Genomic DNA, 56384 nt, shown 5'->3' on the forward strand with positions numbered 1-56384 from the left:
GCCTTGCTATTACAATTAACGTTACCCAATAAGCAATAAACGCAGACTAGAAATCTATTACAATTAACATTACTCGATAACAAATAACCGCAGACTAGAAATCTATGAACGCTTAAAGAGTATGCTGTGTGTATTGTGAGAACAAATTCATAATTTACTTCCAGATTGATATCATTATTGTAAATTGCTTACGTGAGTTTGACCTTAAGCTCGTCCTCAGGCTAATGGATCTGAAGCTCGTCCTCAGGCTAATGGATCTCAAGCTCGTCCTCAGGCTAATGGATCTCAAGCTCGTCCTCAGGCTAATTGATCTCAAGCTCGTCCTCAGGCTAATTGATCTCAAGCTCGTCCTCAGGCTAATTGATCTCAAGCTCGTCCTCAGGCTAATTGATCTCAAGCTCGTCCTCAGGCTAATTGATCTCAAGCTCGTCCTCAGGCTAATTGATCTCAAGCTCGTCCGCTGGCTAATTGATACAGCGAGGAAAAGAGAGCCAGCTAGCGGCCAATACTAGTTTGATCTCAATCACAAGAAAGTTCTTCATTCAGGAGGCTATGATTGACAAGATAATATATTTGATATTTAAAGTCTATTAGGTCATTTGAGAAATCTAAACCATAGAAACCACACCTTGACAATATGAACACATAATAAACCATCTTGGTATTGATGTTCATCAGTTTGTTGTCGGGCATTTCCTACAAGTCGTCTTCTGCTTCACTGAAAAACAAACTATTCAGATAAAAGAGGTGAGGAATTGAAACTACCACCCGATTCAGAAATATGAGAGGGAGAGAAAGAACCGCCCCCCCATCCATCCTCCTCCTCCAACACACGTGTCCCCACATGCAGACCTGTAGCTCCCACTGAGCCTGTGTGCGTGTGTCGAACCTAGCCAGCATGTGTGCGATGCGTGAGCAAGAGAGAGAGAGTCGGCACTCCATCCGGGTGTGTAAAATAAAAGAGCTTTCTAAACAAGGCAGCCGCTATTTTTAGCTCCTTCAATTATTGGGCGCCAGATTCTACTCTCCCTACTTCAAAGCAGTTCTCCACACTCAGTCCCGACGCTGGGGGAGCTGGAGGGGAGGGAAAGAAGGGAGGGAGGGGTGATGCAGGAATGGAGACAGGATTCATCCCAAATGGCACCCTATTCCTGTACAGAACACTACTTCTGACCACTATGTAGGGAACGGGGTGTCATTTGGGAGACAGGGAGGGGGGAAAAAGAGCATCCAAGCAAACCTGACAGAGGGGGTCTCGGGAGAGTGAGAAGAGAGGAAGGGATAGAATAGAGGAAGGGAGAGAGAAAAGGGGGACTAGAGAAGAGGGGGAGGGAGAAGAGAGGAAGGGATAGAACAGAGGAAGAGAGAGAAGAGGGACTAGAGAGAAGGATAATATAAAATGTGGATCCCAGATAGCAGGGCTAAAATTAGCTCTCCCTTCCTCCCCTCTCCAGTTGATGAAAGGGTCTGAGCCAGGACTAAACAGAGGGGGTGAGGGAAGGTGAAAAGTGGAAGGGAGGAGTCCAGGACAGTCCGAGAGGGAGGGAGTGATGAGAGAAGCATACAGGTGTCTATGCTGCCCTTTCCCACTTGTCCTTCAATCACTTTCGAGGCCTCTCCAACAGCTGCCAATGTTGTGTTGTTCGGGTCGAGGCCTCTCCAACAGCTGCCATGTTGTGTTGTTCGGTCGAGGCCTCTCCAACAGCTGCCATGTTGTGTTGTTCGGTCGAGGCCTCAACAGCTGCCATGTTGTGTTGTTCGGGTCGAGGCCTCTCCAACAGCTGCCATGTTGTGTTGTTCGGTCGAGGCCTCGACAGCTGCCTTGTTGTGTTGTTCGGTCGAGGCCTCAACAGCTGCCATGTTGTGTTGTTCGGTCGAGGCCTCTCCAACAGCTGCCATGTTGTGTTGTTCGGTCGAGGCCTCGCCAACAGCTGCCATGTTGTGTTGTTCGGGTCGAGGCCTCGCCAACAGCTGCCATGTTGTGTTGTTCGGTCGAGGCCTCAACAGCTGCCATGTTGTGTTGTTCGGGTCGAGGCCTCGCCAACAGCTGCCATGTTGTGTTGTTCGGTCGAGGCCTCTCCAACAGCTGCCATGTTGTGTTGTTCGGGTCGAGGCCTCAACAGCTGCCATGTTGTGTTGTTCAGTCGAGGCCTCTCCAACAGCTGCCATGTGTTGTTCGGTCGAGGCCTCTCCAACAGCTGCCATGTTGTGTTGTTCGGGTCGAGGCCTCAACAGCTGCCATGTTGTGTTGTTCGGGTCGAGGCCTCTCCAACAGCTGCCATGTTGTGTTGTTCGGGTCGAGGCCTCGCCAACAGCTGCCATGTGTTGTTCGGTCGAGGCCTCTCCAACAGCTGCCATGTTGTGTTGTTCGGTCGAGGCCTCTCCAACAGCTGCCATGTTGTGTTGTTCGGGTCGAGGCCTCAACAGCTGCCATGTTGTGTTGTTCGGTCGAGGCCTCGCCAACAGCTGCCATGTTGTGTTGTTCAGTCGAGGCCTCGCCAACAGCTGCCATGTTGTGTTGTTCGGTCGAGGCCTCGCCAACAGCTGCCATGTGTTGTTCAGTCGAGGCCTCGCCAACAGCTGCCATGTTGTGTTGTTCGGGTCGAGGCCTCAACAGCTGCCATGTTGTGTTGTTCGGTCGAGGCCTCCAACAGCCGTTTCATCTCTTCCTCTGCAAGTTTCCATTTTCGCCTTGCTGCTGTCATTCTCTCCAAGTGTCAAGCCTGGATAGATTACAGTTGGTCAAAAAGCAGATATGTTTTTGCTTTGAAGCTAACTATTCTCCTAACCTGCTACGAAAAGTCAATTCTGACATCCTTTGTATACTATAGTATCTAGTCAAATCACTGTCCAAGGTGCTGAAGAAAAGGGTTAGGGGGCAGCTTGAGAGGCTTCAGGATCATCAGCAACCTAAGCACAAATGTTTGTGTCACCTTTAGATAAAAAGGTCACAGTAATATTTAACACACCAATATTCTTAAATCTCTATAGAAACCATGTCAAGCCATTACTTCCTGTGGTGCTGAGGGTGAAAGGGAGTACTTCGCTGCTGTAGAACTGAGCGGATTGGTTAGGTGGAAGCAATATGTTAATATTTCCACCCAGCAAATCACAAGGCAGGACGAAGCAATCCACCATAACATGAATATATATTAATTCCTCTCAGATCTACAGGAAACAGTGGGATGTCATTTCCTTCAAGATACCTTACTCTTCCTTTGACAGCAAGGTCACGTGGGCTTCAGAAAACACCAGTTTTCACAAAAAAAAGTTAAATCAAATCAAATTAACGAATCCTAGCAAGTGAAGCTCGATACAAGTTAAAACAAGGAGTTGTATTCAGGTGGTCTTTTTTTGTAGCAACATTTCATAACAGTACGTACCAGTACTGTGATTGAGATGTCTGCGCAACAGTACGTACCAACAGCACCGGTTGCGTTCAAATCAACAGTTGCTACGTTTCCTTCAACCCGAATGCCCCCCAGGAGTCTGTTTTGTCTTTTGCATCGATTGACTATACAGACGATACAAAACAAACTATAAAGCAGAGAACCAACAAACAGGTCAACTTCTGTATACTGCATAGTGAGGAAAAGGTTTGAAGGACCATTTGGTAGAAAAATACTCAGAAATAAATCGATAATGTATGCCAATCAGATTTGATTTCCTTTTTTTAATCCAAAAGTTTTTAAATAACATTTATGGGGAGAAATATTTAATTAAAATAAAATAAAAAAGCATGCAAAACATTAATGGAAAACTCAAATTGAGGTTCTAAACTCATTTAAATTTAGTAGAAAAGTTACTTGGGAGTTAATTAAAATTGAACTCCCAAGTCCTCAATCTGCCTTGGCTGATTCGAATGACAACCAATGTCCAATTAAACAAATTAACTTTGTAATGATGATCTATTCAGCGTCACACAACCTGTTTTGCAGAGGAAATAATCTGGTTTTTCTACTACCTAAAAATTCAGAATACATTGGTTTTCAATGCAATTGTCTTATTTTAACACGGTGTTACACAAACAAAAGGGCATGGTGGTGGAGACATCAATACAAGTTTGATAAAAAAATTCAGATGAAAACATTTTGATTCATACAAAGTAGCGAAGAGAGTAAGCCAATCCAAATCCAAGCTCGATTTTTTTTTAAAAGAAATAACAAGATAGAATGCATTCGTCAACACTTTATAAAACTTTTTTTTTTTCTGACAAAAATATCAAATCAGGTACAACTTGTCAGTCTCTGGTTCCACAAAAATACTAATAAAAAACTAAAACCACAAGGATCTACTTGAACAATCGCTTCACCAGGCAAGAGTGTGAGGGTGGAAATGTCAGGTAGGAACGTCCAAATCCCAGTCTCCTTGACGTGGATTTACTCTGAGGGCAGGAAACGACCAAAAAAAACAAAACTTCCTTTGCACAGGTGTTTGGAGGGCGGAGGAAAAAGAACAAGTGGACACAGGTTAAGGAGCGGTGGTCATGGAGACCCCCTTGGTTACGGCAGGGATCCTGATGTGCTGCAGTTCAGTGTGTGTAGTGTGTGTGTGTAGTGTGTGTGAGATGGTGGACTCAGTAGATTCGGCCTCGGCTCCTGCCTCCCCTGCCCCCGAATCCTCTTCCCCGGCCGCCCCTGAAGCCTCCGCGCTGCTCTGGAATCACAGACGGGCACAACAGACAGGGGATCAGTATGGACAATCATCGTAAGGGCCAGTAGATTTTTCTGACTGTTAGCCAGGAATACCCTCTGGGCCTTAGTTTGAAGGGATCCAACAGCCTATAAAAGGAAAAACTAACCGGCTAAAATGGTCAGGGGAAATACTTCTGGTGTTACTCCATGTGTGTTATAGCTCAAAAGGATCGTAATATGGAGACATTTCCTCCCATTCAGTTGCAGATTTCTCAAATGCTCACATGAAACAGAGGGCTCAGCTTGAAAACAATGCCTTATTTGGGTTAATTAAGCAATAAGGCACCCCAGGTTTGTGTTATATGGCCAATATATCACGGCTAAGGGCTGTGTCCAGGCACTCCGCAATGCATCGTGTTTAAGTACAACCTTAGCCGTGGTATATTGGCCATATACCACACCACCTCGGGCCTTATTGCTTATGGCCAATATACCACGGCTTAGGTTGTACTTTGCCTGGACACAACCCTTGGCCGTGGTATATTGGCCATATAACACAAACCTGAGGTGCCTTATTGCTATTATAAACAGGTTACCAACGTAATTAGAGCAGTAAATATATGTTTTGTCAAACCTGTGGTATATGGTCTGTTATACCATGGCTGTCAGCCTTTCAGCATTCAAGCCTCGAACAACCCAGTTTATAACTATCCTTTGAACAAGGTACATTCTAGCATCAAATCATTAGCATGTGCACCTCGGTCACTCAAGTAACACCACCAGAAAGGGTGTACGTGGCACAATACACGGTGGAAGTGAACAATATCCAACACACACATTGGAGAGGATCAGTAGGCCCCCAAAACATGACCACAGTTCAGTCAGTAGATCATCTCACCCAGAGTGACTACGTCACACCAAGAGCATTCTACTTATGTAGGAGAAACAAAACGTCAGAGAATATGAGGAAAAAAACAGATGTCTGCGCAACGTCTGTCTTCCACCCGGTGCCCCTTAAACCCAGCTATGGCTCAGTGTGCCGCCCTCGCCGCCCCAGCGTCACCCTCACCGTTCGAGAAGTTGCCGATGGTGGCGCTGTACTTGCCACTGGGGGGGTTGTAGATCTGCCGTGCGTCCCTCCGGGGCAGGGGGGGGGACAGCTGCTTCTTCATGGTACTGCCTGCACCCATATCCTCCCCGGACGGGCGCTTCAGACTGTGGTGGGCAAAGAGGGCAAAGGTCACAGTGTTATGACCCCAGCTGACCTTATCTAATGGTGTTTTATCTGAAGATGTGCAACTGACAAGTTGCTAGTGTCCCTGTATAATGTATTACAAATCCATTCATCAGTCATTGATGTGGGCAGGTCCGTTGAGATGAGACTGAAACCCATGAATGAACATTACACTCCAAAAATCAACGTTTGTCAGATGTTTTCCCATACCCTAAGTGACACATCTTCAGTTAAATTCCACAAATCTGGACACTACATGGTACTTATCAATTCATTTTAGATTTATGGCATAGAGTGCGATTTACAAAACAGACGGCCTGGCATTGAACTGATCCTGACGGACTACTTTTGGAGATCTGAAAACATCTGACCCATTTAGATTTTTGACAGTGTAATGCATCGTTAAGACTGATAAAAGAACACCTCGTCAGAAACCCGATATTCTGGGTCACCAGATTCCCCGTGACAACATTGAAAGAGGCTTACGCTACTGCCTCAGCCTTCTGGACAGGCTTCCAGGACAGCGTGACTGTGCTCTTGTACGACGGTGGGTTGTGGAAGAGATCCTGCAGAGAAAGGGAACAGTAATGAGAATGTTAGCTAGCGTTTCAGGGTCGACCAAGTGCGTTTCAGGGTCGACCAAGTGTTTCGAACTCCTCACCTTGATCAGAACGTTGATGTTGTTGGTGATCTTCAGAGCCACCACTTTGATCTTGTTCTGAGATGGAAAGACAACATAACCATCAGGGAATACTCACAATAGAAAACTGTCTACAGCGCTTGATTGAAATCAGAACAACTGTGAGGCTTGTCAAGAAGAAACAAAACAAGTGACGTATCATTGGAGACCAAAACAACAGCCATGATACACAGCTACCTCTTCGGTCTTCAGTGCGTCTCCCGTCTTGCCTTGCAGGGCAACTCGCAGCTGGCGAATGTATACCTGCAGCCCTCTGGCGAAGTACTGTAATCTGGAGGCAGGAGAGAAAAAACAAACTTGGGTTATACACCTTTCAAACCAAGACGGTTTTCTCGCCATCTTCAACATCCCGCCAACTTTTAGTTATACATTTCCACCAACCGACCCAGTAATGATCTCGGTAAAGTTCTGCCTACGGCTTAGTATGAACCGTAGCCGTAACGCTGAGGCGGTATTGGCACGCTCTTGGTGGTTGCTAGGCAGCTAACTACTATCATCCTGGCAGTTGTAAACTTTGCGAGGCATGTCACTTCATCCATCTCGTCGCGTAGCCCACCACATGCACTGTTGTTTTCTCAACTACAACTGGATGGATCCATAAAGACTTACTGTGGGAATAAATATCACTGAATGACAAAAACAATATGGAAATAAAATAGGCTATTGCAATAGAAGGCATCAAATTGTTGCTTACTGAAACTCCCAAAGTCATTCAATTGTTATAAACTATTCAAAGCATTAGCCTACCTGTGTGGAGTCACTATTTCAGCACCGTTTCACACTGTTTTGAGACAAACGTGTTTTTCTTTTCTTCCACTGAATTGCTGTTTGGATATTGGTTAGGCTACAATTAGGCTGTGGAAATGTTAGCTAAGTGGAGGCGAGTGCTGCTCATGATCATCTTGTCTAGTTGGCTCATTATTTCGCATTGATCAGACCATTTTGCCAGCATGTTATGTAGTTTAACTAACGGATTATTTTGCTCTTCACTTGCAGTCGCTTAGTAGCCTAGGCCTACTCCCTACCAGTCACTTAGTAGCCTAGGCCTACTCCCAACCAGCATGTGACTTGTTTTAAAGTGATTTTGTTTCACTGAATCTGTCTGTTTATTTGTTTAATTCTAAATAAGTAGAGGTGGGACAGCTCCATCTATCACTGCTCAGAAACATTTAGCATGCTATAATGTAGCCGAAATCAGGTAAACGTCTATTTTTTGCTCAATTGCATAAATGCAACTCCAAAAGCCCCACGGAGGATGTGAAATTTGAACACGAGACTCAAATGCTTTTGAAACGATAGAACGCTATTATTTTCTAAGTGTATAAAGAAGATACTCAATGTGAGACCCTACCCCCTAACATAACAGAGGTTAGGAAGGAGAAAAAGTGGATTAAAATTGTCTTTTTTAAAAACACGGACTTGCCTTGGGCTCTTTATTTATATGTTTCAGCAGTTCCACACGTTGCCATGCGGGGATGTTTTTTTTTTGTGTGTAATTTATTCTGTTATATTTCATTATATTCTTAGCCTACTATAAAATACAATGAGCTCCAATTGGGACAGTGAAACATTTGTTGTTTTGACTGTATACTCTCAACACTTTGACATGATACAATGACTGAGGTTAACGTGAAGACTGTCAGCTTTCATTTGAGGGTATTTTCATCCATATCAGGTGAACCGTTTAGAAATTACAGAACTTTGTGTATATATCATCCCACCCATTTTTGGGAACAAAAAATATTGGGGCAAATTCACTTGTGTATTAAAGTAGTCAGGTTAACTATTTGGTCCCATATTCGGATTGGAGGTTAACTTTAAAGTAACGCTAGTGGTCAACAACTCAGATGTGGAAGCCAAACAACTCAAATGCTTAGAATAATGCTTGTTAATGATTTGTACCTTAAGTGGATGCCTTGTACGTCTATCCATTCATTTTACAGCGTAATTAAATACACGTGTATTTAAAATTCAATTTTTCAGACATTTCTTCATTGTCTACTACTGTAAATCCCCTACAGTCTCCTGAAACAATTCTGTTTATCCTCTGGACTCAGATAAAGACAATTCATTTAATGGGCTAATTGCTTAGGTCTTATTACAAGTCGAATGTGACGTTTATATAATATACACATATATCAAATACTACTGCCCACTACAACCTCAGTCATTGTATCATTTGAAATCCAAAGTGCAAGAAGTACAGAGCCAAAACAACTAAATGTGTCACTGTCCCAATGCTTTGAGCTCACTGTGTGTGTGTGTGTCGACTGTAGTCAGGGTAACCCAAGTAGGCCTAGTTTGTTGAATGATCAATAAACACCTATTGATTTCATGTGAACGGCTCAGCCATATAGGAAGCACAGACTAGTAACATCATTCAACTCGAAATATGCCATTCTAATCTTTTGAAAATACATTATTTATGTTTCTTAGGACTTGCATAAAACTATCTATCCAATAGTGGATTTCTTTGTGATGGGTGTATATTCCAACTGATTTATTCAAATAAGACGTCCATCCACATCTAGTCCCACACTGGACGGCATGTAGAAAAGACTTATCCAGGAAGGAATGTGGTCAAAACAGGACTGTAAGAACTAGGTTCTAATAAAACATGGCCAGATTAAAAACGACAGGCAACATTCAGTAAAGTCTGTATGTAAAAGGGTATTAGACTGACTTAAAAAAATAATAAATTAAAACTACGACGCGGTAACAAATCACTAACATTACTGGCACCCACACGCTACAGTAGAGACTAATACAAATTAAACAGAAGTGTTGTGAAAACGCAGATGACTCTGATGAAAATGGGGACTGAAATAAATTGAAATGCCAAACGTTCCCACAACACACCAAGACTTTTCAAAAAGACAAGCGAACGTTGCCAAAAACGTTACGGGGCAAACCCTCCTCTACCTGATCTTGAAGTCTTTGAGGCGCTCTGCATTGATCTTGTCAATGAGGAAATCAGGGAGCTTTTTGCCCAGCTGGTGGAAGCTGAAGAGGAGACACTCCACGTAGCTGAACTGCAGCTTGGGCTCGTCGCTCAGCGTGTTCTCGCCGTTCTCACCCTCCGCCTCTGGAGGCAGCGGCATGAACTCCTAGACACAGGGAGGAAGGGTGGACCAGTTAGCCTTTTACCCGTCGGGACCAGTTAAGCCAAAACACACCATAACCAACAACCGGCCTCATACTTCGGCACGGTCTGTTTGGTACATTGGCCTTTCACCAGTCTGATAAATCAGACCGTTACGTAAGCTGGTCCAATAATCAACAACTAGATATAGAGATATGCAGTCTGGTGAAAGCCCTCCTAACCCCATTAGAAGGTACCAGTCTGGTGAAAGCCCTCCTAACCCCATTAGAAGGTACCAGTCTGGTGAAAGCCCTCCTAACCCCATTAGAAGGTACCAGTCTGGTGAAAGCCCTGCTAACCCCATTAGAAGGTACCAGTCTGGTGAAAGCCCTCCTAACCCCATTAGAAGGTACCAGTCTGGTGAAAGCCCTCCTAACCCCATTAGAAGGTACCAGTCTGGTGAAAGCCCTCCTAACCCCATTAGAAGGTACCAGTCTGGTGAAAGCCCTCCTAACCCCATTAGAAGGTACCAGTCTGGTGAAAGCCCTCCTAACCCCATTAGAAGGTACCAGTCTGGTGAAAGCCCTCCTAACCCCATTAGAAGGTACCAGTCTGGTGAAAGCCCTCCTAACCCCATTAGAAGGTACCAGTCTGGTGAAAGCACTCCTAACCCCATTAGAAGGTACCAGTCTGGTGAAAGCCCTCCTAACCAAATTAGAAGGTACCAGTCTGGTGAAAGCCCTCCTAACCCCATTATTAGAAGGCTGAGATGCGCAAGGCTGTTACTTACAAGCAGCTTCTCAAACAGCATGGTGAGGTTGGTCTCCACCTTCTCCATGTCCCCACAGAATGGACTCATCTCAGCAAGCAGCTTCAGCACCTACACACACACACCACATGTCAATGCTATTGTCCCCGGCATGTTGGAGCCAACATGGAGGACTAGTTGCCTGAACTCTGTACGGTTGGTACAGGGGAGGGTGATAACTGACCTCCAGCTGAATGTCCAGATCAGCCACGGGACTGGTCAGGGAGCTGAGGTTGGGCAGGACGTGGTCACAGAAGTAAGTGACGAAACGGGTGGAATGGACATTTTTCTGGAAGTGTAAAAATAATGAGTTTCAAGCTCAGGAAGTTAAAGTTTATTTGTCTCTGAGGAACATTTGTTATTGGGGGGGGGGGGGGGGGGGTCAGAAGCTTGAACAAACATGCATAAATAGAAAATAAGTAAAAATGAGACGTAAAGGCACAAACACAATTAGCATTTTGCAAACAATTACAGTGTATGTGGTGACAGTGAGCATTGTAAAACAAAAGTTTTGCAGTGTTTGGTGATACTCTGTGTGTTGTGAGCAGGAGATAAGCAGTTGCTTCAGTTGGTAAGAGTGTGGCACTAGCAAAGCCAAAGTCGCAGGTTCAAGTCCCACAGGACACACACAAAAATGACTATGAACTCACTGTACTGGAAGACACTAAGTGGAGTATAGTATGTTAGAATGTCTGTGTATCACTCTCAGAGAAGAGGTGGAGTATATTATTATGGCCTGTGTGTGTGTATCACTCACAGAGAAGAGGTGGAGTATATTATTATGGCCTGTGTGTGTATCACTCACAGAGAAGAGGTGGAGTATATTATTATGGCCTGTATGTGTGTGTGTGTATCACTCACAGAGAAGAGGTGGAGTATATTAATATGGCCTGTGTGTGTATCACTCTCAGAGAAGAGGTGGAGTATATTATTATGGCCTGTGTGTATCACTCACAGAGAAGAGGTGGAGTATATTATTATGGCCTGTATGTGTGTGTGTGTGTATCACTCACAGAGAAGAGGTGGAGTATATTATTATGGCCTGTGTGTATCACTCACAGAGAAGAGGTGGAGTATATTATTATGGCCTGTGTGTGTATCACTCTCAGAGAAGAGGTGGAGTATATTATTATGGCCTGTGTGTGTGTGTGTGTGTATCACTCACAGAGAAGAGGTGGAGTATATTATTATGGCCTGTGTGTATCACTCTCAGAGAAGAGGTGGAGTATATTATTATGGCCTGTGTGTGTGTCACTCACAGAGAAGAGGTGGAGTATATTATTATGGCCTGTGTGTGTGTCACTCACAGAGAAGAGGTGGAGTATATTATTATGGCCTGTATGTGTGTGTGTGTATCACTCACAGAGAAGAGGTGGAGTATATTAATATGGCCTGTGTGTGTGTGTGTATCACTCACAGAGAAGAGGTGGAGTATATTATTATGGCCTGTGTGTGTATCACTCTCAGAGAAGAGGTGGAGTATATTATTATGGCCTGTGTGTGTGTATCACTCACAGAGAAGAGGTGGAGTATATTAATATGGCCTGCGTGTGTGTGTGTGTGTATGTATCACTCACAGAGAAGAGGTGGAGTATATTAATATGGCCTGTGTGTGTGTGTATCACTCACAGAGAAGAGGGGCAGGGCCTGGCGCGTGCACTGCAGCAGGCGGTCCACAGTGTCGGGGTCAGCGGGGTTCAGGGCCTGCTCCAGAAAGGCCTGCTCCACCACCAGCTCCACCAGCTGCTGCCGTCCACTCATCGTCTGCAGGCCCTTCAGCACCATCAGGATACGCATCAGCAGCACAAACTCTTCCCCAGTCACGTCCTCCAGCACCTGGGGTAGGAACAGGTCAACGCGGGACACGGGTCAACGTGGGACACAGGGCTGGGTCGTGTTCAGAAGGCACCAAACAGAAGAAAACTGACAAACTGGGAGGGACTACCAGGACTTGTCCAACAAGAAAGTAATTTTTTGCTTTCAAGACGTTTTTGCTACGATGTGCTCTAATAAAAATGACCCAGGAGTCACCAGCTAGAAATATATCCTACATCCAACTAGGTGACAGATCCCTCCTACAGAGCTCTTGTATTCAGTTTGTAAACTAATAATAATAAAAATGAATTCTAATCTATCCAAGCCCTTTCACAAAGAGCTCTACTAACCAGCCCCAAGCAGGGAGTTAGTTCACCACGCGGATCGATGCTACCAAAGCAGAGTGCTATGGAACAGACCTTCTTTGTCTCGGTGAAGATGTAGTCCTCCACCTCCTTGGTCATGGCGTCCTCAGGCATGGTCTTCAGCTTGATGGAGAGGAACTTGATGGCCCTCTCCCTTACTATGTCCTCCCCCTGCAGGATCTGAGAGAACAGACCTCCTAGTGTAGCTGAGACAGAATAGAGAAATACAGGTTGGTTAGCCACAGGACATAAAGAGGCTATGCAGAAGTCCTGCCTCTGGGGGGGAGGGGGGGGGGGGGCGCCCGAGGCAAAAAAAAGGGTATTATAACCATGTTATGCTCACCTCAACGAACTAACTATGACTACCCACTAACTATGATGGTTCATTTAATATTTCTAACTATTCCGGTGCCCAGTTCACCCATTCATTTGGAATTAAGGTCTACCACATGTTTACTAACTCGTTGTTCAGAGTTCTACATAACAGACAGCGTGGAATACAGTCAGGTATGAAAACATCTGGGGGAAAAATACAATTTCTTTTGAACTACTCTTTTCTTTTTAGAGCATTGCACGAATACAAGAGCACGAGGCAGGGAGCCCTGCCTGTTCACTAGTGTACACAAGAGCACGAGGCACGGCATCCTGCCTTTTCACTAGTGTACACAAGAGCACGAGGCACGGCGTCCTGCCTTTTCACTAGTGTATACAAGAGCACGAGGCAGGGCGCCCTGCCTGTTCACTAGTGTACACAAGAGCACGAGGCAGGGCGCCCTGCCTGTTCACTAGTGTATACAAGAGCACGAGGCACGGCATCCTGCCTTTTCACTAGTGTACACAAGAGCACGAGGCACGGCGTCCTGCCTTTTCACTAGTGTACACAAGAGCACGAGGCACGGCGTCCTGCCTTTTCACTAGTGTACACAAGAGCACGAGGCACGGCATCCTGCCTTTTCACTAGTGTACACAAGAGCACGAGGCACGGCATCCTGCCTTTTCACTAGTGTACACAAGAGCACGAGGCGCGGCATCCTGCCTGTTGACTAGTGAAGTTGTCAGTCATCTCACGTTTGAAAACATACTCATACATGAGATAAAATGTAAAAAAAATAAAAATAAAAATGGACTCTTACCCTTCGCGTCCATCTTGAAGATGGAGACCAGCGCTGTGTTCACTTGGTTGAATTCGGCCGAATCGTCTGTAAACAACAACGTAGAAGAGAGTATAAATATTGGTCCAACAGCATCCCAGACGGTACATATCTCCTATTGACACCGACCCAAACACCACCATGGTATACATAATGTCCACTCCCAGGAGAGTACAAACTCCACCATGGTATACATAATGTCCACTCCCAGGAGAGTACAAACTCCACCATGGTATACATAATGTCCACTCCCAGGAGAGTACAAACACCACCATGGTATACATAATGTCCACTCCCAGGAGAGTACAAACACCACCATGGTATACATAATGTCCACTCCCAGCAGAGTACAAACACCACCATGGTATACATAATGTCCACTCCCAGGAGAGTACAAACTCCACCATGGTATACATAATGTCCACTCCCAGCAGAGTACAAACACCACCACGGTATACATAATGTCCACTCCCAGGAGAGTACAAACACCACCACGGTATACATAATGTCCACTCCCAGCAGAGTACAAACACCACCACGGTATACATAATGTCCACTCCCAGCAGAGTACAAACACCACCAAGGTATACATAATGTCCACTCCCAGGAGAGTACAAACACCACCATGGTATACATAATATCCACTCCCAGCAGAGTACAAACACCACCATGGTATACATAATATCCACTCCCAGGAGAGTACAAACACCACCATGGTATACATAATGTCCACTCCCAGGAGAGTACAAACACCACCATGGTATACATAATGTCCACTCCCAGCAGAGTACAAACACCACCATGGTATACATAATGTCCACTCCCAGGAGAGTACAAACACCACCATGGTATACATAATGTCCACTCCCAGGAGAGTACAAACACCACCATGGTATACATAATGTCCACTCCCAGCAGAGTACAAACACCACCATGGTATACATAATGTCCACTCCCAGGAGAGTACAAACTCCACCATGGTATACATAATGTCCACTCCCAGGAGAGTACAAACACCACCATGGTATACATAATGTCCACTCCCAGGAGAGTACAAACACCACCATGGTATACATAATGTCCACTCCCAGCAGAGTACAAACACCACCATGGTATACATAATGTCCACTCCCAGGAGAGTACAAACACCACCATGGTATACATAATATCCACTCCCAGCAGAGTACAAACACCACCATGGTATACATAATATCCACTCCCAGGAGAGTACAAACACCACCATGGTATACATAATGTCCACTCCCAGGAGAGTACAAACACCACCATGGTATACATAATGTCCACTCCCAGCAGAGTACAAACACCACCATGGTATACATAATGTCCACTCCCAGGAGAGTACAAACACCACCATGGTATACATAATGTCCACTCCCAGGAGAGTACAAACACCACCATGGTATACATAATGTCCACTCCCAGCAGAGTACAAACACCACCATGGTATACATAATGTCCACTCCCAGGAGAGTACAAACTCCACCATGGTATACATAATGTCCACTCCCAGGAGAGTACAAACACCACCATGGTATACATAATGTCCACTCCCAGGAGAGTACAAACACCACCATGGTATACATAATGTCCACTCCCAGCAGAGTACAAACACCACCATGGTATACATAATGTCCACTCCCAGGAGAGTACAAACACCACCATGGTATACATAATGTCCACTCCCAGGAGAGTACAAACACCACCATGGTATACATAATGTCCACTCCCAGGAGAGTACAAACACCACCATGGTATACATAATGTCCACTCCCAGGAGAGTACAAACACCCCCATGGTATACATAATGTCCACTCCCAGGAGAGTACAAACACCACCATGGTATACATAATGTCCACTCCCAGGAGAGTACAAACACCACCACGGTATACATAATGTCCACTCCCAGGAGAGTACAAACACCACCACGGTATACATAATGTCCACTCCCAGGAGAGTACAAACACCACCACGGTATACATAATGTCCACTCCCAGGAGAGTACAAACACCACCACGGTATACATAATGTCCACTCCCAGGAGAGTACAAACACCACCATGGTATACATAATGTCCACTCCCAGGAGAGTACAAACACCACCACGGTATACATAATGTCCACTCCCAGGAGAGTACAAACACCACCATGGTATACATAATGTCCACTCCCAGGAGAGTACAAACACCACCATGGTATACATAATGTCCACTCCCAGGAGAGTACAAACACCACCATGGTATACATAATGTCCACTCCCAGGAGAGTACAAACACCACCATGGTATACATAATGTCCACTCCCAGGAGAGTACAAACACCACCATGGTATACATAATGTCCACTCCCAGGAGAGTACAAACACCACCATGGTATACATAATGTCCACTCCCAGGAGAGTACAAACACCACCATGGTATACATAATGTCCACTCCCAGCAGAGTACAAACACCACCATGGTATACATAATGTCCACTCCCAGGAGAGTACAAACACCATGGTATACATAATGTCCACTCCCAGGAGAGTACAAACACCATGGTATACATAATGTCCACTCCCAGGAGAGTACAAACACCACCATGGTATACATAATGTCCACTCCCAGCAGAGTACAAACACCCCACGGTATACATAATGTCCACTCCCAGGAGAGTACAAACACCACCATGGTATACATAATGTCCACTCCCAGGAGAGTACAAACACCATGGTATACATAATGTCCACTCCCAGGAGAGTACAAACACCACCATGGTATACATAATGTCCACTCCCAGGAGAGTACAAACACCACCATGGTATACATAATGTCCACTCCCAGGAGAGTACAAACACCACCATGGTATACATAATGTCCACTCCCAGGAGAGTACAAACACCACCATGGTATACATAATGTCCACTCCCAGGAGAGTACAAACACCACCATGGTATACATAATGTCCACTCCCAGCAGAGTACAAACACCACCATGGTATACATAATGTCCACTCCCAGGAGAGTACAAACACCACCATGGTATACATAATGTCCACTCCCAGGAGAGTACAAACACCACCATGGTATACATAATGTCCACTCCCAGGAGAGTACAAACACCACCATGGTATACATAATGTCCACTCCCAGGAGAGTACAAACACCACCATGGTATACATAATGTCCACTCCCAGCAGAGTACAAACACCACCATGGTATACATAATGTCCACTCCCAGGAGAGTACAAACACCACCATGGTATACATAATGTCCACTCCCAGCAGAGTACAAACACCACCATGGTATACATAATGTCCACTCCCAGGAGAGTACAAACACCACCATGGTATACATAATGTCCACTCCCAGCAGAGTACAAACACCACCATGGTATACATAATGTCCACTCCCAGGAGTACAAACACCACCATGGTATACATAATGTCCACTCCCAGCAGAGTACAAACACCACCATGGTATACATAATGTCCACTCCCAGGAGAGTAGAAACACCACCATGGTATACATAATGTCCACTCCCAGCAGAGTACAAACACCACCATGGTATACATAATGCCCACTCCCAGGAGAGTACAAACACCACCATGGTATACATAATGTCCACTCCCAGCAGAGTACAAACACCACCATGGTATACATAATGTCCACTCCCAGCAGAGTACAAACACCACCATGGTATACATAATGTCCACTCCCAGGAGAGTACAAACACCACCATGGTATACATAATGTCCACTCCCAGCAGAGTACAAACACCACCATGGTATACATAATGTCCACTCCCAGGAGAGTACAAACACCATGGTATACATAATGTCCACTCCCAGGAGAGTACAAACACCACCATGGTATACATAATGTCCACTCCCAGCAGAGTACAAACACCCCACGGTATACATAATGTCCACTCCCAGGAGAGTACAAACACCACCATGGTATACATAATGTCCACTCCCAGGAGAGTACAAACACCATGGTATACATAATGTCCACTCCCAGGAGAGTACAAACACCACCATGGTATACATAATGTCCACTCCCAGGAGAGTACAAACACCACCATGGTATACATAATGTCCACTCCCAGGAGAGTACAAACACCACCATGGTATACATAATGTCCACTCCCAGGAGAGTACAAACACCACCATGGTATACATAATGTCCACTCCCAGGAGAGTACAAACACCACCATGGTATACATAATGTCCACTCCCAGCAGAGTACAAACACCACCATGGTATACATAATGTCCACTCCCAGGAGAGTACAAACACCACCATGGTATACATAATGTCCACTCCCAGGAGAGTACAAACACCACCATGGTATACATAATGTCCACTCCCAGGAGAGTACAAACACCATGGTATACATAATGTCCACTCCCAGGAGAGTACAAACACCACCATGGTATACATAATGTCCACTCCCAGCAGAGTACAAACACCACCATGGTATACATAATGTCCACTCCCAGGAGAGTACAAACACCACCATGGTATACATAATGTCCACTCCCAGCAGAGTACAAACACCACCATGGTATACATAATGTCCACTCCCAGGAGAGTACAAACACCACCATGGTATACATAATGTCCACTCCCAGCAGAGTACAAACACCACCATGGTATACATAATGTCCACTCCCAGGAGTACAAACACCACCATGGTATACATAATGTCCACTCCCAGCAGAGTACAAACACCACCATGGTATACATAATGTCCACTCCCAGGAGAGTAGAAACACCACCATGGTATACATAATGTCCACTCCCAGCAGAGTACAAACACCACCATGGTATACATAATGCCCACTCCCAGGAGAGTACAAACACCACCATGGTATACATAATGTCCACTCCCAGCAGAGTACAAACACCACCATGGTATACATAATGTCCACTCCCAGCAGAGTACAAACACCACCATGGTATACATAATGTCCACTCCCAGGAGAGTACAAACACCACCATGGTATACATAATGTCCACTCCCAGCAGAGTACAAACACCACCATGGTATACATAATGTCCACTCCCAGGAGAGTACAAACACCACCATGGTATACATAATGTCCACTCCCAGCAGAGTACAAACACCACCATGGTATACATAATGTCCACTCCCAGGAGAGTACAAACACCACCATGGTATACATAATGTCCACTCCCAGCAGAGTACAAACACCACCATGGTATACATAATGTCCACTCCCAGGAGTACAAACACCACCATGGTATACATAATGTCCACTCCCAGCAGAGTACAAACACCACCATGGTATACATAATGTCCACTCCCAGGAGAGTAGAAACACCACCATGGTATACATAATGTCCACTCCCAGCAGAGTACAAACACCACCATGGTATACATAATGCCCACTCCCAGGAGAGTACAAACACCACCATGGTATACATAATGTCCACTCCCAGCAGAGTACAAACACCACCATGGTATACATAATGTCCACTCCCAGCAGAGTACAAACACCACCATGGTATACATAATGTCCACTCCCAGGAGAGTACAAACACCACCATGGTATACATAATGTCCACTCCCAGGAGAGTACAAACACCATGGTATACATAATGTCCACTCCCAGGAGAGTACAAACACCACCATGGTATACATAATGTCCACTCCCAGCAGAGTACAAACACCACCATGGTATACATAATGTCCACTCCCAGGAGAGTACAAACACCACCATGGTATACATAATGTCCACTCCCAGCAGAGTACAAACACCACCATGGTATACATAATGTCCACTCCCAGGAGAGTACAAACACCACCATGGTATACATAATGTCCACTCCCAGCAGAGTACAAACACCACCATGGTATACATAATGTCCACTCCCAGGAGTACAAACACCACCATGGTATACATAATGTCCACTCCCAGCAGAGTACAAACACCACCATGGTATACATAATGTCCACTCCCAGGAGAGTAGAAACACCACCATGGTATACATAATGTCCACTCCCAGCAGAGTACAAACACCACCATGGTATACATAATGTCCACTCCCAGGAGAGTACAAACACCACCATGGTATACATAATGTCCACTCCCAGCAGAGTACAAACACCACCATGGTATACATAATGTCCACTCCCAGCAGAGTACAAACACCACCATGGTATACATAATGTCCACTCCCAGCAGAGTACAAACACCACCATGGTATACATAATGTCCACTCCCAGGAGAGTACAAACACCACCATGGTATACATAATGTCCACTCCCAGCAGAGTACAAACACCACCATGGTATACATAATGTCCACTCCCAGCAGAGTACAAACACCACCATGGTATACATAATGTCCACTCCCAGCAGAGTACAAACACCACCATGGTATACATAATGTCCACTCCCAGCAGAGTACAAACACCACCATGGTATACATAATGTCCACTCCCAGCAGAGTACAAACGCCACCATGGTATACATAATATCCACTCCCAGGAGAGTACAAACGCCACCATGGTATACATAATGTCCACTCCCAGGAGAGTACAAACATTTCCCCTCAACACGGCATGTGCTACATTGGTTTGATACAAGGTACGAGTGTTGCTCGGCATACCGGTAACGTTCCCATGGTAATCGTACATTACCAAAACATCACAATACCAACAGTTTTAGAATAACGCAGTAACGTTTCATATGATGCTACCGATTTTTTCAGCCCTACCGAACCTGCTGGCGCTTGTTATAAAATGTTTATAAATTCAGTTGAATTCAAGCAACAGCCACTGGTATGCGCCAGTTCAATAACATCCACCTCACTCGCCTGCTTCTGGGCTTTCCCTGTATATAATCTTGCTATAGTACTGCTGCTCTTTAATTACTTGTTACTTTTATTTCTTATTCCTATTTTTTCTTAAACCTGCATTGTTGGTTAGGGGCTCATAAGTAAGCATTTCACTATAAGGTCTACACCTGTTGTATTCGGCGCCTGTGACAAATAAAATTTAATTTGATCTATTACTCTATCCGTTTTTAAAATGGAATTTAGCCGTGATGGCGAGTGGGATTTTTGTTTTTTTTGTTTAAAACAATAACATGACAAAACACACATCACAACATAAAGAGAAACCTAAGACAACAACATAGCATGGCAGCAACACATGACAACACAGCATGGTAGCAACACAACATGGTAGCAGGCACAAAACAGGGTACAAACATTGGGCACGGACAACAGCACAAAGGGCAAGAAGGTAGAGACAACAATGCATCACTGCAGTCCTTGAATCTTCTGTTACATTTGTTACATCGGAGTAGCGTGAGCAAAGTTGATACATTATATAATTTCATTGCCTGTTATAACTATGGGCACAGGCCAGTCTGAGTAGACTGCAAGTTCGCTGTGACGCAGCCTCCCGAGTGCCAGAGTCAATTGAGCACAAGCCTAAACGGGTAAAAATATGACCCATATTACCAGAGACACCTTTTTTCTTTCTATGGGATTCCTTTCTAACAGTTTTATCCCCCTATTATGTATTTTAAATTATTTCCTCCTTGCACTGTCTGTTATGTATAAATCTTTTTACTGACCAAAGGAGATATGAAGAATTATTTTCTATAATACTTTATATAATTTCACAAACCATGCCGCGGGCCGTTTTAAACTAATCCGGGGTAACCAATTATTGGTTTGATAACAATGTTGTTCAGTCATGTTACCTAGCTAGCTAACAACCCGGTAACTTGACAATAGTGTCTAGGCTAATTTGATAGGCCCAGGAAGAAAGGAAAAGGGTCTGCTACTCATGACAGGTGCTTCTAAAAAAAAAGGGAAGGATTCATGTAGGCCTAAACTATATTAAAAACATTCTCCTTCTGGTGTTACTTCAATTCTGTTTGGTGCCTAACATTTTAAAAGTTTGGGGCAGTGTGTTTATGAGAGAGAAGGAAACAGAGTGTGATGAAGGGAGGGAGATGTGTGTTTGTGTGGGAGAGAGTAGTGTGTGTGTTTATGAAGGATTCGATCTGTGTTTATTAAGTGAAGACTAAAGAAGGTTTCATGCAGTATTTTCCCTTACTGCCATAATGATATGCAGATCAGTATGCATGTATATTCCACTAGGCCACTCCCCCCTCTGTGGTAAAAGCAATACTTGGCCTGGTATCGAAATTAAAATGTTCGTATCACAACAACACTAAGTTACATGTGAAAATGTCTAGGCGGGTTAGCTTAAGAGTACTGTACCTGTCTGGAGAAGCTGGGTGAGGATATCTGCTACCCTGACGATGTTCTCCCCGGCTGCGAAACGGGGGAGCTCTTTGATGGCCTGCCTCCGAATCTACAGGAGGAAAGACGAAGAACCAACAACCGGTGAGCAACAGAGTAGTAGGACTACTGTGACCAGGCATTAGATATACAGCTACACTTATATATTGACGGATTAAAATCAAACTTTTTTTTCTTTCTTCCCCATTCTGCACAATGGAATTACCCAAATGGATACGATTGTGCCTAAAATCATTACCGAGACGTCTTCATCCTCACACAGGTCAAGCTGAGCGTTGATTGCTGCATCCGCCAGCTCTGGGAAACTGCTGAAGAATTTGGGAATGAACTGTGCTGCCAAGCGCTTCTCTTTAGGACCCCCTTTCACGCCATCAAGGATCACCTGATAGGCATCTTTGTGCTGGAGGATAGATCCAAACAATTTGATACATTAACAAGTTTGTAATATTAGGACATCACTGTCCTACATGAATGCAAAAGCTTCCAGTTTAGTGTTGGTCAAAATACTGAGTAGACTAGAGATGAGACTTCTGCCCAACAAGCATGCAATACTTGAATCCCTTGGCATTATACTAGCAAGTTGTCAGTAGTAGTAACTACCTAACTTAGCTAGCTAACAACACTTAAGAGAGAGCGCCTTTGATTTTTACATTGTAAATCTAACCAGTTGCAAATAATGCCATGGCTCAACAAAAAAAAAAATCAGGAGCTGTGCAAGGCAATCAGCGTTAGCTAGCTATCCGCTATTTAGCTAGTGTGATAGGGGTCAGGTCAAATCAATTGGCTAGCATGAAGCTAGCTAGCTGTCTGTGTTCTCTGTTTTGACTTCGCTAAGCCTACTAAAATGTATTAAAAACATCGTCAAGTAACTAACTAGTTACCTTACTTGCTATACATGTAAATTAATAGCGCATAGTTAACGTTAGTTCCATGAGTTACCTGGAAAACTACGATACAAACGCCGGGTAAATCAAGTGGAACAGGATTAGCTTGCAAATTAGGCCCATTTTAGCTTGCTAGCAAGCTAACGTTAGTTTAACATGAGATGCTAACTAGCTAGTTACTATACTTAACCAATGCGTGTGGTTCGGCCTAACTTTCACCTCTGGCTTCCACTACTGTACCTTATTTGAAGAAAAAAAGTGGAGCTACTCTGGAAGATACTTCAATTACTTAGATAACTAGACATCCATCTCATGCATACCTGGCTCAGATCCTCCGGCTTGGCATCAGCAAGAATCCCATAGTTACGATACAGCTCCTCGATAGTGACCGCCATCAGCGTGCGTCCAACTGCGTGTTGTCGAGATGATAATACAAACAATATTCCACCGATATGACTTTAAATAATTTCCTTTAAGTCCAGAATTTCTCCAAACATAAACAATATTACGTGCTGTGTACTGGAAAAGGGGATGGGGAGAGGAAATTTCTAGAACGCTGCGAATGAAACCCCGTTGTCCGTTCCAACAACGTACACTAGCCTTGCTACGAAAATTAGTATCAGGAAGTACATTAGTGCGCATGCGCTTGCTTCAGGGACTCGCATCAACGTTCTGAAACGCGCGGACTTCTTCCCTACAATACTTTAGTTTACACTGTCCGAGTGAAGTTATACATTTGATGACAGTGATGGCAAACGCATATCCTATACATAAAGTAGGGACAATGGACCTTTACTTTCACTGTATGATACATTTTTAATGGCACAGCTTTCGGACCAACTCGAGCGCATCCAAAAGCTTGTCTGACATCAACTTTATGCAAAAATGTTCAGTGGTGGAAAAAAGTACCCAATTGTTACACTTTTAATTTTATTTATTATTAAGACGACTCAAGTAATAGTGAAAAGTCACCTAGTAAAATACTAATTGAGTAAAAGTCTAAAAGTACAGTATTTGGTTTTAAATATACTTATAAAAGAAAACTATAAATCATTGCAAATGTCTTATATGAAGCAAACTAGATTATTTATTTTTTATATAAAACAATGTATGGCTAGCCAGGGGCACTCCAACACTCAGACATCATTTACAAACGAAGCATTTGTGTTTCGTGAGTCCACCAAATCAGAAGCAGTAGAGATGACGCGCGTTCTCGTGATAAGTGCATGAATTTCACCATTTTCCTGTCCTGCTAAGCATTCGGGAATGTTACGAGTAAGTCTGAGTGTCAAGGAAAGTGCATGGGAGTAAAGAGTACATATTTTCTTTAGGACTGTAGTAGAGTAAAACTAAAAGTTGTCAAATCTAAATAGTAAAGTACAGATACAAAAACTACTTAAGTAGTAGTACTTCAAAGTATTTTTACGTATTTACTTTACACCACTAAAAATGGTTTAATCCATGTTGTTTCAATACACAAACCAAAAATCAACCGGAAGGCAAGTGGATGCTATAGAGACTCAGTGTAACTGTAGAGGATAACATTTATTAAAATCAGCATAATAATCCAGACCACATTGACATATTTGACTCATGATAAGGGCACTCATGGCTGATGTCTGCCTTTCTTAGGTTTCCACTAGAGGTCTTCACGGATCCACCTGTAACCGAATACCCGAGAGGGTTCGGATCCAGAATTCTAAATAATGTCACAGGTCTGGGTCGGATCTGATATGATTGTCTTTTATGATTGTATGTGTAATTTTAACGACCAAATAAACCTGCAAACCTGCTTTCTTAAAACAGATAAAGCATCACCTCACAGCACAACGCCTCTCCACTATTTGACCTATAGATAGTTTGTGTGTATGCATTGATATGTAGGCTACGTGTGCCTTTATATATTTTTTTATGTAGTTCTGTCCTTGATCTGTTTTTGTCTATTAATATTCTGTATTATGTCATGTTTCATGTTTTGTGTGGACCCCAGGAAGAGTAACTGCTGCTTTTGCAACAGCTAATGGGGATCCTAATAAAATACCAAACCGACTTGTCCGGAAGTACCCGTACAGATCTGCATGTGACTGCTGCAGTACAGAGAGATAGAGAAATCATATCATTTATGCTGCTCCTCTTTTCACAAGAGTGGCATGTCTAGCTTGTTGTTGGCCAATCATAAGTCATCAAAGCAGCAATAGGCTAGACCAGGGTTTTCCAAACTCGGTCCCGGGGACCCTAAGCGGTGCATTCCCCCCCCCCCCCCCCCTAGCACTACACAGCTGATTCAAATAATCAACTCATCAATAAACTTTGATTATTTGAATCAGCTGTGTAGTGCTAGGGCATAAAAACTAAACGTGCACCGCATAGGGTCCCCAGGACTGAGTTTGGAAAACACTGGGCTACAGTCATAGAGCCTCCACGTGTGGCAAAAGTTAGGAAATATCAATGGAATATTTAATTTAAAATGACAGAAGTTAAAGGAGAGGGATAGGCTACAAAGACCAAGAGCCAACAGGTAGGCTGCTACTTAATATTCTGAATGAAGTTGTTTGTAACTGTGTAGGACGAGAATAACATAGCTAGGTAGGCTGCTATTACTCTACTATAGCGCGAGTCGGCTTGGTCGGTTGCCGTTTCTCGTCTCTCCCTCCCTCTTCCCTGCTCCCCGTGTCACTAGCTCACACGTCCTGCTAGAGCTCTACCTCTCTCGCGCTTTATCAGCTCCGGTAGCTTAAATGGACTTTTCTGTCAATTCCCTCACTCAGATGTGGTCTGGATCCGACCAGGTCTACGCGGAATGGGTCTAGTCGTCCTCGTGTCCATTCGGAACGGGTTCTCTATATTTAACAAATAAATGTATGCATATTGGGTCCGGATGGGAAAGCCCCAGGTCCATTTGGGAACAGGTCCAACTTTTTGGACCCGTGAAGGCCTCTTGTTTTAACATCTTGAGCACTGGAGGCTCTCATCGTTCAATAGTAGTGGAAGAAAATCCCCATTATTGCCTTGTCCATTTTACTTACAATAGTTTGGTTGTAGTAGACAATTCATTCCCAGCAACCTTCGCTGTGCTGAAAGTGACCCCTATAGATCACCTCCCATTTCCTAAAACCAACGAAACAAACTCCTGTGTTCCATAATTCAATACAGCAAGACAACAGGACGACATCACAGAAATCGGATTCCAGCTCCAAACTGGACCCCGTCGCATATCCTAAACAAACAAAGACCAAAGTGTCATTTCTAAACATTAACCCAATACCCTTATCACAATATTGGGCCAAACATCTAGCTGTACTGGGCTAGCCTGGTTACACAACCACCACATTTGCTGAAACCATTATGGAAATGTCACTGGAAAATAAATTTACCAAGCCAGTATGGTTTGGGTTGGCCCTTTACAGTGAATCAGACATAACTGTTCTGCTCAACTTCAGTGCATTCGGAAAGTATTCAGACCCCTTTTTGTTACGTTACAGCCTTATTCTACAATGGATTAAATTATTTCCCCCCTCGTCCATCTACACACAATACCCCATAATGAAAAGGCAAAATCAGGTTTTTAGAAATCTTTGCTAATTTATATATAAAAAAAGATCACATTTACATCAGATCTCAAAGACCTAAGATTAAGAATTGTTGACTTGCATAAAGCTTGATATTCATCAGTCCACGGTAAGACAAATTGTCTATAAATGGAGAAAGTTCAGCACTGTTGCTACTCTCCCTAGAAGTGGCCATCCTGCAAAGATGACTGCAAGAGCACAGTGCAGAATGCTCAATGGGGTTAAGAAGAATCCTAGAGGTTGAGGTTATTGCCGCCAAAGGAGGGTCAAGCAGTTATTAAATCCAAGGGTTCACATGCTTTTCCCACCCTGCACTGTGAATGTTTACATGGTGTGTTCAACAGAGACAAAAACATAACTTAATTTTTGTTTTTTTGTTTAAGCAGACTGTCTATTGTTGTGACCTAGTTATGAAGATCAGATCAAATGTTATGATCAATTTATGCAGAAATACAGGCATTTTCAAATGGCTCATACTTTTTCTTGCCACCAAGTATTCAGACCCTTTACTCAGTACTTTGTTGAAGCACCGTTGGCAGAGATTACAGCCTCGAGTCATCTTGGGTATGACGCTACAAGCTTGGCACACCTGTATTTGTGGAGTTTCTCCTATTCTTCTCTGTAGATCCTCTCAAGCTCTGTCAGGTTGGGTGGGGTGCGTCGTTGCACAGCTATTTTCAGGTCTCTCCAGAGATGTTCGATCAGGTTCAAGTCCAGGCTCTGGTTGGGCCACTCAAGGACATTGAGACTTGTCCCGAAGCCACACCTGCAATGTCTTAGCTGTGTGCTTAGTGTCTATGTCCTGTTGGAAGTGAACCTTCGCCCCAGTCTGAGGTCCTGAGCGCTCTGGAGCAGATTTTCAAGGATCTCTCTGTACTTTGCTCTGTTCATCTTTCCCTCGATCCTGACTTGTCTCCTAGTCCCTGCCACTGAAAAACATCCCCACAGCATGATGCTGCCACCACCATGCTTCACCTTAGGGATGGTACCAGGTTTCCTCCAGACGTGACGCTTGGCATTCAGGCCAAAGAGTTCAATCTTGGTTTCATCAGACCAGAGAATCTTGTTTCTCATGATCTGAGAGTCATTTAGGTGCCTTTTTGGCAAACTCCAAGCAGGCTGTCATGCGCCTTTTACTGAGGAGGGGCATCCGTCTGGCCACTCTACCATAAAGGTCTGATTGATGGAGTGCTGCAGAGATGGTTGTACTTCTGGAAGGTTCTCCCATCTCCACAGAGGAACTCTGTCAGAGTGACCATCGTGTTCTTGGTCACCTCCCTGACCAAGGCCACTGTGTTCTTGGGGAACTTCAATGCGGTAGAAATGTTTTGGTACCCTTCCCCAGATCTGTGCCTCGACACAATCCTGTCTCGGAGCTCTACGGACAATTCCTTCGATCTCATGGCTTGGTTTTTGCTCTGACATGCACTGTCAACTGTGGGACCATTTATATACACAGGTGTGTGCCTTTCCAAATCATCTCCAATCAATTTAAATTTACCACAGGTGGACTCCAATCAAGTTGTAGAAACATCAAGGATGATCAATGGAAACAGTATGCACCTGAACTCAATTTCGAGTCTCGTAGTAAAGGGTCTGAATATTTATGTAAATAAGGCATTTTATACATTTGCGAACATTTCTAAAAACCTGTTTTCGCTTTGTCATTATTGTGTATAAACTGATGGAAAACCATTTATTACATTTTAGAATAAGGCTTTAACGTAACAACGTGGAAAAAAGTGAAGGGGTCTGAATACTTTCCGAATACACCGTATATGAACTATATAGTATTATTTCTAAGCTATGGACTATCATGTCATGGTTTGATAACAGGAAGGGCAGATAATAGGCTACCTGTCTCCACTCTGGACGCCCATGGGAATGCAGTAGTTGAGCTCCAGCCGGGCGATGTTTCCAAGTCGCAGCACGATTCCCGCTCCATAGGACCAGCGGATACACTCCGCCAGCTTACTCAGGTGTGCTCGAGGCCCGTCACCTGGAGCAACACACATACACACCACAGCCGAGGGGTCATTCCACCTCAAAAAGCAGAAGGAAGCGGATTTCCACACCCACCATGTCAGATTGTTCTGAAATCGTTTTTGTTGTTAAAAGCTAACAAGATTAGCATTCCCGGAAACATTTAGTTGAAATCTAATTGGCTCTACATATTACTAGGTCATTCCACTCCTCCTCCTCTATATATATAATTGTGATTGAGTCCTGCGGATTTCTCATACTGATGAATTTGAACATAGGCAGCTTGTTAAGATGGTATTACAGCTATCATCTCAGAACATCTGACACTTCCACTTCATAGATCGTGGGGTTCAATTACATCTTTAAAACACACACCATAGTTGAGGTTACACAGGTTCCCAGCATTGAGGAAGAAGTGGGTCCTGAAGAGGTCTCCGAATCCCCCTTTGCCTGGACGGAAGGGCAGTGGAGTATACAGGTGGATGGCTCCAGCCCAATACACCTCACCTCCCAGGTAGTCACCTGGTCATTCAAACAATAAAACCACATGTGATGTGAGAAAGTTACCCATCTTTTTATTTTTTTTATTTAAAAAAAATCTGACTTCATTCAAACGGACAGAGGATAACATCTCACCTTCACTCTGTGGGCCGATGCTGTACATACTGAATCCTCTGACGCTAGTAGGACCACCGAGATAGAACCTAAGACATATCGGTAGAAACCATAGAAACAGTCCATAAAAACAAACCATAACCATCATGCTTCTAGGGAAAGAGGATCATTTTGTACATGTATTAAAACTGAGTTTGGCCAATTCCAGTCCCCTTGTTTAGGGGATCTGTGGTCCGACCTGGGATAATTTTTTTATATAGAAGGACTGAGAAGCTCAGTTCCGGTGACTTGAGGATATATATATATTTTCAAACACCATCTAAAACAATTTCCACCTCCAGAAATGAGCCCCAAAAACATATTGGTAAAAATGTTTAAATTATTTGTTCCATATATCCTGTCTATTGTCAGATGTTCTATTAGTAATAGGCATTATCACCTCTAGCCAACTGATGCTGCATAGCGGCTATAACATGTAGATAGGCTGAAGCATGGGGTTTGACCATCTGCATTTACCCTACTGGACACAAGGTTCTGAATGTTATTATTTTTATAATAAATATCATACCAGTCAAAAGTTTGGACACCTACTCATTCTAGGGTCTTTATTTTTTACATAGTGAAGACATCAAAACTATTAAATAACACATATGGAATCATGTAGTAACCAAAAAAGTGTTAAACAAAATCAAAATATATTTTATATTTGAGATTCTTCAAAGTAGCCACCCTTTGCCTTTGACAGCTTTGCACACTTTTAGCATTCTCTCAACCAGCTTCATGATGTAGTCACCTGGAATACATTTCAAGGTGAATGAGTAGGTGTCCAAACTTTTGACAAGTACTGTATAAATAATGACTTACTATTCACTTGAATTATTATTTATTTTCAATTGCAAAGTAAGTCCTTGTCCTTTTAAGACAATTTTCTCCTTTGAGATTTGTTGTCAGCATGCTTGAAACTCCAGTTGGAACTGAATCTGTTAAACGACACCACCTGAAGGAGTAAAGAAATAAATGGTAGCAAACTGTGACGCCGCTCTGGTTTAACAAAGGCCAAAACTGCTTTCAAAAAGGCTTTTCCCGCGATGGCATTAATAACTGTTGTGCATTGACAGAATACATGTTTCCCTCCCTATCGCAACCTGAATGCACCTCGAGAGGAAAACCTTTTCATATAGAACACACAATAACAAGGTTGTAAACCAAAACAACAAGCCGACCAGGGAAACAGTGTTATGTTGTAAAACACAACAACAAGCCGACCAGGGAAACAGTGTTATGTTGTAAAACACAACAACAAGCCGACCAGGGAAACAGTGTTATGTTGTGAAGCACAACAACAAGCCGACCAGGGAAACAGTGTTATGTTGTGAAGCACAACAACAAGCCGACCAGGGAAACAGTGTTATGTTGTGAAGCACAACAACAAGCCGACCAGGGAAACAGTGTTATGTTGTGAAGCACAACAACAAGCCGACCAGGGAAACAGTGTTATGTTGTAAAACACAACAACAAGCCGACCAGGGAAACAGTGTGCAGTTCTAACACACTCACGGGAAGCTTAGTAAAGCTTAAACCAAGTTTATTCACCCACTGGGTCATACAGCTGCATAAGACAAGGAACATATTTATATAAGCACCTGTATTTGCCCCTTCCTTACACATCTAAACAGCCAATACATCTCTGTTGCTAAGATTATATACTTCCTCACTTCATCTGACCTCTGCCCCAAATTCCTCACGCCTTCCCACAGGATCTCTGAATGTCCAACAAAAACATATCCTGACAGAATGTAAATGTTATACATTCCCCTGTCTCCCTCAGTGACATGAATAAGTATATTTCATATGTAAAAAGTCAGAACCCATCAATAGGTCAACTATTCTACTAGGCGGTTGTCTGATTTGTGTTAATAACATTACATGGTGAAAAATAGTAGCACTGGAAAGTCCTGACCTCAGTGATAAAGTTGAGGCTTTGAATGACTTTACCAGCAGCTACAGTAGGCTAGACTCATTTATAGACCATTTCATTCCCTTCATCTGAACATCGGAGTGTCAGCAACAATCATGCATGTCAGTTCAGTGCACACAGCTTAACAGAGAACATTACATATTTGGGAATATATTTCATAGAATATACATGCTTCAGTGTTAGGCTGTCATCTCCAAACCAAAGACTTTTATTTCGGATCTACACGGATCTCAAAAACGACCTCCAGAATCCATATGACGGAAATCCATCGAACTTTAACCCCTGACTATACAGTATAAAGACATGGCAGGGCCACATTAAAATCGGCTAGCGTCCCCTGTGTTTCAATTATGGTTTTGTGAAACAGAGAAGTATTGTCTCACCTGTCAGCAATGCAAGTTGGCTTATCTCCAATGGGCAGGAGGCATCCACCCCAGAGAGATGCAGACAGGACCTGGAAGATAGAGGACGAGGTCTCAACAAATGTGCTCTTTTATCCACACATTTATCCCAACCTGGTCAAAACCATTCGTCAACCCTCCATCAACAAGCTGTTTACATAGCAGGAGAGGGAGAGCCTGAGTCTGTCTCAAACTTTGAATACCCGGCTATGAAAAGCCAACTGACATTTACTCCTGAGGTGCTGACCTGTTGCCCCCTTATACAACCACTGTGATTATTATTTGACCCTGCTGGTCATTTATGAACGTTTTAACATCTTGAAAAACGATCTGACCTTAATGGCCATGTACTCTTATCTCCACCCAGCACAGCCAGACGAGGACTGGTCACCCCTCAGAGCCTGGTTCCTCTCTAGGTTTCTTCCTAGTTTCCTGTCTTTCTAGGGAGTTTTTCCTAGCCACCTTGCTTCTACATCTGCATGGTTTGGGGTTTTAGGCTGGGTTTCTATATAAGCAATGTGACATCTGCTGATGTAAATAGTGTTTTATAAATAATTATATTGATTGATGGTTATACTATAAAGATTGTCCAGAACCAGTTCAATACTCAGACTGAGATCCAACTTGTGATTTATGTGTGTAACTAAAGTTTATCGCACACATTTCTTCTTAATAAATAGGACGATTTTAGTTTCTCACCGAGTCCCAGAAGAGACGTTTGTTAAATTGGAGCTCAAAGTCCTCTTTCAGAAAACTGGCATCTCCTCCAGTGTAGCCAGCCAACTCCTACAAAACCACAACGCATCAGCTGAATAAGTTGTTGGTTCATAAACGATCTGGGGAAAATGGTTTTATTACGGTATTACCATTGAATACAACACTGGTCCAGGTAATGTTCACCTAACCTACACACCTGGTTGATTTTGAGCAAGGCTCCCCTCCTGGGAAGGATTGTGGAGTTTCTGGTGTCGATGACCATGGCATGCTATGAGGGCCAAGGAGAAAAGAGCAACATGTTGAGGAAAAAGTCAAGTGTCTAAGTAGGGCCGAATCCTAACTCGAGATACACGTGCGTAAAAATGTTTTTGCACAAATTTCCCATTGACGTCATCAATGGAAGATTTACACAAAAGCCTAAATGAAGTGTACAGATCTCAGAACAGGAGTTTGGGCCTAAATGTATTACCACAATGTTTTAATCCCTGGGACTAAAAAAAGGGTAGTCGTGTGAGGGATTGTGAAGCGAAACTCAAGTCCCGGTACCGAGAGTGATGACTTGAGGGAGTGGCCGCTCTCCTCCCGGACTGCGAATGAGGCGGTACGCGCCAGACATCCCAGCTCTCGCCACACACCCTCCCACTTCAGGGTGTGGTTCGTCTTCCAAAGAGGGAACTGTTTGTAAAACAGAGAGGGAGAAAGAAGAGAGAGGATCAACCAAAAGCATTACAGTAGGATGAAATTTTATTTGATAAAAAATAGCTGAGAAGTTCCAATTCTACTCATCGCAGATAGCATAACAACCGTAAATGACAACTCTATAGTAACGATAGATGGAGTAATGGAAAAATGATCTTTACACTGAATTCTGTGGAGACGCCACGATCAGTCTCTCTCAGCGAGCTCCATGGAAACTGGCCTGTGACTTTGTAAAAGTTAACGGCAAAACTGCAACAGCAAGAGCAAGTCAATTAGAAGAAGAACAAAAAGAGCCCAGGGATCTATAGAATGAACAACTTAAAAGGTGCTACACATAGCTTCCACAGAGGAAAACATTCAGAGAAATGCTAAGTAAATTGCAACAGCACTAGGCTCCATTCAAAACAAATCTCCCCCGTATCCACGGCAACAATGGCGGAGACTCGTGCTTGAGCCTCTTACTTTCGGTTTTGGTTCACCAGCTTTACTGATAATATATATTTCACAGCGATTTATGTGGTACAATGATTCCCGACACTATTCCGTGGTTGTTTTCTCAAATAAACTGAACAACCAGGAAATGGCACAGTGATTTCTACATTGGCCGCTTGACACGATTTCCACTAGATAACACAGCCACAAAGTAAAAACAGCTTTCCTTCAGATGCTGCAGCGGCGGGAGAAATCAATAGTCAAATATCACAGCCAACTACAACACTGGCGGGTTAAGTAATACTGTGAAACACTATCATTCCACTATTACTGCAGATATATTATGGACATTTTAAGAAATTACAAATCAAAAAAAGTATCAAATATAGATCCGGTGTTGCACCTTTTAAACGTAAATCTGTGTATTTACAGCAGTGCTTATAATATAAGTGGCAGGTTTTTTGTTCTCATACTTGCGCTCAAAGTGACCAGGTTGAGGCTTGAAGAAAGACAGCCCATAGGAAGTCTCTTTGGTACCGTAGGAGAACTGGAAAGTAAGCTTTTCCGCACGACCGAAAACATTGGGCAGCTTCAGACCAAGAACCTACAGTAAGAGGGAGGGAAAACTAGTCAAAAACCTGACCACAGCAGAGGACGGTACCTCCTATAGCATGTGTAATCACCACCATAGCTCTTTATAAATTAATCTGTCCTTGATTTCTAATTTTCTTCTCTCCTCGCTTCCTTCTCAAAACACATTGGAGAATTAGGTCCAAGGCAGTGTTTCCCAAACTCCGTCCTCGTGACCCCAATGGGTGCAGGTTGTTTTTGTTCTTCCCACAAGCACTACACAGCTGATTTAAAATTATTAAAGCTTGATGATTAGCTGAATCGGCTGTGTAGTGCTAGGTTAAAAACGTGCACCCCTTGGGGACCCGAGGACCGAGTTTGGGAAACACTGGTCCAAATGCAGGGACATTGGGTCCTTCTCCTCCAATACAATTTAGAAGGAGATAAGGAGATAGGAATCACGACAAGATGACTTGAGATAGAGCCCCAGGAGTTCTCACCATGCTGCCTTCGTTATTTCCAACCATGGTGTTATAGCTACCAGTCATACGTCTCAGCTCAGTCACTGCAAACGTCACATCTAGTCCGTTAGGCAGAGCATCCACCCCTGAAAGGAAGTGTTGTTTTTTTAATAAAATGTTTGTATTTTTTGGAGTGTTTTAACCACTTTCCCCATTCATTTGATTATTTTCCCAATGTAATATGCAAAACTTTGATACTGATAGTGTTCAGATTAATAACGGATGATCTTTCTAACCACAGTACCTTGTGAGGTATCAATAACAACCTCCACCTGTCTGAAGATACCAAGACGGAGGAGCTTCTGTCTGGCTTCGTGGGCTCTCTTCATTACCTAAAAAACAAAAACAACAACTGTAAACAAAGTAAGTTATACTTTTGCTACAATCTCAACACCGTCTCCACACACAGCGTTTCCCCACTAGCTCCGGCTGTCGGCTATACAGCCGATTACAGACTCATTTTCAGACAGGTACTTTTTCCTCACTGAAATAAACTAGGCTACTTTTCAATTGGCTAGTCAGAAAAAAAAGGTCTTAAGAACCCTCTCCTGCTAGAATGAACGACATGCATCTTCTAGCGATCTATTGATAGGACATGCGCCTGTCAATCACAAAGCGAGCAAAGACAGGGAAACACTGCTGGTTTGACAGTCTGCTGTCTGTCCCGACTCTCGGTACCTGGGTGTGTGCGCTGAGGTTGCAGTCAAATTTCTTTACACGTATGGAGAGAGCATATGGAAAGACGTTTTAACATATATTCATATTTTTTTTTATATCCATAAAACTATTCTATATCAATTATTGAATTTTTTATTAAATAAATAAAATATATAAATATATTTTTTATCAACAACAAATTATTTATGGGAAAATACAATTATTGATATAAAAAAAATCATATGAATATATGTTAACATCTTTCCATAGAGAGCATGAATTTGCATGTCCCATATAATATGGGAACGACCAGTTGACATCCACTTAGTCTATTGTTTTCTGGTACATTCCTTCATTTTCTTTCCAGTCAGACATTAAAGGGATACAATTTGTATGTCTCTGTGTCCAGAAAGAAGAAAGTTTGAGGTAGTTTTGCGAGCCAATGCTAACTAGCATTAGCAGATACCCATGAACTTCTAGTCATTGCGCTAACGCTAGTTAGCAACTTAATTTAAACTGCACGCAAAGACATAAATGGTATCCACGAGTTAATCTACAATGCATTTAAGAACTACACCATGTCTGGCCAGTGAGGAAAAAAATGTAACGTTGGGCCCTGACACGTTTCAGAAGCAGCCACGGCATGGTGGGAGGGAGCCTGGCTGGCTACTTTTTCTATTTGGCTGGCTACTCCATTTGCTTGTGGAAAACACTGCATACTGTCTCCACACATTAAAATCGGTGGTCTGTATCCTACTGTACTGATAGATTCACTCACGTCAATCAAGTTCTTTGCTCTGAAGACACCAGCAATCTCGTATGTTAAGCAATCCTCCTTGGTTCTTCCCAGACCATCTATGTGAACATGCTGGACTATGACCTATAGGACAAATATACAAAGGAGTTATAAGCAGCATTGACAGGCAACAATAAAAAGGTAACTTTGACATTCAACCACACAGAAAAGATGAACTAAGAAACAACTTGAGCCGTACATCTTTGTTTTCAAGAACCTCTTGTTTTGATTCCTGCTCCATATCTGGTGTCTCGATGTCATCCGCATGAACCCCCAACTCAGGTCCCTGCATCGGCAGAGGATCAAGACTCTGCAACACAACAGAGATTGTGATGAATCAATGACTGACCAGGATACTTCTTGTATTGTAAAGCTAGTTATCTGTACAAAACCCAATAGCTAAAATGGCAGTTAGGTGGCTTTAGTGGTTTGGTTATTATGATAAAGGTAGTTGGTAAATACCATATTGAGATGAACTAGTACAAGTCATTCATCAAAATGTCATAAGTTGAAGTTAGTGGAAATTTCAGAATGTGGTTGTAAGCATCTAAGCAAGCACATGACGGCACTGGAGAATGGCACTGAAATGTATAGAGGCCGTTTTGCAGGCTATTTTGTGTATTTATTAATTTTTTCCTTCTGGACATCAGAAAAGCGATCACTAACCTCGATTTGGATGAAGATTTCTACATCAATGAGTCGAAGGCACAAGACATACTGCTTACCTAGGACCAGGCCCTAATCTCTGACACTCGGAAGAAACTGCCATGTGTGTACACTGATCAGATTGTTTGGTTTGATGATGCTCCCCCATGCATTAGTTCTCTAGGCAGCATTCTGCCTTCTCCCGACCGTTCTCAGCCATTAGCTTCGACCCACAACTGCCTCATGTGAACTACAATCCCGACACCGTGTTTTAGCATTTAGGTTAATAATCATTGCTTGCAATATGACTTTCGAAACATATGGCCCTTATCTTTCATCAGCGAGAAAGAAGCCTTCAAATAAAACACTTATACAACTATGGGTGCCTCCATCCAACAAAACTACACTTCTGCTACACTTCCCGAGTTAAAATGGTTAAAATTATTGCATGCTAGATAGTTACCTGGAAACCAGACGTTGAATTGCATTGAATTCCAGTGGTGTAAAGTACTTAAGTAGGACTAAAGTAGTTTTTGGGGGTATCTGCACTTTACAATTAATATTTTTGCCAACTTTTACTTCACTACATTCCTAAAGAAAATAATGTACTTTTTACATTTTCCCTGACACCCAAAAGTACTCGTTACATTTTGACAGGAAAATTGTCCAATTCACACACTTAACAAGAAAGATCACTGGTCATCCGTACTGCCTCTGGACTCACTAAACACAAATGCTTTGTTTATAAATTGTCTGAGTGTTGGCGTGTGCCCCTGGCTATGCATCAAATGTTTTTATTTTTGATGGTGCAGTCTGGTTTGCTTAATATAAGGAAGTTGAAATGGTTTATACTTTTACTTTTGATACTTAAGTATATTTAAAACCAAATACTTTTAGACTTTTACTCAAGTAGTATTTTACTGTGTGACTTTCACTTTTACTTGAGTCATTTTCTATTATTAAGGTACCTTTACTTTTACTCAAGTAGGACAATTGAGTACTTTTTACACCACTTGAATTCTACATCAGACAGAGAGTGTTTGAATCAGTAAAGTTTACGCTCACGTCCTCTACAAGACAGAATGTTGAATAAAATCATATTTTAACGCGCTTTACCGGTTGTCCGTGCGGTTGGTCCTTTTGACCGTAGGAATGTGAGACAATATATCCACAGGAAAGTATAATTACATCAAGTTTTTTCAAAGCGCTGGTAGTGTGTTCAGATGCATGCACACAAGATAAATATTACATACAGAAGACGCACGCATATTTGCCGAGCTCATGCACGTGTTTACATGGTTCTGCGCTTCAGGTGATTGACATCTGATATCAGCTAAACTCCCTCCTACAGAAGACGCCTTCGGCCAATGACTCGTGTCATGATCAAAGGGCTAACCTCACTATTTAAGATCCGTGAACGTGTAGGGCGCCCGTTGCACGAGCAACGTTCACTAATGCTGTTGTTGTAACTATGATCATGTTAATTTACTTTACTGACATCGACAGTCCATGTATCTGAAGTTCAGCTAGTTTTCATAGTTGGCAAGCTGTCCAACTGGGCCCCTTTCGCTGTACGTGACAGCTAGCTATACTAAGCTAGCTATTGGCTACTGCACTCAGAGGTCATGCTGTCACCCTTTGCATTTTGAGCAGTTATCCTTACCCTCGCGTGGACGGTGCCCATGATTAAGGTCTTGAATGTACAGTCCTTCAAATGTTGGTGTTTATTTTACGAAATTAAATTACATTTAATTCACGCTCGGCTCAATAAAGATGTAGCTTCGTGGACGGGGGAAGCCATGACACCATCAAAACCACACCCCCTAACTCATCCTGGGTGTATTCAAGATGTCAACGTTTCACAACGTATTGCATTTATTTGATTTAACCTTTATTTAGCTCGGCAAATCAGTTTAAGAACAAATTCTTATTTACAATGACGGCCTACCTAGGCCAAACGCCGGATGACGCTGGGCCAATTGTGCGCCGCACTATGGGGCTCCCAATCACAGCTGGATGTGATACAGCCTGGATCCGAACCAGGGACTGTAGTGACCTTAAATCGCTGCACCACTCGGGAACTAACATTTTTGACAACAGCTGGTTACTGTAAACACAAAACAATAGTGTACACATAAAACATATTGAAGGCAGAGATTCATATTTTCAAAACTGAAGCTTTGCTTATTTATTATATATAATAACATGTACTTGGGTTTGTGTAGGACTTTTCGAACAAGTGCATGATGGATGGTGGACAAGCAGAGACAACTTGCATTCAAGAATGTGACCATACTGGGTCCAGACAACATAAGTCTGCCTGTAGCACTAACCCAATTTCACCAATACGTGATGTATTGTCTCTACCTTCTTGCCCTTTGTGCGGTTGTCTGTGCCCAATAATGTTTGTAACATGTTTTGTGCAAATGCCATGTTGTGTTGCTACCATGTTGTTGTTGTGTTGCTACTATGCTGTGTTGTCATGCATTGCTGCCTTGCTATGTTGTTGTCTTGGGTCTCTTTATGTAGTGTTGTGTTGTCTCTCTTGTCGTGATGTGTGTTTTTGTCTTAAATTTTATTTTTAATCCCAGGCCCTGTCCCCACAGGAGGCCTTTTGGTAGTCCGTCATTGTAAATAAGAATCTGTTCTTAACTGGCTTGCCTAGTTATAAAAAGGTGTAATAAATAAATGGCTTTCTTTAATGAAGAGTTCATGACGCCATCATAGACATATCAATCAAAATACCACACACTATTTTGACTTAAATGTTGCTGAGCTTCTCTGTAAAAGAATGAGGAAAAATACAGAAAGATAGTCATATCACAGATGATCTCACAATAATAAACATTTAATCCAGTGAATAAATAACGGGTTTATGTTTGACTGAAAAGAGATCGATTTTACGTCTCTTTCGAAGGTTTCCTGCGATAGGAACCTTCGAGAGATACTTCAGGATACTCATTAAAAATTCATTATCCCCTGAGTCGTTAATGCCGCGGAACAAAATCATGCATAGTATGTTGAGTGAGTGTTTTCTTCAGGAGTGATGAATTATTGTAAACATTGGGGTGGCTAATCTCAGAAACCCAGAAGTAAAATTTTGCGTAATTGCGTCAGATATGTTACGTGCGTCTGTCAACGAGAGATTATGTATAGATTTATATAGGGCCGAATCATCGGTCTGCCCCCCCCCAACTTTTGGATGAATCTCATTGTCCCCACTTGTTTTTGATGCACTTATCTGATACAGTAGGTAGTTGTCCCACTGTCTTTTCACATCCAAATGGTTTCTGGGCCATTGCCATGCAAATTATCAAAGGAACCATTTCTATTACCCCCCCTCCATGTATTGAACAAAAGTGATGTGCCCTTATTTGGTAGGGTCAAAGATTCCAAAAATGGTATCCAAGTTTGTGTCATTGAACAGGCTTGGGCAATCCAGTGACCGGATTTTGGACATTCTTAACAGTTCAAGATGTGTGATTTAACTCTTGGTCTCTCTGTAGTAGAAACAGCACAGAAGATGGGAAAAGATATGTACACTACCGGTCCAAAGTTTTGGAACACTTAATCAAGGGTTTTTCTTCATTTTTTACATTGTAGAATAATGTAATGCGATGCTACTGGAGGCAGAGAAGTTAGGCGCAGGAGAGCAGAAACTGATTTACAACGATTGTGTTTAATAACCATAAACCACCGTCAACAGAACAATACAATAAATGGGTCAAACAAAACCCGGTAAATACCAGCATACCGTGCACAAGCACTACAACAAACTATTACGGACAAGGACATGGGGGGGGGGGGGGGGGGGGGACAGAGGGTTAAATCCACAACATGTAATTGATGGAATTGGAACCAGGTGTGATGGAAGACAAGACAAAACCAATGGAAAATTTAAGTGGATCGGAGATGGCTAGAAGGTCGGTGACGTCGACCGCCAAACGCCGCCCGAACAAGGAGAGAGACCAACTTCGGCGGAAGTCGTGACAAATAATAGTGACGACATCAAACTATGAAATAATAACATGTAGTTACCAAAAATGTGTTAAAATCAAAATATATTTTATAGTTGAGATTCTTCAAATAGCCACCCTTTGCCTTGATGACAGCTTTGCACACTCTTGGCATTCTCTCAACCAGCTTCATAAGGTAGTCACCTGGAATGCATTTAAATTAACAGGTGTGCGTTCTTAAAAGTTAATTTGTGGAATTTCTTTCCTTCTCAATGCGCTTGAGCCAATCAATTGTGTTGTGACAAGGTAGGGTTGGTATACAGAAGATATCCCTATTTGGTAAAAGACCAAGTCCATATTATGGCAGGAACAGCTCAAATAAGAAAAGAGAAACGGTCAGTCAATCCTGGAAATTTCAAGAACTTTGAATGTTTCTTCAAGTGCAGTCGCAAAAACCATCAAGCGCTATGATGAAACTGGCTCTCATGAGGACCGCCACAGGAATGGAAGACCCAGAGTTACCTCTGCTACAGAGGATACGTTCATTAGAGTTACTAGCCTCAGAAATTGCAGCCCAAATAAATGCTTCAGAGTTCAAGTAACAGACACATCTCAACATCAACTGTTCAGAGGAGACTGTGTGAATCAGGCCTTCATGGTCAAATTGCTGCAAAGAAACCCCTACTAAAGGACACCAATAATAATAAGAGACTTGCTTGGGCCAAGAAACACGAGCAATGGACATTAGACCGGTGGAAATTTGTCCTTTGGTCTGGAGTCCAAATTGGAGATTTTGGTTCCAAACGCTGTTGTGAGACGCGGTATGGGTGAACGGATGATCCGGTGTGGGTGAACAGATGGTTTTTCAACAGGACAATGACCCAAGGCACCTCCAGGCGGTGTATGGGCTATTTTACCAATAATTAGAGTGATGGAGTGCTGCATCAGATGACCTGGCCTCCACAATCCCCTGACCTCAACCAAATTGAGAAGGTTTGGGATGAGTCAGACCACAGAGTGAAGGAAAAGCAGCCAACAAGTGCTCAGCATATGTGGGAACTCCTTCAAGGCTGTTGGAATAGCATTCCAGGTGGAGCTAATTGATAGCTTTGCACACTACTGTCATTCTCTCATCAAGGCAAAGAGTGGCTATTTGAATAATCTCAAATATAATATATATTTGGATTTGTTTAACACTTTAGGTTACTACATGATTCCATATGTGTTATTTCATAGTTTTGATGTCTTCATAATTATTCTACAATGTAGAAAATAGTAAAAAATAAAGAAACTATTGAATGAGTAAGTGTTCTAAAACTTTGGCCCAGTAGTGTATGTCATGTGTCAATATTCCACAAAGTCATACTCGTATCCTTCATCCCTTCTATTCATCAAACTAGTAAATCCTGGGTGAAAAACAACACTGCAGTATAAGAAGAGTACAAAACACAAGAAGGTGAAAGAAAAAACATGATTTGGGGGGTGAATTCATTAACTAATGTTGCCAAAGAGGATGCTAGTGTATTTTGTTTTGAAGTCCCGCTCTCCAGCCTTAGTCAGTCAAGCCATCAGTGCAGTTAGCGTTAGCAGCAGCAGGCTAGCTTACTTTTTTTTTTGTACTTTAAACCAGCAAACATGATAGGAAGAAAATGTTAGAAAGTCATTTAAAATAAGTCTAAACTGGTCTGTAAAAGACGAGCATGCTTGTCTCCACGAGTTCTCCTAGATATTGCCATACTTGCGGTGTGAAAATAATATTTAGCTAGCTACATTGATTGTTATGGATACGCCAGGTGGTCACGGACACAGATATATAATTAATTATATTTCTATCATGTGGCAGCTGCTCTTCTTGTGCTCTGATCAGAATGATGATAACAAGAATACTTTTTTATTCATAAATAATGAAGCTCACATTTTGAAATATATTTGGTGAATGACGACCTTTCTCAGAATCCTTACGTGTGTGGACCTGATTTTTTTCTTATATCATCTATTAAAGCATAAACACAAAAAAACATGTGTTCACATCCGCTGATTTAAAAAAAAAGAACACTGAATTTTACATACACACATACAGTTTGTGACAAATTCATACTAGTCTGTGCAGTATCTATAGCTGACATCCTTCACAGAGCATGTATCAAGGCAGGAGTGATCCCATCAGAAGACATGGTCTAAACTGAAGATCACTTTTATGTCTCTCACATCAAGTACAAGTAAAGGGGCACCTACTCTGCAAGTAGTCCTATCCTCAACACCTCATAAGTTATTCATGGCTACATTTATACAAATTTATGATCCTTTGTCCAATTATTGGCAATTAGTGGACAAGTATTAGAATTTGTGCCCTCTATTAGAATAATAAACTAAAGGGGGGTTTTGAATTATTTTTGTTGTATTAATGCTATTTAATCTCTCCTCAGACTAATATTATTCTGTTTGTCCTGTGGGTACCTTTGCCACTGTTCCACCCCTTGTGTATTGCGCTGTCATGGTGTATGGCTCCAAAAAAACACAATGAGAGGCTCCTGAGCTCAATGAGAGGCTCCAACCAGCCATGTGAACCCATCATTGCCTGATGCAACTTTGAATAGTATTGGCACAGGTACATTTACGCCAAATGTCATATGCCATTACATATGTGATACATACGCACATGCACATCCTATTTTCTATTCATAATTGTCTCCTTTGTTGTGGTTTGAGCATGTACAATATGTACATGGATTCCTCTGGAGCAAGATACTGTATGAAAAAACACGTCCCCCGAAAGGGTCACTGTCTCTGTTCAGCCGCAGCAGCCTCTTCTCTGCCCAGCAGTTCTGTCCTCAACTCGCCAGGTTTGGGAGGGATTTCTGGAAAAGTCTGGCGAAGGGAAATGAAACGCGTATGCATCACATTGGATTATCAGCAACATTTTCAAGCAATACATTTCCATGTATGATTTTATCAACAAGTATGCAAAACACAAAGACAACGTGGACCTTTTCATTTTACAATACATTTGGTCATATAATGTAAAAAGCACACGGGGGCGGATAGGGTGCTTGTTCCCGTGCTTACCAGATCGGGTCTGTAGTACTGATGGATAACCTCTGTTCCGGCGAACATGGATAGTACACCGGCACCAAACATCCGCAGGTACCGAGGCCAAGATACACCGGCAGGCATCTTCAAATCAGCCCGAGAGGACCAATCAGTTACCTATACAGGAGAGGGATGGACAGTGATGTAGTCATTATACATTAACAGAGGGTGTTCTTTTAATGGAAGCCTCTCCAACATAATCCAGGTAGAATCAGGAATTCCCTAGGCCCCTTACTTTTTTCAATCTTGACTAATGACATGCCACTGGCTTTGAATAAAGCTAGTGTGTCTATGCATGCAGATGACTTAACTCTATACACATCAGCTCCTACAGTGACATAAATGACTGCAACGCTTAACAAAGTGCTGCAGTTAGTTTCAGAATTGGTGGCAAGGAATAAGTTCAATCCTAAATATTTCTAAAACTAAAAGCATTGAATTTGGGACAAATCTTTCACTAAGCCCTAAACCTCAACTAAATCTTGTAATGAATAATGTGGAAATTGAGCAAGTTGAGGTGACTAAACTGCTTGAATTAACCCTGCATTGTAAACTGTCACGGTCAAAAATGTTTACAACAGTAGCTAAGATGGGGAGAAGTCTGTCCATAATAAAGCACTACTCTGCCTTCTTAACAACACTGTCAACAAGGCAGGTCCTACAGGCCCTAGTTTTGTCGCACCTCGACTACGTTTCAGTCGTGTAGTCAGGTGACACAAAGAGGGACTTAGGAAAATTACAATTGGCTTAGAACAGGGCAGCACGGCTGGCCTTTAAATGTTTTTTATTTTATTTATTTTTTTAATCTTTATTTAACTAGGCAAGTCAGTTAAAAACTAATTTTTATTTACAATGACGGCCTACCCCAGCCAACCCTGGGCCAATTCTATACTGCCCTATGGCACTCCCCAGTCACGGCCAGATGTGATGCAGCCTGGATTCAAACCAAGTACTGCACTGAGATGCAGTGTCTTATTCCACTGCACCACTCTGGAGCCCTAAATGTACACAGAGAGATAACAACATTAATAATATGCATGTCATGTCAATCTCTCATGGCTCAAAGTGGAGGAGAGATTGACTTCATCATTACTTGTTCTTGTAAGAAGTGTTGCCAAGCTGAATGCACCGAGGTGTCCGTTTTAAAATACTAGCACACAGCTCAGACACCCATGCATACCCCACAAGACATACCCCCAGAGGTCTCTTCACAATCCCCAAGTCCAGAACAGACTATGGGAGGCGCATAGTACTACATAGAGCCATGACTACATGGAACTCTATTCCACATCAGGTAACTGATGCAAGCAGTAGAATCCGATTGAAAAAACACCTTATGGAACAGTGGGTGTGAAGAGACACACACACAGGTACAGACACGCGCATACGCACACACACGCTAGCACACGCACTCTACACACGTACATTATAATATTGTTGAGTATTATACATTTTGTGTTGTGGATATGTGGGGGTCTGACAGTGTTATATGATGTACTGTTTTATCTTTGTTTTATGTGTAATATAAGTGCCTTAATGTGTTTGTACCCCAGGAAGAGTAGCTGCTGCCTTGGCAGGAATGAAAGGGGATCCATAATAAACCCCAGGAAGAGTAGCCGCTGCCTTGGCAGGAACTAATGGGGATCCATAATAAACCCCAGGAAGAGTAGCCGCTGCCTTGGCAGGAACTAATGGGGATCCATAATAAACCCCAGGAAGAGTAGCCGCTGCCTTGGCAGGAACTAATGGGGATCCATAATAAACCCCAGGAAGAGTAGCCGCTGCCTTGGCAGGAACTAATGGGGATTCATAATAAACCCCAGGAAGAGTAGCCGCTGCCTTGGCAGGAACTAATGGGGATTCATAATAAACCCCAGGAAATGTAGCCGCTGCCTTGGCAGGAACTAATGGGGATCCATAATAAACCCCAGGAAGAGTAGCCGCTGCCTTGGCAGGAACTAATGGGGATCCCTAATAAATACAAAAAAATACAAATACTGCAGAGGGAGCACGCCCCCATCCACATCAACGGGGCCACACATCACTGACAACCTGAATTGTTCCATCCACACAGACAGTGTGGAGAAGAAGGCGCAACAGCACCTCTTCAACCTCAGGAGGCAGAAGAAAGCCAGCTTGGCCCCTAAAACCCTTACAAACTTCTACAGATGCACCATTGAGAGCATCCTCAATGGAACGGCTGGTAGCCTAGTGGTTAGAGCGTTGGACTAGTTACCGAAAGGCTGCAAGATCGAATCCCTGAGTTGACAAGGTAAAAATCTGTCGTTCTGCTCCTGAGCGAGGCAGTTAACGGTAGGCTGTCATTGAAAATAAGAATTTGTTATTAACTGACTTGCCTAGTAAAATAAAAAATCCTGTTGAGCTGTATCACCACCTGGTAAGGCATCTTTAACCGCAGGGCTCTCCAGGGGGTGGTGCCTGCCCCCCAGGACATCTACAGCACCTGGTATCACAGGAAGGCCAACAAGATCATCAAGGACCTCAGCCACCCAAGCCACAGCGTGTTCACCCTGCTACTATCTAGAAGGCGGAGACAGTGCAGGTGGGACTTCTCCAGGCCATCAGACTGTTAAAAAGTCACCACTAGCTGGCCTCCGCCCAGTACCTTGCCCTGAACTTTAGTCACTGTTACTAGCCGGTACTCGAGACTGCTGCCCTATGCCCTAGTATTCATTATCATTGAGTACTCGTCACTTTAATAGTGTTTACATACCGTTTTTCTTTTGAATTCAGGAGGCTAGTATCAGCTACATTTATGCCTTTACTAGACTATGGGGATATTTTATATATGAATGCTTCCGCTCAGTGTTTGAGATCAATTGACACCCTTTACCATGGCACTTTGAGATTTATTTTAAAATGCAAAACACTTACGCACCACTGCACTTTGTATACCAGGGTTAGCTGGCCTGCTCTAGTCACTCGTAGGCTCAGTCACTGGTATACTTTTATTTACAAAGCCATTTTGGGTTTACTACATTTTTATTTGGGCATTTATATTGTTCAGAAATGTGGTGGGTACTCTCTTCGTTCGCTAGACTTTATCCTGCTAACTGTTCCAAATGTCCAAACTGAATTTGGTAAAAGGGCTTTTATGTACTCTGCGCCATCGTCTTGGAACGTCTTACAAAATACTTTTAAACTGGAAGAACTTGTCCCGATTGGTGTTTTTAAAACACTGATGAAGGATTTTGAGACTGATTCCCTGACCTGTCAATGTTTTTAATTTGCTGTTTTTGATTTTGTTATACTCTTGTGAATTCTATGGTTTTTACTAGATTACTTGTAGTTTTTCATGTTGTTTGTCTGTAATTTTTGTAATGACTTGGTGCTGCCTATCTTGGCCAGGACGCCCTTTAAAAAAAGATTTTAAATCTCAATGAGCCCTTCCTGGTTAAATAAAGGTTTAATAATAATAATAAACGTCATATGTATGTACTGTATTCTAGTCAAGGCTCATCCTATAACTACTGCTGTACACAAATGTTTTATTCATATACTGTCCATCGTGTCTATACACACCATCATATACATATCTATTTATATTCCAGACTCTGACATTGCTCGTTCTAATTTTAATTCCTTTATATGTATTTTGGGGATTTGGGTGTATTGTTAGGCATTACTGCACTGTCGAACATAAGATTTTCGCTACACCCGCGATAACATCTGCAAAATATGTGTACGCGACCAATACAATTTGATTTAATTTAGAATGGATTAATGATGTGAGCTCCACACTCCGACCCAGTAGGCGGCGACAACGCAAATACTTTTGTTAGGGTAAAGCTAACAATAAACTGAAAAGACGCTTCACCCCAATGTTCCTAAATGGTCTTTGTTTTGGGTCCATTGATCGCCCTCAATCGGTACATTTTGTGAAAAAGGAATTCTAAACATATGTATAACAGGTATGTCGCTACTCAACATCTCTTGTATTAGCACGTTTATATACTCCCCTTGCAATTTCCCAGCAAGCTTGTTTAGTAGCTAGAATGAATGTTAGTTGTCTGTAACCCTTTTTTTTTACCACCAAACGTCTTTGTGGTGTTGTGATAACAATCAGTTTGCCAAATCTAAAGGCCGATAGTTTGCCAATCACTCCTACTGTGGTAAATGACAGTGTAAAAGGGCATATCATTGTAGCTAACAGCAACATGAATGTTAATTTATTTAAGTAAATCCTCGTAAAGATGGAAGAAAAGCAGTATACGTCACTGACGGTTCCTACGGATTATCTCCAACAGTGGTGAGTTGTCCTCCGAACGCGTTGGTGTTGGGAGGTTTTGCATAAAATACAATTGTTGTGGAGTGTCAGTGTGGAGGTCTCCATCAACATGTATTAAATAAAGCTCATTTTGCAATAACTGTCAAAACAGTTCCTATCGCCATGGCCTACAGCAGGCTATGTATTATTGTCATCATTAGACAAAGCATGCTTTTCTCCCCCCCACAACACTGTACTTTTTAAAATTAAGAAACAATTATGATCCTGTGAAGACAGACCGACAGGAAGGCAGACATTTTTACATGGTACAATGTACATGATTAAATAATGATTTGCAAAGAAAAAACTGATTGGAAGTTTATATGCAAAGTTACTCTATGGATGCAGAGTGAGGTAACATGTCATTGATAGGCCATTTACATTTAAGTAAAGTAATCCTAGACGTTAAAACACATGCATCCTTACAACATGATCATTAATAGCACACACACCCATGTCAAACCCAAAAGTTGGGCCATGAATGTTTTCTGACCAGGAAACATGAGACGTCAAACCAATGTGTGTGTGAAATGTATTCTAGGAAGGTTGCTGTCATATTTGTTGATGTAAACTCACATATATACTGGGTTCCTAGGAGCATGAACCGTTTCTCTATGGACCCTCAGTCATTTCTTTGTCTTCCGGTTTGTCACCTCTCTGGACAAACCCCATTTGAAAACAAAAGAAGATGGTGTCACCCCAGTCGGTTTCTTTTGTCTTCTGGACCTGTAGGTACCAGTCCACCCAGCAGCACCCCCAAGCTCAACATGTGATGCAGTACCATAACACGGGTCATATGGGTCATTACATGGAGGGATCCAGAGAGGACCGGGTCATGACGGAGCTGTCTGTCCACCAGGACCTCCCTGTCCACCAAGAGCTGGACTTCCTTCACGACTTCCATCAAGAGCCAATCGTCCAACACGATCAGCCTGTGGATACATCACAAGGTATGTGATGACCGCCCCCACCCCCTTACTTAGCCAGGCCGTCTGCCATGTTTGTGTGGTCAATATTTGTACAGCTTTATTTGTTGTGCGCTCTCTCCTCTGCGTACACACATTTCCCCAGTCCCCACCACCCTGGTGTTAACATGAACTGATCTATCCTCACGCGGTGCTGTTCCAGTAATCAATCCGATTATATTTGTCCAGCACCTTCCACAGAATCATTGGGCGTGTCTGAGATTGACTACATTGCAGTCGGACTGCACAGGATCACTGATTTTTATAAATCCCCATTTTGCTTCCCGGAGAACCACTCATTATGTGATCAAGATTTGCGATTCTGCACCTCGCCTCAAATGGATTCCCCCGCAAACCTGTTCATTTTCTGTCTTTTAGCTCCGACGCCAGGGAAGAGAAAGAGAGGTCGGCCTCCCAAACAGAAGCCGGGGGAGGGCCAACCGCAGGAGGACTACGATCAGGCAGAGGCCCTGAAGAAAGCCAAAAGGACCCTTAACCGTTTCAATGGCATGTCAGTGGACGAGGTTATGGCCAAAACCCTGCCAGACATTATTGACCATAACCTGGACATTTTGATAGTGAGTTTTAACATTTAATTTGTGACATTTTCAGACTGGTGATGTTGAGTAGGGCTGTTTATGTAAAGTTTGGCCCAATTATATATATTTTTATCTGTACCATTATTAATGATAGGCCATTCTACCCTGATGATGGCCCATGGAATACACCATTCTACCCTAATGATAGCACATGGAATACACCATTCTACCCTGATGATGGCCCCTGGAATACACACACCATTATACCCTGATGATAGCCCCTGGAATACACACACCATTATACCCTGATGATAGCCCCTGGAATACACACACCATTATACCCTGATGATAGCCCCTGGAATACACACACCATTATACCCTGATGATAGCCCCTGGAATACACACACCATTATACCCTGATGATAGCCCCTGGAATACACACACCATTATACCCTGATGATAGCCCCTGGAATACACACACCATTATACCCTGATGATAGCCCATTGGATCAAACACAACTTTTCATTAGATTAAACCCATGTACTACGTGCGTTGTGAATTTGAATCAAATCAAAAATGACTCTTCAGTCTCTAGCATTTTGCAATAATAAGAATTTATGATCCCTTTCTCAGATTGGTATCAATCCAGGACTGTTGTCAGCCTACAAGGGACGACATTACCCAAACCCAGGAAACCATTTCTGTACGTAGCACTCACTTCTATTTCCATACATACATACAGAGTACTGTAATACCACATACTGACTGCCTGATTAGGGTCATGTTCATTAGGGCACAACGAAGCAAAACATTGTGCAGCGGAAAAAAAGAAAAAACAAGCCAGTCTTGTTGGACGAGTTCAAACGGTACCTCTCTCTTTGACTCGTTTTAGAACGCTTTCTTCCGTTTTGTGCCTAGTGAACACAACCCACGTTATTAGTAACATTATGAGGAAAGTGATTGAGCTTGTTTTTGTTTTGGACCTTAGGGAAATGCCTGTTCCTCTCTGGTCTTACTGATGAGCAGCTCAACCACATGCACGATCTGAGCCTGCCGGAGAAGTATGGCATTGGCTTTACCAACATGGTGGAGAGGACAACGCCAGGAAGCAAAGACCTCTCAAGGTGTCAAACCTATAGTAATAAACCTATAGTAATAAAAAAAGCACAGATGTCATGAAACATCCATTTTGCATTTTCTTTCTAGTTACAGTTGTCGTCATGGTTATTGGTTCATTGTCGTCATGGTTATTGGGTCATTGTCTAGGCTAACTTTGTTACTATTTCTACAGCAAAGAGTTTCGTGAAGGAGGCCGGCAATTGGTGGAGAAGCTGAAGAAATACAAGCCACTAATCGCAGCTTTCAACGGAAAATGTGAGCACATTTTTATAGAGCATATCAGTAATTACAATTATAGTTTGTTTTGTCTTTTACAGATAAAAACAGAAATACTTGTCATTTCGACAAAGTTTGACCTACATCATTTCATGATGATATTCATTGCATTACGGTCTGGTTCGATTCCAGGCTTTATCACAGCGGTCTAAGGCACTGCATCTCAGTGCTAGAGGCGTCACTACAGACACCCTGGTTCAGGGCCGTGATTGGGAGTCCCATAGGGCCGGCGCACAATTGGCCCAGCGTCGTCCGGGTTTGGCCGGTGTAGGTCGTCATTGTAAATAAGAATTTGTTCTGAACTGACTTGCCTAGTTAAATAAAGGTTAAATTACTCTTCTTCGGCAGGTATTTACGAAATTTTCAGCAAAGAGATCTTTGGAGTGAAGGCAAAGAAACTCGAGTTTGGCTTACAGCCGTACAAAATCCCAGAAACCGAAACAGTAAGTAGTTTTACCAAAATACACTGAACCAAAATATAAACACAACATGTAAAGAAAGTGTTAATCCCGTGTTTCATGAGCTGAAATAAAAGATCCCAGAAATGTTCCATACACACATGCTTATTTCGTGGTGTGCACGAATTTGTTTCCATCCCTGTTAGTGAGCATTTCTCCTTTGCCAAGATAATCCATCCACCTGACAGGTGGGCGAGCAGTTTGCCGATGTCAACATTGTGAATAGAGTGCCCCATGGTGAGGTTATGGTACGGGCAGGCATAAGCTACTGACAACGAACACAACTCGATTTTATCGATGGCAATTTGAACGCACAGAGATTGTCGTGCCATTCATCCACTGCCATCACCTCATGTTTCAGCATGATAATGCACGGCCCCATGTCGTAAGGATCTGTACACAATTCTTAGAAGCTGAAAATGTCCCAGTTCTTCCATGGCCTGCATACTCACCAGACATGTCACCCATTGAGCATTGCTCTGGATCAACGTGTATGACAGCGTGTTCCAGTTCCTGCTAATATCCAGCAACTTCGCACAGCCAATTGAAGAGGAGTGGGAAAACACAACGCACAATCAACAGCCTGATTAACTCTATTTTGAAGGAGATGTCACGCTGCATGAGGCAAATGGTGGTCACACCAGATACTGACTGGTTTTCTGATCCACGCCCCCCCCCCCCCCCCTTATTTCCAAAGTATCTGAAATCCATAGATTAGGGCCTAATGAATTTATTTCAATTGAAGGATTTCCTTAAAATCTTTGAAATTGTTGAATGTTGCGTTTTTATATTTTTGTTCAGGATAGTAACTAGTCGCACATGTTTGTATCCATTCTCTCATTGTCTGTTCCTACTGTTGTTTTGGGGTCTGTTCAACAGGGTACAACGTTATAGATTCCGATAGAAATGTATTCTAGATCAAGTTTAGCGTAATGTCACGTAGAGCTGTGAGCCGTGTCGGCTCCACACATTTCTACCTGCAACGTTGCGAATGTCTTCACTCATTGCATACATCCCAGGTGTGCTACTTGATGCCTTCGTCAAGCCCCCGCTGTGCCCAGTTCCCCCGCGCTCAGGACAAGGTTCACTTCTACATCAAGCTGAAGGAGATACGGGACAAGATCAAAGGTGTGGTCTCAGTGGCCCGCGAGGTGCAAGAGACTGAGTACCACTTCGACTTGGGACTTGCCAAAGGTAAAATAATGGTCACGACGGAGTTAAGTTAAGCGTTGCCACACTTCAAAGTCTCGTTCACGCTGCTATTTCAGAACGAACATGAGAAAGCCGTTAACTGAATCTCTGATATATACTGAATATATTGCCATTGATAAGGATGCCATCGTGCGCTTCATGTTACACCAATTATATTCAGTCATGTGGTGTACATTCAAAGGATAAATGAGGGTATGCTCTCTAGATTGGCAATCGTATTGAAGAGCAGTGTTGTTGATCAGTAATGTTGTATTTCCTGTATCACTGCTACAGAGGATGCTAAGAGGATGGCCATCAAGGAGGAGCAGGTGGATCCTGAGTACGAGACCTGCGACGGGGAGCGCGAGGAGGCAAGGCAAAGCACAAGCTACTGCAACATTTCCTCCACCAAAGAGACCGGTGAGAGCAAGTTTCTGAAGAGTGTTTTTTTTGTCTTTCGTTAGTGCTTCTCGGCTGATAGGAAAATAGACCCGAAAGATGAACGACTTGTCATCACTATTCATACAGCTGTTGGTTTGTTAAAGGGTTACTTCAGGATTTAGGCAATGAAGCCCTTTATCTACTGACCCAGAGTCAGATGAAGCCCCTTATCTACTGACCCAGAGTCAGATGAAGCCCTTTATCTACTGACCCAGAGTCAGATGAAGCCCCTTATCTACTGACCCAGAGTCAGATGAGGCCCTTTATCTACTGACCCAGAGTCAGATGAAGCCCCTTATCTACTGACCCAGAGTCAGATGAGGCCCTTTATCTACTGACCCAGAGTCAGATGAAGCCCTTTATCTAGATGAACTCGTGGATACCATTTTTACATCTGAATAATTGTTTTTAATTTTTATACTCCTTTCAGCAATGCCCAGTAAGGACCAAGCCCAAGCTACACCATTGAACCACATGCCATACGACCAGTGGATGACACAGTCGTTTGCGGACCAGATACCGGACATTAGCTGTAACAGTAGCAATGTAGCTCAACCTCAGTTGGGAGCAGAAACCTTTTGAAGAAGGCCCCCACAAGAAAAGTCATTGGGTCACACCGTTTCTGAGGCATCATAATGCATGCGTCACATTAGAAGGAAGATGGAGGAGAAATGGCCCATCTTGACTGGACTCCTGTTTTTCAAATTCTCTCTTTAAAACACAGCCCATTTTTTCCCCCCATTAATTTTTATAACTATTTATTGCATTTCATACAGCATGTGTCCAGTGTCTTATTTTTATATTTTTAAAGAATGGGATTTTGTTGTATCCCTCACATGTGGAAGTGTAATTGTGCTCTGGAATTTTTAAGTTTGTTATTACATAGATATTAAATCAGTTGTACAACTGACATTGACAGTTATTTTGTGGAATCCGGAACTTATTGATGTACATGGTTCATTAGGACTTGTAAAGTGATCACGTTGAATGAAAAAGACAGGCGCCTGACAGTCCCAAGACGACATGGGCCGTATTCATTAGGGCACACCGTATGAAAACCACAATGCAACGGAAAATGGAAGTGTTTCTTATTGGACAAATTCAAATAGTACCTGCTTTGTGTCTCTAGTGAATTCAACTGTGGAAAGCTTTTAAAGAGAACTGGAAAAACAGGAAAGGAACTGAAATGCTTAGTGTTTTCTTACAGTGTGCCCTAATGAACACGACCCTAGTTTCCATCTGGGTTCACAGCCACCTTTTCTAGCGGTCCCAGCAGTTTTCTCCAGGCCATTTTAAACGAGACAGTTTCAGGTGAAGGTAGCCCCAGTTTCCTCCTTATGACTGATGATCATGGCGTTACATCATTCATCTGACCTCTGAACCATATATTGATCTTCAGCAGAGCAACAGAGTTTATAATTTACTAAACAAGACGGACATCTTACAATGTCAAATGAGAATATGTCCCTGGACGCAGAATCAAATCACTCCTTTCATTATACAGAAATAACCATGCCTGGTCTTATCATGACAAATGTTTAGATGACAGTGGAGGTGTTCATCATTTACATGGATTGTAGCTAAGTCAGTTTTCCTGACAGTTGATTATACTTTCTGGGCACACAATGTCATTAGCTAGTCTATAAAGTGTATGCTCATTGCCAAATTTCTACTCATGGATAATGAGTGCGTTTCAACTAGGCAAGTCAGTTAAGAACAAATTCTTATTTTCAATGACGGCCTAGGAACAGTGGGTTATAACTGCCTTGTTCAGGGGCAGAACGACAGATTTTTACCTTGTCAGCTCGGGGATTCGATCTTGCAACCTGTCAGTTACCAGTCCAACACTAACCACTAGGCTACCTGCCGCCTCTACACTCTAACCACTAGGCTACCTGCCGCCTACCCTTAACTGTATTCACTCTGGAGGAAGAAATTGTGGTCTCTGTTACGCCCATTGTCTTGTTCTGATGCAATACTTTGTGGTGTAATTAGTATCAATATAAATCCTCATAGAAAATATACATTTTCCCATTCAAACCTAAAAAACCTGGCTTGACTGGATGATTGACGTATATGGTGTTGTGTTTGGACAAAGAAATCTTCAATATCAAACTACAAGCACAAATGGGTAGACAGATGGTTAAATTAAGTTGTTATAAGCCATAATACTGTAGTGTAGTAACATTAACATTGTTGTTAGTACTGCGTAGTTGCATAGTTATTTCATAACCCAAAGGCAGATGGCGATATTGAGTTGTTTCACCTTACCGTCCAAAGGGGATCTATCTATCTATGCAGTTGGCTATACACTCGTATCCCCCCGTGGGGGACAGAATCAGTGGAATGAATACATATCTAGTCTCATATGGCAGAGGCATCCATTCTACGGCCCGTAGGTCCACGGTAGCGTTTTGAAACCATCTGACCAGGGGTGGAAAAAAGACACCTGCAAACTGATTGGCTGAACGCGATATGCAACATCCAGGGACTAGCATTGGTGGTGGAAAATGGTGTTTTAAGTATGCATATTTACCTTTTTTCCCCCCCCTGCCTTCTCGTCATTCAATTGAGTTATGGAGGAAATCGACACCTTTGCAGCCTGAATGGAGAATGTTTTATGTACAAAGACTTGATAGGCCAGTTGCAAAGTAAAAAATGACTATATAGTAAGAATGTATGTGAACAAAATGTAGTTTTTTGGTCTTAATTCAAGGTTGGGCATAAGGTTAGCAAATGTGATTAGGGTTAGGTTTTAAAGAAGAGAAATATGAGTTCCTCAGCTAAGGCGAGGCGACGCAACAAACAACGGGCAAACTGCTGGTTCACGCTGGGTCCAGCGTGAACCAACCCCCCGCCCCCCCCAAAAAGTGTCCCAGCGGCAGAGAGGAAGCGATGAGGTGTTGCACTGCCCAAAATCTGTCCAGGAAAACAAGCCCAAGAAGTGAGGAATTTATGTATGGCGGTCAATGAGAGATTGTCTAATTTGGTCAACAGAACATTTAATTGCTAATTTGCTACACAATGCTTATTTGATTGAATAGAAGTTTCGTAACAGTTAGGTTGTTAAGAATGCACTGATATAAGTGGACGCACGTGGCATTTCGGCGACTAAAAAAACAACAACTTTATATTGGAGTTGTGCCTGTTAGACATACACCCAGACCGTGAGCAGAGCAACAGGCCCAGGCCTACACCCACCCAAGACCCATCCTGCGACATAAGAGGCATATATCAGATGCTCAGCATGCTCTGCTCACAACTATTGGTCAGAGCCTAAACCACACAAATAAGAGGTGACAGCATTCCCTCCCAAATATGCCCCCCTAGACACAACTACGACAAAACAACCAACAAAAATGGGTCACAACTCTTGTCGCACGCTGGGTCTGTATCAGTAGAGGCTCTTCCTCAGTGAATTTCATTTTTTTTTTTTTTTTTTTTTAGTTACCCACCTTAGATTAAACTATACAACATATATTCACATCACCAAATA

At 42.8% G+C, this 56384-nt stretch overlaps 4 protein-coding genes across 6 annotated transcripts; 1 reads left to right on the forward strand and 3 right to left on the reverse strand.

Annotated features, from left to right (window-relative positions):
• Positions 1–3653: 3653 nt before the first annotated feature.
• Positions 3654–23607, reverse strand: LOC139578144 (apoptosis inhibitor 5-like). Its single transcript, XM_071405395.1, has 14 exons — positions 23302–23607; positions 22336–22497; positions 22056–22149; positions 13772–13837; positions 12693–12844; positions 12088–12294; positions 10643–10747; positions 10441–10530; positions 9491–9675; positions 6746–6839; positions 6530–6586; positions 6355–6434; positions 5704–5849; positions 3654–4656 (listed from the first exon to the last, which is right to left on the reverse strand). Exons 1-14 carry the CDS (start codon positions 23374–23376, stop codon positions 4577–4579), a joined length of 1593 nt encoding a protein of 530 aa, XP_071261496.1. The 5' UTR covers positions 23377–23607; the 3' UTR covers positions 3654–4576.
• Positions 23608–24507: 900 nt separating this feature from the next.
• On the reverse strand, positions 24508–38399 carry LOC139578145 (sorting and assembly machinery component 50 homolog A). 2 transcript variants are annotated; one of them, XM_071405396.1, is made up of 15 exons: positions 38228–38399; positions 36119–36229; positions 35902–36003; positions 34711–34798; positions 34446–34552; positions 33849–33979; positions 33105–33192; positions 32791–32919; positions 32441–32512; positions 32227–32313; positions 31510–31580; positions 29170–29237; positions 28909–29055; positions 28408–28549; positions 24508–26198 (listed from the first exon to the last, which is right to left on the reverse strand). In XM_071405396.1, the coding sequence occupies exons 1-15, from the start codon at positions 38246–38248 to the stop codon at positions 26153–26155; spliced, it is 1410 nt and encodes a 469-aa protein (XP_071261497.1). In that variant the 5' UTR covers positions 38249–38399; the 3' UTR covers positions 24508–26152. The 2 variants fall into 2 exon arrangements, with proteins under 2 accessions (XP_071261497.1, XP_071261498.1); XM_071405397.1 differs by lacking the exon at positions 38228–38399 and adding an exon at positions 37681–37796.
• A 1982-nt stretch (positions 38400–40381) lies between these two features.
• On the reverse strand, positions 40382–43723 carry LOC139578146 (ubiquinol-cytochrome-c reductase complex assembly factor 6-like). Its single transcript, XM_071405398.1, has 2 exons — positions 43587–43723; positions 40382–43388 (listed from the first exon to the last, which is right to left on the reverse strand). Exons 1-2 carry the CDS (start codon positions 43692–43694, stop codon positions 43299–43301), a joined length of 198 nt encoding a protein of 65 aa, XP_071261499.1. The 5' UTR covers positions 43695–43723; the 3' UTR covers positions 40382–43298.
• Positions 43724–47363: 3640 nt separating this feature from the next.
• LOC139578148 (G/T mismatch-specific thymine DNA glycosylase-like) lies at positions 47364–53810 on the forward strand. 2 transcript variants are annotated; one of them, XM_071405399.1, is made up of 11 exons: positions 47364–47542; positions 47810–47880; positions 48631–48848; positions 49242–49441; positions 50037–50106; positions 50392–50527; positions 50695–50777; positions 51147–51241; positions 52276–52450; positions 52742–52867; positions 53319–53810. In XM_071405399.1, the coding sequence occupies exons 2-11, from the start codon at positions 47825–47827 to the stop codon at positions 53468–53470; spliced, it is 1311 nt and encodes a 436-aa protein (XP_071261500.1). In that variant the 5' UTR covers positions 47364–47542; positions 47810–47824; the 3' UTR covers positions 53471–53810. The 2 variants fall into 2 exon arrangements, with proteins under 2 accessions (XP_071261500.1, XP_071261501.1); XM_071405400.1 differs by lacking the exon at positions 47810–47880 and having other exon boundaries at positions 47426–47542.
• The last annotated feature ends 2574 nt before the right edge of the window (positions 53811–56384 follow it).

This window comes from Salvelinus alpinus, chromosome 6 (genome assembly GCF_045679555.1).
Source record: "Salvelinus alpinus chromosome 6, SLU_Salpinus.1, whole genome shotgun sequence".
NCBI classification, from domain to species: Eukaryota; Metazoa; Chordata; class Actinopteri; order Salmoniformes; family Salmonidae; genus Salvelinus; species Salvelinus alpinus.

Coding starts and splice junctions, on each gene's coding strand:
- LOC139578148 (XM_071405399.1), top strand. CDS start 47,825: ATGGAAGAAAAGCAGTATACGTCACTGACGGTTCCTACGGATTATCTC. Junction 47,881..48,630: donor ACGGATTATCTCCAACAGTG/GTGAGTTGTCCT, acceptor CTGGACCTGTAG/GTACCAGTCCACCCAGCAGC. Junction 48,849..49,241: donor GCCTGTGGATACATCACAAG/GTATGTGATGAC, acceptor TCTGTCTTTTAG/CTCCGACGCCAGGGAAGAGA.
- LOC139578144 (XM_071405395.1), bottom strand. CDS start 23,376: ATGGCGGTCACTATCGAGGAGCTGTATCGTAACTATGGGATTCTTGCT. Junction 10,531..10,642: donor ATCTGGACATTCAGCTGGAG/GTCAGTTATCAC, acceptor GTGTGTGTGTAG/GTGCTGAAGCTGCTTGCTGA. Junction 4,657..5,703: donor CATCGGCAACTTCTCGAACG/GTGAGGGTGACG, acceptor CTGTGATTCCAG/AGCAGCGCGGAGGCTTCAGG.
- LOC139578146 (XM_071405398.1), bottom strand. CDS start 43,694: ATGCCTGCCGGTGTATCTTGGCCTCGGTACCTGCGGATGTTTGGTGCC. Junction 43,389..43,586: donor AGTACTACAGACCCGATCTG/GTAAGCACGGGA, acceptor TCCCTTCGCCAG/ACTTTTCCAGAAATCCCTCC.
- LOC139578145 (XM_071405396.1), bottom strand. CDS start 38,248: ATGGGCACCGTCCACGCGAGG. Junction 29,238..31,509: donor CCAACTTGCATTGCTGACAG/GTGAGACAATAC, acceptor GATATGTCTTAG/GTTCTATCTCGGTGGTCCTA. Junction 29,056..29,169: donor CATCGGCCCACAGAGTGAAG/GTGAGATGTTAT, acceptor TTGAATGACCAG/GTGACTACCTGGGAGGTGAG.